Source organism: Chelmon rostratus, chromosome 20, assembly GCF_017976325.1.
Source record: "Chelmon rostratus isolate fCheRos1 chromosome 20, fCheRos1.pri, whole genome shotgun sequence".
NCBI classification, from domain to species: Eukaryota; Metazoa; Chordata; class Actinopteri; order Chaetodontiformes; family Chaetodontidae; genus Chelmon; species Chelmon rostratus.
In genome coordinates, this window is record NC_055677.1 from 22,500,374 (window position 1) to 22,572,462 (window position 72,089).

At 41.4% G+C, this 72,089-nt stretch overlaps 3 protein-coding genes across 3 annotated transcripts; 2 read left to right on the forward strand and 1 right to left on the reverse strand.

Annotated features, from left to right (window-relative positions):
• Positions 1 to 1,491: 1,491 nt before the first annotated feature.
• On the reverse strand, positions 1,492 to 7,017 carry steap2 (STEAP family member 2, metalloreductase). The gene is made up of 5 exons (XM_041961659.1): positions 6,633 to 7,017; positions 5,969 to 6,135; positions 3,322 to 3,849; positions 2,180 to 2,344; positions 1,492 to 1,785 (listed from the first exon to the last, which is right to left on the reverse strand). Exons 1-5 carry the CDS (start codon positions 7,015 to 7,017, stop codon positions 1,492 to 1,494), a joined length of 1,539 nt encoding a protein of 512 aa, XP_041817593.1.
• Positions 7,018 to 11,679: 4,662 nt separating this feature from the next.
• On the forward strand, positions 11,680 to 22,413 carry alg14 (ALG14 UDP-N-acetylglucosaminyltransferase subunit). The gene is made up of 4 exons (XM_041961691.1): positions 11,680 to 11,911; positions 13,446 to 13,597; positions 15,659 to 15,781; positions 20,467 to 22,413. Exons 1-4 carry the CDS (start codon positions 11,767 to 11,769, stop codon positions 20,695 to 20,697), a joined length of 651 nt encoding a protein of 216 aa, XP_041817625.1. The 5' UTR covers positions 11,680 to 11,766; the 3' UTR covers positions 20,698 to 22,413.
• A 1,891-nt stretch (positions 22,414 to 24,304) lies between these two features.
• cnn3a (calponin 3, acidic a) lies at positions 24,305 to 42,073 on the forward strand. Its single transcript, XM_041961344.1, has 7 exons — positions 24,305 to 24,523; positions 35,826 to 35,947; positions 36,053 to 36,119; positions 36,592 to 36,729; positions 36,837 to 36,953; positions 37,316 to 37,462; positions 40,771 to 42,073. The coding sequence occupies exons 1-7, from the start codon at positions 24,467 to 24,469 to the stop codon at positions 41,110 to 41,112; spliced, it is 990 nt and encodes a 329-aa protein (XP_041817278.1). The 5' UTR covers positions 24,305 to 24,466; the 3' UTR covers positions 41,113 to 42,073.
• Positions 42,074 to 72,089: the final 30,016 nt, after the last annotated feature.

Sequence of the window (72,089 nt, forward strand, 5' to 3'; positions counted from 1 at the left end):
TCACAGATAAATGATTTCTTCTATGTTGCTTACCGGTTGCCTATTTGATTTTATTTTGTTGTCAGCTGAAAGCACTGCAGTTCAAGAAAACACAAGCTAATGGACAAAACACAAGCAACTTGAAGACATCTCCATCAATCTGAGGACGCATGCACAGCGTTTAGAAAACACGCTGCGAATACAGAAATGAAACAGAAAACACAACCAAACACAGAAATGTGCTGCGAGTTGCACAGATGACAGCGGAAAAGTGTTTCCAGAGCACATTAAAAAGGGCTGCACACAGCCTGGACACACTTGTTGTTGCCATGGTTTATTATTCATGAAGTCATTGAAGTCATGATGCACACACCCTGCAGGACCTCATAGAGTGAATGTGTGGAATTGTTTTTCATTCATTTTCATGGTTTCTGAGGAGATTTGGTGTTTCTGACAGACTTTAACCTTTACTATCTGCTTCAGCAATGTTGACAGGTGAGCTACAGCCTGCATAATAATCATTTAGGCAATAATAGACCGGAAGTATCTCAAGGTATAGGCGGCACCTTACACATCACACATTTTTAGATGGGAGACAAGATTTTTGTTGTATTTGCGTGTGTTATCTATAAAGTAGTGGCATTTACTTTTGTGTACCAGCAATATTTGCTTATTCCCAGAGGACTTCCTTAAATGAGTCCCATACAGACCTTCTCTCTTCTGACCACACAACACAGGTAACGATAACAAGGTTTTCTCAGGGCCACCATAAAAAACACTATTGAAAAGAAATTTCCATTGCATGAAATTGTCAACCAACAAGCAGAAATACTGTACACAATTTAAGAGGTACTACAGCAATTTACTATGCACTTCCCTGAAGACTCACAGCAGAAGCCTAGATGTCCCGACAAGTCCCTTGTAATACCCCGTACTTCCCATAATGCAGCTCAGTAGTCAGCCCCAAACAAAAACATGGGTCCTACACTTCCCACAATGCAACCCTGTACTGTCTTTTAGCTTGTGCTCCCCTTTTTAAAATACAGGCTTTCTGTTTGAAATCTGTCAGAACACACAAAGTGTTTTCACTGGCCGAGCAGAACTAGCCCACTGAGCAATGACCGTCATGTGTGAAATTGGTGGAGTTCCCCTTTGAAGTAATGAACAATACTCAATGTAATGTCTGTCAGAACACAAGACCAGGAACAAGGTATTGATAAAATATCGACAAAGTTCTTGGCATACTTTCGGCATATCGGCAAGATACTGTCAAGGGACGAATATTCAGTTTTACAGTTTAGATGGGTAAACAAGGGACACAAGTACACAATTTACATATTGGCAAAAACTGTTCAGTCACAAAGTATGAATAATAATATGCCCTTCCAATGAAAATCACATAAATAAGTAGTGTTCAATATTATATAATAATATTGCTTCCATAAAACAGCTAAATATGGCAGTATATGTCAAAATCCCGATAAAGGAGCAGACAGCTCTGTGCTGCAGGGATCACATAATGGTAACTCTCTCAGGTGAAACCTGGACGGCCGAGCCCACCGGCTCCAGGCGCTGGCACCAGTACTGACTGCTGTCGAGGCCCTGGCGAATCTGGTGCAGCTTGCGTGCCACACAGGGGAGCAGCATCAGCACCTTCGCCAGTATAACACACACTGGCAGGGCAAGGGCCACCACGAAGCTGGGCGGCAGGTAGAAACGGTAGGCCTCCTCTTCAAAGGCTCGCTTCCAGCCAAACAGCAGGCCATGGAAGGTAGCGATGAGCAGGGCGATGTAGCCCAGAGTGGACTGGAGCAAAGACAGTAAGACTCATGATGGTACATATAGTAACAACCCCTGTTATCATACAGCAAGGAAAACAAAGGCAGCAAGCCAGTGAGACACACAACTCCATTTACAATGTCACAGTCACACACAACAAACAGGCAGCAGCAGCTGTGACACACAGTTAAAGTACTATAAAAACCCTGAGCTCTCATTCTGACGCATAGATATTATACACATGTTTAGATTCTGTGTAACTTTTCTAGAATATCATTACCTAAAACATCCATAAATCCACACAGAAATAATTGAAAAAAGATGCTCTGTATAACCCCAGAACTTCCCTCAGAGTCATCATGTTTTTACGTAGTATTAAATGAATCCAGTGTTAGAAAACCCCTGGTGTATATATTTGTACCTGTATGAAGCTGAACTCCCGCCAGTTGAGTGTGCTGTTGACAGAGGGGATGGAGGTGATTGCCAGCAGTGACAGGAGCCCGAGGCTCATGATCCCAAAGGAAACGTACATCTCCACCCTCCACACCTCCTCCTCATTCCATGCATTCTCCACATTAGCATGGATCTGCCAACACAGAGGATGCTCATACCTGAATTCATCATAATCATCATCCTTCAGTTTTTATGTTTTATTCATGGTCGGATTAACCTGCAAAAGGGCCAAAGTGTGACTAAGTGTTTAGGCTGTATTTACCCATTGTTACCCTGTGTAATGTGGACAGTGCTTACAGGAAAAATACCTGGCCCAGATTTTGTGTGTGATAATTAAATTAAACACGCTCATTCAGGTATCTGCAACATGTACAGTAAGTGCAAAACAGAAATACTGAGGGTCATAAAACTGAATTTCTATTCCCCCAAGACTACAAACTGGACCCACCTTAAGCCCTTCTGTCATGTCAGTGTGCTGTAGATTATGCTTCAGTCGTGTATATTCCCAAATAGATTTTCAGTTAAATTAGCCAAGCCTGCACAGAAGTTTGCATGGATCCATGTGGACATGACCAGGATTTATGTGCTGATAGCAGATGTGTGAAATATGTCAGACCAAATGCAGTGTGTACAGAGTTGGATTATGTATAAGTAGAGTGTTCTGCTTTGGAGTCTTTCAGGCACTTTAGCATGTAAATGGTAAATGGCTACATTTATTATACGCTTTACAAGGCTGTTGCTGCTCATTCGCCCATTCACTAACTGATGGCAACAAGCCACCACACAGGGTGCCTGACCATCAACCTCACTGTAATGGCAAGATTTCAGGAAGCTGTGTCCAATTAAAGAGGTTTCACGTACTTATGTCTGACATTGGATGCTCCTTCTGCCATTCTTTATGCCAAGCTAGCCTGAATGCTCTGTATTGATATTGATCTTGTAACATTATTAATGTCATCTATCTTAAATGTCACAAATATCACATGATATCACACAAAATGCTGACACATTCCTTTAATGTGGGTGGAAAATGCCGGCTTTGTGTGGGTGAAAGGTCAAATTTATGAGTGTCAGTGTGGAAATACTGTCAGAGCCCTCCATCGCACTGACCTGCTGGTAGGCGGTATTGAGCAGCAGGTACCTCTCAGACCTCCTCATGGGCAGACACAGGCTGTAGAGAACATGGACACCAGCCAGGAAGAAGCTGAGGAGGCCCAGTTGTTTCCGGCTCTGCAGCCAGCCCTCCAGCCAGTGTGGGAAATGCCTGTACTTGGTACCATAGTAGAGCTGGTGGGCGGCTGCTAGCTGGCCTGCCAGGTACACCAGGGCCAAGAGAGTGATGGCAACAGTGGGCAGTGTTCGGTTCACCATCTCTATGGGAATCTTGTAGAAGTCACTCTGCTTGTATTTCACATACGGGTGGATGATATCTCGCACAAAAGAGTAGGCAAAAAAAAAGATGGAGAGGGCCACGGCAGCAAGGACGGGGCCCTTCCAGCCAGGAAATAACTGTATAGGCATGTTTTCAATGTCCCGCGAAGAAGACAGGGTGCCCATATCCACCGGCTGGAAGTTGAGATGGCGGGCTAGTTCCATAATCTGCTGTCTAGCCTCCACTGAGTCACTGCAAATGAACACCTGCACAGAGCCAGGATTACAGAGAGAAGGATTGGTTCGAGGCAGTGGAGACAAACACAAAGGATGGGAGGACATATGATATATAGTATATGACATATTCATCTGTGCCATAGAGCTCCATGTTTGTCCAGAAACTATTAAAAACTACAGTGACCAGTTTTAGGATTTTTTAAATGAAACTACATATTTATGAGGTGTTTTACTTCTTCACAAGGGTGAGGGCTGCAAGTGGACAACAGGGACATGTCTCCTCCAATATTTTGGGAGGACATAATTGTCACTGCCAGTATCTGAGCGAGTGCATTATCTTTGGAGTGTCAGTATGTTGATTTAAAATGAAAACCTGTTAGCTACCTAACATTACCAGCGTTTCCACTGTGGAAAATAACATCAGCTGATGTCATTTAGCCATGTTAGATAGTGTTAACTAGCAAGCTAACCCTGGCTTCGGTCATCTGTAGACTAGCAGTCACTAGCATACATTATTTGGATAGATATATCAAAATGTTTTGATTTTCAGTCTAGAAGCCCCATGAAATGACTCCATTAATGGATTATTTTGTATACAGGAAACACAGCAGCAAGCAAGAGATGCAGAGCAGGCTGAAGAGGAAACAGGCGCATCCTTAGGGTTCCAGCTGAGTTGATAGTTAAGAATTATAGTTTGGGGTTGAGAGCCACAGACAGACTATAATGAAGGCTATGTCTTTTTGTAATGTTATACTGCAGCATTGAAAAAGAGCCACAGACAGTGTAGGCATGTCAGAAAGTACTAAGAAACAGAGTAACATGTTGCTTTTGCCCTTGCACTGGATTGTTCACTGTGAATTAAATTTCCTTTAATAGTCTCTCAGCAGTTACATATGTGCTCTCCCTGCATACTATGTGTCAAAAAGTCATTTTCTTCCAAAATAGTCCATATATTTTATTTCCTAATGGTAATAGTATCACATTTAGATTATAAGGGCATTTTTAAATTTTTCTGAAACTATGTTGCTTATTCAGCCAAAGATGAACTCTTCTCTCTTTTTATGTATAATCAACACACCATCATCTACCATGTTGACACGATTGAAATCACAACCCCGACAAGCCAAGCCTATTTTCCACCCTTTGTCACAGGTTGTCAATGAGCTGTGAGCAGTTAACAATATAAGATCTGACGCCAGTATTTTACACCAAAAAAACGAACAAAAAAAACCCCCACAAAGATTTCATTTCATACTGTGGAAATGTTTTTCTTCTACCTTTCTGACGTTTTAATCATTTCGCCACATCCTAAAATTCATCCCATGATCCTCTGTGGGCTCTAGACTCCAGGGGCTTTGGATTTGGCCTAACATGCTAATGACTTTCCAAATCATTGTGATTTGTTAGGATCTGCGCTGTCTATCTTGTAGTGAGCTCTGAAAAGGACTCAGGCTGTGCATACTGACTTGTTTCAACTTTTATTGAAACACAGTGCTATTGATACTGTGGTAATGACAGCACTGGAGGCCATATGAAAATTCATTCTTTACTTTTGGAATAGAAGTTTGACAAAATAATCTTAACTTCTTTTCCAAGCTTGTTTTGGACCTTCAACTACAAGTTGGGTCGGCTTAGGCATCATCACATGACCGGTGTGTGGAACTTAAGTTGCATGAAAACAGCTGGTTGTATCGGTGTGGAGATGCTAACCCCATCCTTGATCTTTCACTGACTCCTGGTTCCTGACCTTTGGACTCCTTCCGTGGATGCTGATCGGTTTTTGTCTGGTGTTCACAGGCATTTGACGTTGTCTGTGCTCACTCAGTCTCTTATCCAGAGTCCTTGCTGTCTTACAGACAGGGGCTACTGTCTTACCCCATCCCTGCCCCTGAAGGCAGTGGAGATCAGGGAGGAAATTCACATCACAACAGGGAGCATCTTTGAACAGAGACACCCCCCCCCCCCCATATTCAACTAGCTGTTATCATGCTCCTCAAGGCCAATACTTGAGTGACTTGACGATAATTGGGTCATCGTGGTGACACAACAAACAGCCCCATTTTATAGTTGAAGGCTATAAAAAGCCATTGAAATGTACAGAAAAGGCTTTTTGTTGCTTGTTTTTTTCTGAGAATATGCTTCATTGTACCTGTGTGCTGGCGTCTTTGGGGCAGCTCTGCTGCATAGCCCAGGCTGAGATGACATTGAAGCCTTTGACCACAATGGAGTCAGGCAGCAGTGAAGACAGATACTCAGCGTTAGACTCTGGATACTGGTTCACCTTCCTGTTGTTACTCACATCTACTAGAATCTTGCCTGAAGGACAAAAAGACAAACACACATGACTTGAGTAGTCAAAGACTTTAAAATACATATATACTAAACTTGGGATGTTAGCTACAGGCTACAGCAGCACAATAGGCCTCTCTTGGCTATTTGGTGATGACTTTACATCATTGCACATGCATTAGTTGCTTCAGTCACTTTAGTAATAATAATAATAATGTACACTAAAATGTTGGACAAGTTCAGAATTTTTCCACTGACGTCTAATACAACACTCACCACATCCACACACAATCATGGCATTTGAGTGTTGTATTAAGATAGAGGAAGCTTCCGTTAATATAGAGCATCATAGTGTATTAGACTACATTGTTCCTTCTTCTTTTATGATCCTACATGCTTTCCTTCAGTCAGCCGTCATGTTCGTGTTTTGTGCAATATAAAGATCAGCTGGAAGAAATTAAAGAAAGTCCTCCTCCTTTAAATGGCTGTTAGTGTTCTCATTGTGTATATGTGTTGTTATCTACCTTCAAGTAGATGCTTGAGGTCCCACAGGACAGAGTAATGCTCACGGCGGATTGCCAGGAACACAATGCTGGCCTTCCCCACAGCGTCTTCATGGTGTGTCACATCCACCACATGGGGAAATGACTGGGCTGCCAGTTTGGGATGGCGGCTGCCCACCACCACATGGAAGCCACGGCGCAGCAGGCGTATGGTCAGGCATTTGGAGAAGTCACCAGAGCCAAGGATGGCCACTGTGGCCTGGGCAGGCAGACAGGGTGTCCCTGTGTCTCCATTTTTCATGCTGCTCGGCGGGAAACAGGTCTGGGCGTGGTGGAGACGGTGGGAGGAGGAGGCTGTGAGGAACACAGGGCTCCTGCTGCCACCCATCATAGAGATGGAGTCCATCCTTTCTCTCTGTCACTTCTTCTTCTGTGGGTTTTTTCTTAGGATGATTTCAGTGGGCCTCGGAGAGGTAAGAGGAAAGGAAAAGAGGGATAGAATCATGTAAGGCATCCTACACATGATGCAGAAACACACAGGCAGAAAGAGTCTGCATCAGCCTGGGTGATTTTCCTATGATGGGAATTATGAAATCAAACATCATAGCAAACAATAGCATTACACCTGACTGCTTCACATGCTAAGAGTTCATGCCTTTCATTTAAATAAACTTTAAATAAAAAGTTCAGTCCTTGAACCTTGACCTTGGAAAGGGCAGTAATATCACCACAATGTCCACTCAGTAGATGTTCTGAGGTTTCTATATGTATTTTTGAAAGTAAAAATATTGGTACAACCTTCTCCTGAGTCACTGCTCATAAAGGGGTTATGAGTTGTAACTAATGGCTTTATTTATGTTGAATAACTCATTTACTAATGCTTTATAGATCAGTTAAGGACTAAGTGTTCTTGTTGCCTGCTTTGGAAATGTTATTAGTGATAATTTCAGTGTCACTTTTGATTTATCCTCGCAGTTAGTTGGCTAATGTATTTCTAAGTGTGTGCATGTGGAGGTGGTGGAGGGTGGGGGTTATCCTACAACAGCTGTCAATCATCTGCTGCAGCAGCTCGGTAAAAGCCGGTCAGAGGACATCCGTCCACCGGGAGAAGCTGCGTCCTCTCATGACCTTCTGTCTGCAGAGACAGATCCTGTGAAGGACGCGGCCGTGTGTGTCCAGGCAGCCTGTGTGCACCTGTAGCGCTGCAGCACGGCTGCTGATGCTCGTCCATGGAGCCGCACAGCGTCAGATACACAGAAAGCTGATGACAACACGCCTACATTTACCGATTCAGAGGTGAACGAATGACTACACACACGTGGTGAGGGCGATGGTTTATTACTCACCTGTCATCGAGCTTCACCGCGATGATGATGATGTCGGTGCAGAGGTGCAGACCAGCTGTTAGCTGCCCATCTTGCTCCGTGTGCTGCTCAGCCTCCGCTATCTGAACACATGCAACATTCACGGACTGTACGGACGATCGGATATACCAGCTTTCCTCTGTAGTTTTCGCTGAGTCGGTATACTTCGTTTTGCTTTAAATGAACCAACATTATTACAAATGCAAAACAGTAAATAATTATTAATTTAATTATTATTTAAAAGTAAATAATCTAAGAAGCAATAACCCATAATGTGCCCTATAATAAACATAAATAAGTAATATAAAATCCAAATTTAACAGCATTTGCCTAATGAAAGAAAAAAGTACCAAAAAATGGAAATTAGATGATTTAAAAGAAATTGCAAACTGTTAGTGGGTCTGAGTCTGCGACGTGTTGTATAGACAGAGAGGACACACTTCCCGGGAATGTGTGTGAGAAAGTTACTTAACAAGCCACAACAACAACAACAGCAACTGCAGCTGTGGAGAAACAGGACATCCTCAGGGTTTCTCCGAGCATCTCACCGAGGAAAGTCCGAAACAAAGAGAAGGAAATCCTTGAAGTGTAGCAAGTGCAGCAAATACTGGCGATACCCCCAAACAATTAACTACAACATTCCCCTTCTTCGGAAGGCATCTTAGCCTTAACATGAAACATACTCATGTACACCATTTTAAATGAACATACTGACAACACATGAACACTCAGCAACATGGGAAACATGGCAGTGGAAATGCTAACCTACATCGTTAAAAATAAGTCTGTGCTCTGATCCATACATGAGCGCACAAAACACGAGCTTGCGATGTACGGCACACTGTTCATACTACAGCACAACATCATTGCACTGTGACATTTACATAATGTATGTGTACATATGAGTTTTTCTTTAAAAAATTCAATTGATTTTCAATAGCGAAAGTTTGAAGTAGGCTGAACACTCCTCCCAGGAGACCTAAAAAATGTATTTCTATAGACGGTATATAGAAATAGTATAATCACAATCACAGCGTTGTCAAATGTTCAAAATCTTTGTTCTGCATGAAAAAATCAGGAATTATATTTGTTAATCAGCCACACATGCAAGCTATCCCCAAAGGCTCTGACAGCATCACAGGTGTAGAAAACACGTGTGCTGAGTAGTACATCAACACTTAAGCAGTGCGCAATTTGAACAACATTTACACATTTATTTTGGATAAAAACCACAGGGATACTTGCATTAACCATCCCAAACTTTGCTCATGGAAAAGGGAAATAGCAAGAACTGTGACAGCCTCTCCATCATGACCAGATTGGATGAGCCTAGACTTCCAAGCAAAATATATACAGGATACGTGAGCTATGAGGTTAAGCCATATATTCCTCCAGCATGGAGATGCTTCAAGTATCAAAAATAAGGCCACATAGCAGTGATTGGCAAAGACATGCAAAGATACAGTAGAGAAACAAGTGGGATTTAAATTGTCAGTTGTAAAAGCACAAGTCATATGCTTTGCTAATTGCCATGAATCAGTACTCATGAAATCTTATGGACAAGTACTGGAACAGGTTAAGGTGGTTTGATTTCTTGGAGTTCTGTTTGATGAAAAGCTCACCTCGTGCCACTTGATCAAATGAAAAACAAGTGCAAAAAGATCAATAATATACTGCAATGCCAGGGCGAGATTGGGAAGCAAGCAGGACATCTTCATTACATGTTTATTGGGCTCTTATGAGAGCAGTCCTGGATTATGGATTCATAGCCTATATGTCTGCAGCAGGAATCAACCTTAAACAGCTGGATGTTTGCTCGCGTTCTCCAAATTTGTAGTGTAGAATTTAAAACATCACCAGTATGATGAAGTGAAGTGTCTCTATGAATTAGGAGGGTCAATCTTATGTTGGAGTATTAGGTTAATCTGCAAGTACATAGTAGACCACATCATACAAAGGCTATTTTACAGGACTGTTGGGAGCACAATAAGTTCAGGATTTACAGTTTTGGTTGGACAGGGAAAGCAAAGGCACAAAATGTAGGCCTCTGCAACCTAAAATTAGGCCCCACTGTTCCATCATCTGCCATTCCTCCTTGGAGATTCATTAAGCCGTCCACAGACCTAAGTCTGCAGCAAAAATTAAAGAGAAACCTAAACTGATACTTCAGTAGACAATAGTACAAAACTATATTGATCAACAAAAAGACAAGATATTCATATTGCAGATGGTTTGAAAGGACCGGAGACTGGTCATAAAGGTGCTGTATACTTCATGCCTCATACATACAAGTACTGCTAGCAGACATTAAAACTATCATAAAGGACTATATCTGTTTAAAAACTGGCAGGAATATTGGGACAAAATTGATGCAGGAAGGTTTCTTTGGAGAAATCAAAATCATGTAGGTGTTGGTGGAATCCAGAGCAGGAGACCAAAGGAAGAGATGGTCATTACCTGTCTGAGAACAGGAAATACAGGTCTAAATCAAACACTCCATGGAATAGGTCAGCATCCTACTGGACTATGCAAACACTGTAATAAACCGGAAACTATGAAACATGCACTGATAGACTCCATGAAGGAAAATACAGTATTACACTCTGGAATAGGCTAGCAATGAAATTATGGAAAGTACGCAATGTTCTAATTAATTACTTAAGAGCAACGGGAATAATAGACTATGTTTGATTTGTGACAGTCAACAGCTCCACACTCCAAACCAGTAGGTGGCGGTAATGCGCCCAGAAGCTGGTTTGCCAACGGTCATTACGACTCAAGGAAGAAGAGGCAGCAGCCGCAGCAGCAGAAGAAGAAGAGTCGCTGCGGTTCATTAGGCGTCCAACGTGCCCTCGATGACGCCGTCCCCCCCACCGCCATCATGTGTTGTTCCATTTGTGTTAAAAACTAAACTGAACTTGGTGTGATCAACAACGATGGTCACACCAGAGCTGTACATCACCCACAATGCATTATAGTTATGCATTTTCAGTTGTGCATTTGCTGCAAGAACACAGATAAGATAAGGTTAGATGAGATAAGACTTTTTTATCCTATGAGGGGGTAATTCACTTGTTACAGCAGCTGAATAAAAAGGAGAGGTAAAAATAAACCCAGAACAAGTAGAACAAACAGACAACATTTAAAAAAATACTAAGTTAAATCTACAAATGATCAAAAAATAACAAAATCAAAAGTCAACCCCAAACGCCCAGTTTATATGTATGTATATGTGTGTGTGTGTGTGTAGGTCTGTATAGGCTTACACTTGCCTTGTTAACATACGGTTTCTGACATTACATTGAAAATATCATGAAACCGTAATAGTTATTCTAATCCTGATACCAAAATCACCGACGCAGCTAATTACCAGAGCCAACATATTGCAGTTATCCGCAGAAGACGCCTTCGCCTCGTTGAAATGAGTCTGCAGGTAATTGTGGTGCTTTGTAAAACGCAGTGCAGCACTAAGTCTACAACTGGCGGTCGATCCACGACAGTTTGGGCTGACACGTCTTAGGCAACTGGACTTGTTTGATATTCTCGAAGACACACATTTAGAAATACTTGGGCTGAAAGTTTATAGGGGAAGGTGCGCTCCATTTACACCCCCGCTCCTCCCGCGCCCACTTTCCCACTGTGTAGTCTACGCGACGTATGCTGCTACGTCATACCAAGCGCTCCGGTCGAGTGACTGAGGAGAGAACTACTAATGACACGCAGCGGAGGACCCTGAGCCCAGCTATCGAAACCAGCGTATGATTTGGCCCTAGAGAGCTGCCGTAGACGTCATGGCGTTCCTGGTAGCAGCTGTATTGGCTATTTTACTTGTATGTTTGTTATTTATCGCCCGGTTATATGTTGTTGTGAAGACTGGATCCAACTATCAGCCGGGAACCAAACGTTCGGTCACTGTTCTCGTCGTTGCGGGATCAGGTAACGTTAATGACATGACTCGCATGCATGCACCACGGTACCTTCAGGCATTATTACTCTGAAGCACCAGGGCGAACAAGAAGAAGACACTTTCAGTAGTCATTAGTGTTAGCTGACGTCCTTAGCTTCCACGCTAACAACACACATTGTAATTTACGTCCTTCTTGTCAGAACTGCTGTATGTTGTCACGCGCCGGGGTGAGTTCCAACAACACACACACACACACACACACACACACACACACAATGGTTCACTGCCAGGTACAGACAGCTGAGGTTGCAGAGGCGTATAGGTGTGGGGACAGGAACACGTTCAGAAAGTCAAAGTCCAGGTTAGGGAGGGCGGTGGCGGAAGCTGAGTCATTAAACACAACATTTCATCAGTCGTTCAACATTCCCTCGTTCACGTCCCGTCGGCACTTGCTCTCGGTGGAGTCCCCACAGTCATAAGAGTCGTTCCGTTTCTGTTAGAAACTAAAGTGAACCTGGTTCTGGGGGGGCTGAGGGGACGCGTCACCCAGAGCTCCCACCCTAATGCACTGCAGTTAGGCATTTGGTGAAAATAATCTTTTTGTTGTTTAGGAACAATGCTAGCAGAGTGAAATGACGTGATAACAGCTCAAATTCTCTAAATGCCAAGGAAAGGTGCTTCAGTGTTTCCTTTGATATCTCCTTCAGCAGAGGATACACTGGACCATCCTTTCTGAAAGAAAGGCGACAAAAGCTGTCCCACAGGTCCATGTGGCAGCAGCATTTAGAGCAACACACTATTCAGCCATTCAAGAAAACAAACAAACACATTATACATCCACAGGTTGTGTCAATAACATCTTTAAAGCACAGTCCATTCAAGGTGTTTACTGAGTTGTGGTTCTTAAGATAATAAATCATAATCAGATCCCAGTCAGCATATTAACCATAACACAGACTGTTGATCAAGAAAAGCAGATATGAAACATTTTTAGCCAGATGATGTTTGTTATTCAACATGACTGAAACTGAACAGTCTGCAGTCTGTCTCTTTGCTGTCAGTCTACATCACTCTTTCATCAGTTGTTCATTTATAGAATGACTGGTTTTATGGGGTGCTGCAGCCCACTCATGGCCCATTCTTCCCACCTCCATACCTATATTCCTTAAGGAAAGGCGTTTAGGATTTGACATGGTATGTACATTTTTTGACTGTTTGACTGGACCAGCTATGACTGTGATTCTGTCTGGAAGAGGCTTGACAGATCAGAAACTACAAACCTAAAGCCCCCCACTCCACTGACAATTTGCTCCAGGCCAACAAGCTGAACAAGTTTCACTCTCATTTTGAGACAATGGGGCAGTTCTGACACCATCCCCTGTGGCTGTTGCCTGGGTCCAGATCTTTGAATCCTCCCACTCCACCGATTTAAATTGTCTGCTGTAAGCAGAAGGGTCTAGTCTTAATGTTACTGTCTTGAAAGCTCATAGAGCTTTTGCTCATCGTCACTGTCATCATGTGCCTATCATGTGTAATTGAGATTGTGTCTTCTTTGTTTTCCAGGTGGTCACACCTCAGAGATCTTGCGGCTAATGGAGTGCTTGTCTGCAGCCTACACACCTCGACACTATGTCATTGCTGACACTGACAGGATGAGTGAGGAGAAAATCACCACCTTTGAAAGCTCTAAACCACACTCAGACTCTAGGTCACAGGTACATAGCTATCCATAGATGTATGTTTGGGTGTGGATGGTAGGGTTATGTCCCTACCAATGCCAAGACACTGCTGAATTGTCCCTACCAATACATTTAATGTCCAGTTTTTAGAGATCTCAAATCATCTTGTCGTTTAGGGGTAAGACCTATGCAGAGTTTCCAGCTTTGTGTGTTATCTGCAAAAGGTGGGCTATTTTAATTAAAATGAAAGACCAAGATATTAGGGATACCTAACCTGATAATCTGGCAAACTGCTGTACTGCTCATTGTGCCTTCAAATCTGCCAGTAGTAGTAATGTCTGAGCAGTGATGAATACTTTTGCATGTTCAAACACAGAAGAATTAAAAACGGTAATCAGTCAACTGATATTTTATTCAAATTTAAGCATAAGGTGTTTGCTAATTTGTGATCAATGCTTAGACACGTCGTTGCATCTACAACTGTTAAAATATCTTAATTAAAATACCCACCGACATTTGGAATCAGGTCCTTCCTTAAGAAGAACCGATGTGTCAGTTATCATCTTTGACATTAACATTTAGGATTAATATTTATTGAAAGGAGACATATAAGGCTTTTTAAGGACAGGATCAGGAGTCAAGTTGATACTTTTGCATGGAGGTTATGTTTTAAGTTGTGTTTGAATGTTTGTCAGCACAATTATGGAAAAACTACTGGTTCAATTTTCATGAAACTTAAGGAGAGTGTAGCACGGGCCAAGGATGAACCCATTACATTTCAGAGCAGATCCGAATCATGGGGCAGATACATAAATAATTATTTTCTAACATTGTTACATAGGCCCTGGTGGAATAAATGTCTTGCATCTTAAAATCCAGTAGATGGTAGTAAAGTTCAGTAGTGACAAAACATGGTCCATTGTAGAAATATGATGACACCATATCACAATTCACATTCACAGCTGCCAGTGATCTGCTGGGACAGACAACTATTATCACTGACAATAGTCAACTATATTAACCATGAAGTTTGTGCTTGCAGATTTGCTTATCATAGAGGAGTGGACTATTTGACTGGGTGGAGGTCTGTGCTCTCTGAGTGCCCTTATAGTTATTGCATAGATTATGATATTGTGGACAATATATAATTTACCTTATGTACAGGATAAATTAGACACAGCTCAACTTATCTGTTGAACAAGAGGAGTTTTGTTTCAGCAGCCTGACCAGCACAGACACACACACACACAGTGTGACTAACTGACATTCTTATTCTTAAAAAATGGCCAACATGTCTGAGAAAGCTGATGAAATAACCAAATGTGACGAGACTGTCTTTGGTGCTGTGTTAATATTCACCAGCAGGGGGCATGAGTACACTTTCAGCTTCTCTGGTACTTCTTCTTTTGGATTCAGCTTTGTTGTCATTGCATAGACAACAAATGCAACACACCAAACTGATTCCTGCTCTATACCTTTTTCATAATAATAATAATAATACATTTTATTTGTTAAAAGCGCCTTTCAGGAATATCAAACAACAATACAATAAAACACAATAAAATAAAATAAAATAAAGAAGTGATCAGTGAGAAATAAGGGAATATATAGTATGTGCATTTATTTGAATGAAATATTTTACTGCAGGCTAATTTTCTGTTGGTTGCTGGTGATTAGCAGACTATGTGTTGCAGCTCTAAATGTGTTTCATACAAAATTGTGTACTTCTTGTTTGGTATCTGTGTGAACACAAGTTGATAATTTCATCTATATCCATTTCATTGTGCTAGAGGCAGAACTCTCACCAAAAATGTGTGCATGGCTAGATGTAAATGGCAGCATATCTTCAGTATTTTGGGTGGGTAAACTGAACCTCGGTTGTTGTGTGACACTATAGTTAAGTGTAGACTCACTGGAAAAGTACCACTGACCTGTTCATGTGCTGGTGAGCGACTGTGAAATCTGAGATATGAGATTTTGAAGCCAGTTTTATCCAAATGTAAAAAGACTTATGATTAGTAAAGATAATTTGTAATTTGTAATCTAAATTGCAACATCCCTGAGTGCCTCTGATGGATATGTGTACTTGTTCCCCAGTTCACCATCTGTCGGATCCCTCGGAGCCGGGAAGTGCATCAGTCTTGGTGTTCCTCTGTTATCAGCACCGTGAATGCCCTGTGGTACTCTCTCCCTCTGGTGTTCAGACTCAGACCCGACATGGTGAGTGCAGATTGTGTTATTATTTTCTATTTTTGAATCCCCCATTTTTATAGAGGCACGAAACTGCTTAAGTAACCTTTTAAAGACCGATTCACTCTGGAAGAGCACAAACAAATCCAACTCCATCCACTTACAAAGTCTATATTCAGATAACAATCACATATGAACACTGACAAATTCTTCCTCATGAAATGTACAATGTTGACATTTAACTTGGGTTGCATAACAAGATCATGCTCATTGAATTATGCAACATCTTGTCTCATTAAAAGATTGACTTTTAAAAGATTCTCATTCCAAGAACATTTAATTTTGAAGTGGAAAATGTAATTAGTGCTGAATGCTATGTATTATTCTGTTCAAAACAAGTAGACTAACATCCAGTGGGATATAAGCTTATGCTTTTGTGATGTTACGTAAACATCAACTGTAGATAGATAGGATCATGCACCATATGACCGAAAGGTGTATCTATAATATGTGGACATCTTTTCCATGTATTTTAGCTGCTGTCTTTCTACTGTATGGCTTGACGTAACCCCTTTTGTTCTTTTCTGGTTTGTCATGGTGGATAGTGGGAGTGGACAGTGCACTCTTTTCATCACCGTCACTGGTGTCGTGATGTGGAAGTTAACGTTATGACCAGTGTATGCCAAATTCTTTGTTGTTGCCTACAAGAACACAACAAAAGTCTTCATCTCCTTCCACCATCCGAGAAAGCGAACACTCATTGAATTAACTCGATGGACATGTCCCCACAAACAGCTGGGAAAATCTTTGGCTGTATGTGCACACAAATGATTTTACTGCTACTCGTTTGAGGGCCAGTGTAAGGCAGGATTTGCTTCAAAACTGAGGCTTCAAAACTTACAACGTGTAAGTTTAGACATTTTTGTTTTCCTTTACTGTTTGTTTTGCTGGTTAGAAGGCATGTAACCATATCAAAAACTCACAGTATGATAATACCTACATTAAAACGTCCATGATTTGGTATTTTTTGCAATTTCTCTTAAAAAAAGAAAGAAGCAAAAATTACTTGATAAAGAAGCCCTTTATTAATAAATTACTGTGTGCAGCATTTTTTATTCATCTAAAATTTGCTTTTAACTTAAAGTACTCGCTTTCTTTTTCTCATGAAATAAAAGAAAGGTAGCCAGCCATGACGTAAGCATGGGCAAAAAATGACCTTGAATTGTCTTTGGCAATGAATGGTTTAACAGGTACAAGTTCAAAACATAAACGATGCAGCAGTCAGTAGCAGTCCTTTTCTAAAGTGATTAAGAGAGGTGCCAGTTCGTGTACTGGCGGGTTTAACAGTGTGTTTGATGGTCAGTACAGCTGTGGTGAAAAGCATCATAACATGAGCTTGACTATAACATAGTGACAGCTTTGAGCCTTATTTTTATCGGGATATTGTGAGATTTGATATATTGTTACATCCCTGGTTAATTTGTTGAATTTGCAGTTAGCATATTCTGTGGCTAATGTGGCTAGTAGCATCGATTGTAGACCCACACTCTGGAGCAATGTTGGTGTATTTAATTTTGAGAAACAGTTAAGCCTCATTTGAAGCCAGTTAAATTAAACCTGAGTAATAACTAGGATGTAGGAAACTATTTGTGTTGTCCTAGCGTTACCTCCACACTTCATCCTGCAACACAAGCTCAGCTCGTTTTGTTGTTGCAGGAAACTGCCCTCTGCTGCATTGGTCTGTGTGTCTGTTGCTGCCATGTGTAAATGTACATAGTAGACATGCTCCGTGGTACATGGACTTATAGCGTTTCTGATTTATTTTTGTTATACCACGATATAATACTCTCACCATAAAAAGTACTGTGGTATACATTTTAGGTCATATTACCCACCTTTAGTGGATAGTATCTGGTCCTTTTTTTGTTATGCATGAAAGTGATAACAGGTTAGTAGCATTTCGGATGGAGATGAAGATCCTCTTCTGTGTTTAAAATCAAATGCCAGCTGCTTTCCACTGGTGTCAAGGGTGGCCCGGAAGTACTTGTGTGTGTGCGCGCCACAAGTACACCATCAGAACAGGTGTTCAGTACCACAGGCAAAATTGTCAGTCCGTTATGTGTCCAGCTCAAGCCTGAAAAAGTAAATATGCTTGTTATTTTCTGGTGAAAAACTTAGAATAGGCTTAAAGAATATCTGAACATTGTGGTGTGTAGGACACACTTTTATGCCCATTTTCATTGCTGCCATTTTTGTTATTACTGTTGTTAATATTTGATAAGCCTATTGGATACATTTCATAAAATATATACATACAACATTAAAAACATGTTAAAAACAGTAATATAACAGGAGATGGAAAATCACAGTTGAACTGCACTGTAGCCACCTTGTGGCAGCAGTTGGTGGCTCCCTCAAAGTCCTCCAATGTGATTTCTACAACCGTATATCACGGGAATGTTTGGGAGAGGTTTTATGGTATCAAAAATTGGAAACGGGCCAGCCCTAATCAATATAATATATATATAGATGACACAACTGATGAACTATAGTGTCAATGTGTAACACGTCCTCCATTGTGCTTCTCATATCTCTTTCTCAAGACTTGCGCTCTTGAATGTCCCGTGAAGTAGTCAGAAATAGAAGAGTGTGTTGTTGTAATACTCGCTAGTCAGATGCCCATTCAGGTACTGGAGTTTCTTTACCTTTGGTCTCACGGCCATGGTGCACAGGTTCAAGGCTCTGGTTGCAGGTAAACTGTGCCTTTTCTCCTGCTGAGTCAGCCACCATGCTGTCATATTAGATGTGCAGTGTTCATTAAAATTATTGTGTTTTTTGGTGATTTGTTTAAGTGTGGACAAATTCTTGACTGTGTCGTTTGTTGTGTCCATAAGTGGACCTTGAATAAAAAAGTCCTGACTAACCTGTGATAACGATAGATGGGCTTTCCATTCATGAAATGCATTGTGCACAGAGACTGAACTGACTGTGGATGAGGTTCATACTGTATCAGATTATTTGTTTAAATGGGCCCAAGACAAAGACAAATAGTAAGACTGAAACCTTCCACCAGTTGTTGGTTATGATAAAGACAAAAAATGACACATGCATAGGCAAGCGTTTGTGTTGGGCAGCTGTGCAAACAGCAAGACAAACACCTCATAGATAGTCAGAGGTGACACACTGGATCCACTGTGTTGCAACAAGTGACAATATTTATACACACACACACACATAGACTTGTCTGTACCTGTGAGACAGTACAAAGAGCATGGTTCCTTTGTGGAGATGTGTGAACCTTACAGACTGGCCAGGCGGGTGCCGTTCCTGACTGAAGGGTACATGACAGCTCGCTGGGAGTTTGCCAGGTGACACCTGAATAACTCTGAGACCATGAGAAACAAAATCCTCTGGTGTGTAGATCAAACTGTTTGGCATCCTCATTAATACTGTCCCTATAATAAAACGTTATGGTCGCAGCATCATGCTGTGGGGATGGGGACTGGGTGACTAGTCAGGATCGAGAAAAAGATGGATGCAGAAAAATACAGAGCAGTCCCGAGTGCTAAGGTTCTCAGGCTGGGGTGTTGGGATCTGGTAGGAGCTGGTCTGGTTATTAGCAGATATTATGGACAGTTATTTATACCAATAACTGTATTGACATCAATAAAATAACGGGGCACCAGCCTGAGATCTGGGACCAATAACCAAACCATGGATACAGTCTCACAAAGGGGGCTGTTCACTTAAAATGCTGATGTTTATAATACCGTTTAACATTTATCAGGTGGCCAGTGAAGGCTTGAATCTGACCACTGACAAGCAGCAGTTACCACAAGACATATTATAGACAACTGCATAATAGTGTCTTTTTAATTTCAGCAGTACTGATCAACAAGCAAGCAACTACACCAACAAGCAACCTTGATGCTCACATCTGATGCCATGACATTTTGTTTTGCGTGTTTGTAATGTGACTGTTCTAGGTCTAGGTTTTTTAACTGTATGCATGATGGAACTGCTCTGCTTTAGTGAATACAGAGTGCAGGGCAGTTATATGTAGTTTCCAGAGCGCTGACGAGAGGATATTACAGTGCTGCTGTGTCTGTACTGTGGAGCTGTTTGATGACTTCTCCAGACTCCAGAGCAGCGCTGTCTGGTTTCCTGGAAACTCAAACCCCCACAGCCTCCCTCAGCCCTGAGGCAACTTTTTCGTCCCGGTCTGCTCCCCCCCTTTCATGGAGTCTCACTGAGCTGCCTTCACTGTTGCCACTGAGTCACACACATACTGTCAGTTTCTGCTGTCTTTGCCCTTTTGATCTTCAGACTGTGTGTTTACCACATGCATTCAGAATGTTGAGGGACAGTTCTGCTCCGTTATGTTTGGCTTGACACACACCCCATGACTCTCCAAATCCCAAGATCTCAACAATAAACACGCAGAGAATCATTTCCTTTATTATCCTCTAGCTCTAGCCTTTTTGACTAAAATGAATTAATATCTACATGTAACATGTAACCATGTTTATCTGGATGAAAAACAAATGCATGGCACCCTGGATTGTTCCTTTAGCCGGTTTCTGTCATGTGACATGAGACTTCTGTCACAGATGTCCTGAACAGTATGTGTAGAGTATGTGTCACTTCCTTGAAATGCGCTCACACCTCTCTCTCTCTCTCTCTCTCTCTCTCGGTGTGTGTGTGTTTTGTTGCAGGTGCTGTGCAACGGTCCGGGGACCTGCGTCCCCCTGTGTGTGGCAGGACTCCTGCTTGGAATTCTTGGAATGAAGAAAGTCCTTATCGTTTATGTTGAGAGTATTTGCCGGGTGCAGACGTTGTCACTCACAGGGAAGATCCTGTACCCAATATCAGACTACTTCTTTGTGCAGTGGTCCTCTCTGAGGGACAAATACCCCAAATCCATTTTCCTTGGAAGAATAGTGTGAAAACATCTGTTACACACAGGTACAAAGTATACACAAATGTAGGATGAAACATGTTGTAATACTCTTGAATAAACGCACAATTCAAACAACAAACAGAGCAACATACAACACCAGGGTATACTTGGTGTTACTGTATATAGAAAACATTGGTGTTAAAAGGGAAGAAAATATTTTAGTCTCACGCTGCACTGACAGGTGTCTTTATGCTCCTGGTTGAAGAATTGACATGAAAATGAACTTTGAAGTATACTGCTGGAACAGTGATGTCAGTCTTTGTGTCCAGCTATGGTCCACAAGAAGCTTCTCGGCAGCTACTCTGGACGTTCTTGTTCCCAGAAGATTAATTCTGGAGTTTTCACTTTAGTACCGGAAACAAGACAAATTTTCCACTTCGACACTAGAAATCTCAAAATCTATTGGGATCATTGCTATGACATGATCCTAAATGCTCCCAAGAGGAGAAAGCCATGTATGTATTAAGCACTGGATACTGTATACAAAATGGCACATGATTTATTTCAATGTAAGTTGGTCACCAGGTACAAACATTGTTTTACAAGTCGAATTTTTCTGCCTACAGATCATATACATTAATGTCTCTTTCTGGCTGGTTTGTCCACAATGGATGCATTCAGGAACAGTATTGAGTGTTGGCCACACTCAGAGCTTAACACACACACACACACACACACACACACAGTCCCTGTAGTTAAGCATGCAAAATGAATGAAAATAAAGTTGAAGCATAGCGGATGCACTATTTTAATCAATACATCTTTCTATGCAGACCATGTAATGTCCTGTTTCACTTGTGTTGTGTGCACGTAAATGCAACGTTTATTTTTTTCCATTTGAAGATACAGTCACATTTACACCATGTCTGCACAAGAGGACATACTGTTAGCACATGAGCAGAGCAGCAGCTTCAGTGCTCAGTCTACATAGGCTGCGTTCAGGCACTGTATTGAGGTTTGGTCACCCATGTAGGTATTGGCAGCAGTCAGATTCCAACACACAATGACTGCAGTTGCATGCATAAAATGTGTAAAATAAAATACATGTAAATGTAAAAATATGTTTTAGGTTTTTTACACATGTAGCACGAGTGACTGACTGAAGTAGAAGCGTACATATCTGGTCTGTCAGTCGTGTGTGACATGGATGACAGTTTGTAGTCTAGTTGTGTAATATTGTACTGAACGTGGCAATGAAATACAATGTAACTACAGCTTCTCAATTTCCAAACAAGGTGCATCAGGGTTCATAGTTGAACTGAACCAGGAAATCCATTGGAGCCGACTGGACATCACCCATAAGAGAAAATATTGACTTGAATATGTCTGTTTTGGCCTAGTGGTATGGTTATTCAGAGAATGTAATGTGACTGCCCCCTGTGTGTAACTGTGTGCTGCTAAATCAAGTGACCTACACACAGCACTGCATCCTGTATAGACACTGTGTGGACTGAAGCTGCTGTTGCTAGCGTGCATCTTTCATTAAGCAGGCTGCGTATATTGTGAAACAGCCTAAATTGATTAGATTTACTGATATCAGATATTACAACTAGTGTTAGGTAAATGAAAAGTACAACAGCTACAGTCAGACGTCAGTCAGGCAGAGATCAGAGTTTAAACCAGGACTGAAGAGGTCAGAAGATGTTTTCGTAAAATTTAGCTAGAGAAGTTTTTGGGACATTCAGCATTTTTAATGGTAAATAAACCCACATGATGGCACTGAATAGTGTGTGCATGTATGATGTGTCCTATGGCAGCATGTACACACAGAACAACAGGGTGCCATGGGTGGAGCCTTGGGGAGCACCTCAGGTCAGATGGGTGACGGAAGAGGAGGCATCACTGACCACTACTGCAAAATTCTGTTTGATAAATTGGATTAAAACCAGTTTAGAGCTGTATCCGTGATGTCACTTTTCAAGGTGATCAATAGAATAGAATGATCAACTGTCAACAAATTTAAACATTAATTGACAAATTTAGTTTGGGCCCAGATTAACCAAGGAATGCAATGAATAACTAGGGGGTGGTGGCATTGTCACTGGTCTGTTTTTCTTTCTTTGTGCTGTGTTTCCTGTTCCTGGATAGAGCACTAGGCAGGAAGAGCTCTGAGATTATTAGTTGAACTAAACCAAAGAGGAGGGGGTAGGAGAGGTAGCAAAAGTTTCTGATTCAGCCTGACATTTGGGATGATTTATAGATAGACTAGATCTCTGAGTATCTGTGGAGAAGAAACACAGCTGTCACACTGGGCCGCACACAGAAACTGATCCTCTGCCAGTACAGAATGACTACAGTGGACTGGATTTTGACTCTGGTAAAGTTACTGACCGAGTGAACAGTGGGAGAGTGATGCGTCTGTGACCCGTGAAACAACTCCTAGGCAGAGCAAGACAGTGTCATACAACATAGCTATGAAGCATATGTACAGTACACATATGTAAGAGAGCCTCTTTAGAGACTCCATTACTACTCGTATTAATAATGGGAGAAATAATGGATAACCTTACCTGTATAAATGTGTTTGTTACAGTGAGTGCGTTCCAAAAGGGGATACATTGGGCAGCTTGCACTGAATGGCATATTAGTTTCTTGATTACAAAATGACAAAATGTTAATGTGAACATTGGTTCCGAAAGAATTCTTTAGAAGTGTTCAGTGGGTACCAGTGTTTAAATTAAGTGATGTTCAAGCTTAGTGATGCCACACAGTAAACAGAAAGTATCCATCTAATCTCAACTTTGCCATTTGAACGACAGAGTTCACAGTTTCACTGGAGTGATAGAATGCTGGAGTGATGTGTTTCAGAACCTAGTGTCTACTTGACTGTAAGAGGAACCAAGTTTAAAAATGATTAAATACGTGATCAATGGGCAAGGGCCTCACCGTGGTCATACAATGCAAATTTAAATGTATTATTAGAACTGTAGAATTTTAAATCTTACTGGCTTGAATTGCTTAAGAGACTGTCTATAGTCTTTCCCACTCTGCAGAGGTGAGTGGAAGGCTGAGTTCTGAGTTTTGAGTCATGCTGAAATTGTACTGAACAATTTATATTGACCTAAGGAGAACATCTGTCTGCAGATACAACAGAATTATGTTCTGTCTCAGAATTATAGTCAAAATCTTCTATTGGAAACTTCAAGAAAATGATTTCACTTGAGCAAAGTGTACAAAAAAATGTATTTCCCTCTAAAAATGAATCATATTATTCATCTTCTCCTCATTTCTAATGGCATAGCACTGAACTTAATGAGCAATGGAAGCAGTTACTAAAGTCAGCAGAGTCAACAGAGTCTGCAGGTCAGCACAGATACATTCATGCAGTCACTTCATGGAAGCTCATTCTGCAATTTCCCAGCTTGGGATAAATAAAGTATATCTATTTATCTATCTATCTATTCATGTTGTCATGAATCAGTGTGTGCAAACTGTTACTGCAGACATTTGCATTAGTATTCACTAGTAACTGCAGTATGACAAATACTGTTAGAGGGCCAAGAGAGGGAGTATCGTACGGCTGCTCTGATTGGCTGTTGAGGCTACATCAACCATTTGACGACATGTTTTTTGCAGTCTGAGCCTGTCCTGCAGATGGTGGAGTGAGTCTCTGGTACTCTCTGGCGGAATACTTTCCTCCTCGTCTGGCTGTTTCAGGGGCCGAAGCGACCGCTGCTTGGAAGGACTCTGCACCGCTTTCTCCGCTCCACCGTCGCTCACAACAGTCTTTTGGGTTTACGTGCAAAAACGAGAAAATGGCACATTTTAATAAGGGGCCAGCCTACGGATTGTCTGCTGAAGTGAGGAGCAAAGTAAGTTTTCCAGTCCTGTCTGTACCTTTGTGTCTCAGAGGGAAACATCTGTCAGAGGGTTAGTAAACCTAACAAAGGCTGAGCTAACAGCGCTGTGTCCGTCAGGCTCTGGGAGCCCCTGGCCAAACCTTCCTACATTTACCAACTTCTGCAGCTTCTTTTCATTTCGCTCTGCTAAAAGATTCCTTAAACTTTCAACTTTAACTTCATCAACAGAAGAAGAGGAAAGGGACGTGAGCCAGGTTAGCAGACGGGATTTGAGCGGAGGATTGAGGTCTACCTGGGGGATTGGGTTCAGTCTGCAACAAATTAAAGTCCAGCTCCTACATTGAGACGGGGGTTGTCCAAACCCCCCGTGCGACTGCCAGCTAGTCAGCCGTGTGTAACGGGAATAGCCAGTAGACAGCAGGCCGTTAGGTTTGCCTCGATGATGGGAAACTAACTTTCCTTCCGCTCCTCTTTGTTTACCGAGTGGATCACAGGAGCGCTGTTGCAGCGTAGCCATGCGTAAAAAGTGTTGAAGGAGCTGATTGTGATGATGTGCTGCTCGGTACCGTTTGCCCTGTAGAGAATGTCTGAACATCCAGATCGTGCAGGGAGGAGCCGGGCCCCAGCCGCGGCTGTGTGGTGGCCCCCGGCCTGCGGATATCTGTTGATTCACTCACTCTGTTCTCTGTTTTCATGCGTTCTGCTGTTTTATAATCACGTTGCCACGTAGCAGTGGCGAGATTACAGACGCTCTCTATCATTAAAAGAGCAATCAAAGCAAGTGATGCAAGTGGAGGCCGCACTGCAAAATATGAAATAAATATGAAGAAACACAAATGAATGGTGTCTGTCACAGTTGTTATAGATAACTGCTGACTGTTGGGCTTGTAGGAAATGTCTGAAGGATAGCTCACCATCAGGTGCTCAACCTTCCCATCCTCTGCTCAGTGTGCACTGACATGCTGCATGTTCCTCACATACATCACATATAGATACAGCTCTGGCTAGGGAAGCTTATTTAACAAGAATGACTTTTTTTGCTGTCATTTGTGTTGTTTTTAAATGTTTTTCCATCACCACTGATTTCACCATAGTGTGAAATTTGGTCACAAGTAACAGCACATGTGTACTTTCACTGCAAAAGAGAAGTGAAGTAGCTGCAGATTGATTTGAAAAGTCAGTACTTCCTAACCAGGTTACAAATATGTGTAACCTTGACAACAATGAAGGAATTAAGTGATGTACACTGTGCTGGTTTCAAGTCTCTGCAAGTGGATATTTAAAAGGAACTCACCACCAAATCATTTCCTTTTGTTGGCATATGCTGTTGATACAGGTGATTTTTCCTGCAACACACATGTGTATAAAACTGCTGCTTCTGCTCAAAACTAGCTTGTATGTGTCTATGTTTCAGTCTAAAAGTTTGAGCTCTGTTTCCTACTGTACGTTGACACAGAGCTGGGCTGTGCGTGATATTTGCTCAGTGGCTGCACGGGGTATTGTGACTCCCGTGTTCATCAGGCGGCGCTCACTGGCCCAAAAAGCGTTTTTCTCATAGACAATCACTGGAGAAGGAGCAGCCACAAACCCCCTGAGATGACTTTTGTTGTTATCATACGTTAGGCCTGATAACATTTGGAAAGTCTTTGAGAGTAAATTGATTAAATTATTGTATTCCATTCCTGTGTGTGGAGGGCTAACAGTCAGCTGCTGGGCAGCAGAAGTCATGCTCTCAAGTGGCTCAACTGAAGGGGTCGAGCACGCTCAGCATGCTCTACGATCCCAAAAACTAGGAGGTGGCCCACAGAGGCTTTTTTTCCTTTGCTGCGTTTTACATTTGCTGGGAATGAGGGTTCTTCCAGAACTTGAGTCAAAGCCAAATCTACAGAAACACACTGCTATGGCCCTTGCATTCATGACAAGCATGTCAGTATAGTTATCTGCATATATTCTTCCAGCTAATTGAAGGCTTCAGCTGCTGTTCACCTGCTTACCTCTGCCCTTAAAGCTGCATCAGGCTGTATTGTATTGTATTGTATCAAAATTCCTATGGCATTGTAGCCAGAACCACAAATACAGACTGGAACAGAAATAGAAGACTTGTACTAAGTGATACAGAAGAATTGCCTGTTTGTGGTTATCCCATTTAAACTTTTAAAGTGTGTGTAAAGTCACTGTGGAAAATATTTTCCTCACAGGAAGTGACTCATCTGAACTTTCAGGAGTTGAACTGGCATTTTGAGAAATTAACTCTTTGGTCTCTGAACACAGATTAGATAATGGTACCAAAGTCATCTTTGTCCCAGAGTAGAAAGATACTGTGTTCTCTGTGGTAATCAAAGTTGGTACCATTGAAGTGCTTAGATTTTTTACAACCATATCTCCTCCTCTTGAAATTTCTTTCAAACTTTATACTCTTAGTGTTCCTCATTACTGCTATTTTTCCCCTAATGGTGCTGTTCTAATTTGTCTGATAATCAATGAACAAAAACATTCAGCAAGCAGCTCCTCCTTTTTGGTCACTGCTGACTATCACATCCACACGTTAAAATAAGCAATGTCAGCAGCCGCAGGTCACATCATCTTTCACTAATTCATGCTAACTCAATGAGTAACATGGCGACAGGCCAAAATGAGAGCCGTCTGTTGTCGGTTTGTGATCATTTGTGTGGTTAGAAGCTCCACACAGTAACGTGACTGTACATTTAGAGTGAACATTTAGAGTCTTTCTGTACTACAACTCTAACACAGTGTTTTCTGTGTAGAAAAAACATCAGCTGCATCATCATCATCACTCTCAGGAGTCACATTCTCCCGCTGAAACTTTTAGATAGATAGATAGATACTTTATTCATCTCCGAGGATTCATATCAGATCAATGATTTAATCATATAAACTCAAATAGTTTGGAATCAGAACTTTCAGTGTTTGGATCAGGTAGCTCAAACAGTGAAAAATAAGGTGTATCAGATTTAGTCGCTACACGTGTTATTAGATACGTTTAATCAAGATGCAAAGATTTTGCTGCTGTGTCATATATTTTTACTATGGACACTCACTTTCCAGTGTATTAGATACACCTGGCAGTCTATGCAATAAATCCTACCTTGATGAAGATTCAGATGTTCAGTTATTGGTGAAGCTGTTTTAGAGAGGTGAAATTGAGTGGTCAGAATAGTAGAAACACCTATCAGTACAATGTAATGCAGCTCAACAGCAGGGGCTATAAGAAAGACATCCCTACTATACACCACAGCAGTAAAAGATGAGTATAGCTGTTCATTTTTGATTTTGGTTCGTATACTTAGTACTGTCAGCTCAGCAAGGCTTTTTCTGGCCTTTTTGCCACAGTGCAGCTGAAGAGAGGCCGGTCGCTGCAGTGAGGACACAGCTTTTGTACATGGGCCATGTGCTCTGTCAGGTGAGCACCCCAGCTTAGCAAGACTGTCAGAGAGGCACAGGAAAGAGGATGGCCTCAGCCTCATTTTGTGATTTGGAAATGTCAGCAGGAGCACGCATGTAGAGTGTTGAGTGTTTAGAAAACATTGGAAATGAAGCTGTTTCGTTTCATACAAACTTTTGAAACAAACAATCTTTTTATCCATTCATATAAAGTGTCACAGTTATCTTAGAGCTGGGAACATTTACCCGACAGAAGTCTGAATCTTGAGGTTCAGATTCCCCTTATCTGTTTGGAGAAACTGTTTTCTAAATCTTTCTGGAAAGTGTAATGACTGAGTTTTCTTCCACGACTGCAGTCCCATAGTTCACTGCAGTGAAACCTCCTCTGTCACTCAGTACACATAAACAAAAGGGGGAGGACAGGCAGGGGCCCATCTGGGTTCCATTGCATAAAGTGTGATCAGTCGTGCATGCTCTTCTCCAAGCTGCATACATCACATTCCTGAAATTCTTCAGTGTAAACTTCTTGATCAGGACCCCATCCATCAGCCAACTATTTCTTTTTCACACTGCTTAGTTGGCATCACAGTGTTTTTAGCCTGGGTAGTGGACATTAGTTCCAGGTCTAAGTAAGTTGTCTTTCTCTATTATATGTTTTGAGGACATAAAACATGTTAAATGGAGAATAGATCTGTACAAATTACAGACATTGAGGATTAAAGAGTAATTTAGTGGAACAAATAGTTTTTTAAATATTAAATGCTTTAAAGCATCTAATTAATAGATACTGTTTTGCACTCAGAAAAAGATAACGGCTGAGAATAATGAACATGCAGTATTTGTCAACCTGTAATGTTATTGATACGGTAAGGAGCACTTTCATTCCAAGTTAAAAAAAACCCTTAGTGGTGGATTGGTGGCCTTGATTGGCGTCTGGCTGTCATATTAAGCAAATAGATCGTGTTTGTGTGTGTCAAAGTGGAAGTGTTGTGACTGATGGGAGGAAAACAACAGACCTGCTGACAGATGAGTCGTGTAACCTACCTTATTGTCATTTCTCATCACATTTGCGACTCATCGTACTTAAGAAGAGTTGTCATTTATATCAAAGTGGAGCGGTTCCCAGAAAAGGCTGAAAATCAAATTGCATCATTTTGAAATTGTTGTGACACAATGACTGAACGGACTGTAGGAGCAGGAGCTGTACGGGAGCAAGCTTTTAAGAACCGAGCTTGACCACAATTAAAGAGCAATCCAACAAGTGTTGCCTCACTGCCCTCTGGCTCACAGTTTCATGCACAGCCAGCATCACTAATGGTCAGTGATGACATCTCTGAATTACTGCAGCAAGGTGAGAAGTTCAAGCACGTGAAGACAGAGGAGAATCATGGGAAAAAAACACATTTTCAGGTGCTGTTAAATTATGCCATTAAGAACATAAACAAGTCACACTTATGCAAATAAACATAAAAAATATCCTGTCCTCATGAATAAAATTAAGAGTAGTTGAGGAACTTGTTAGATCATTTATTATGAGACTGGGTTCAAATCTAAAGCTCCTTTTACAGAAGCTGTTGGACCCACCTTTGTGTGTGGCTGTTCAGAACAGCCAGAAACACTTCTGATTTCAAAAACTACTTCTGTTCTGTTTCAGTGTAATCTGACCGTTGTTGTAGTGTTGTTGTTGTTTCTACATCTGATATTTGTCACTAGGTGTTTAGATTTGTCCTCCCACCTATGGAAAGTTAAGTCTTAATAGCAAAGCAGTGGCAGTGATCAGTATTGTCCTGAGTGCTGCCCTCATTCTGCACTGTCAATGAGATGCTTCCAATTTAGACTTGCAGGAAAGACTGTGTTCCTGAAGCTATTGTTCAGCTTCAGAAGGATAACACATGTTTAGCAAGCTAGACTGCATGTTTCATTGCGACGGTCTTCGTGAGATAGTTTAGTTGATCTTATCACAGCAATCTGTCCTGCTTTCTTTGTACTCTCAATATGATGAATCGTGCAAATGGGGACACACTGTCAGTCTCTCCTCAAAGGCATTCATTGTGTCATGCACACACAAAGTGAGGGAAGCTGTGTGGGGAATAAAAACAGTGCTTGAGAGAGAAGGTGAAACTGTCTTACATGGCCAGTCTCTACGTGAAGTATTGATGGGGATTCCACCTCTTTTTACAGAGATTAGTCATTTGGCTCAGCTTTTGGCTCCTAAATGGCTCTTAATTTAGTACCAGCAACTTACAATTCTGCCAATTTCAGCTTTGTTTTGATGTATGATTGGTACTGTATGTGCGCACATAAGTCACTTCAACTATTCCGTGTAATTATAGTTAACCTTATCATTTCAAGAATAGTGTAATTTGACATTATGTTTGGTATAAACACCTTAGCACTTCCATACAGTATTTCCATTGCAGAATTGTCTGACGTTGATTACTCACCATAATGGTCTCCATGAAGCCCACTAAACCACGATGAGATCGATGATGGGAGTAGAGGCGCACTATTTGGCATGTGTATAAAAGTGCCAGATCTGACTACACATCATGTGCCGACTAGCATGTTTAAAACTGTCTGAGTCAGGGAGGACTCAAGCAGATGCAGCTGTGCAGAATAGGGTTGGGCAGTAAAACGGTATCCAGGGGTATTTGAAAACATATGCACAATGTGCCCATATACATAATGAGCTCCTTAATAGCATTTTTCTAGTGCCTGTGTGGTTGAAGATGCTATGAAAGTGATGACAGAACCTTTTGTAAACAATGTAATCTGTCAAAAAATAACTTGTCAAAAAAGACAACTATTTAGAAGCGACCATAATTGCGCGTCACATGACAGCTTCTCCTCAGAAAGGAGAATTAGAAAAAACAGATTAGAAGCAAGTCAGTCCCAAAAAATGCAACTGCTGCAGTTTGCCAGAACAGCAGGAAAAATTGTCAGTCCGTTACGTGTCCTGCTCAAACCTGAAAGTAAATATGCTTGTTATTTTCTGGTAAAAAACTTTAATTGGCTTAAAGAATAGCCGAACATTGCCGTGTTTAGGACACACTTCTTCTGCCCATTTTCATTACTGCCATTTTTGTTATTACTGCTGTTAACATTTGATAAGCCTACTTTATGCAGTAGGCTGTGCTTTTAATTGAATTTGTTTGTACTGGATTGTAGCCAAAGACAGTTCATTCGTTAATTTCATTCGTTCATTATGATTCATTGAGAGATGAATTGATAAAGAAAAAGATGATTAGTTGCAGCCCTATATCTATTCCCCTTCACTCCTGAAAATTGTCCTCTGTGTTGATGACATGGCTCATCTCAGCATAGTATGTTTCTGAAACTCAGAGTGGTTATATATTAATGAACAGCAGCCTCTCTGTTTGCTCAGCCTTGGCTCAGTACTCAGCCGTTTATATGCTTTGACAAATGGCAATCAGCTTAATGCTGATTAACCACTGTGTGCTTTAACCTCAGTCACCCTGATTGGACCATGTGGAACTGAATTCTTGAAGAAAACCATTTCAGACTACATAACCTCTGATTGTGCATTCTTGTGAGTGTGTTGGACAGAAGCACTGGCTTTGCTGAGCCTATTTTCCAAATGTGTGCAGTTTTGTGCTCTCATCAGGAAATGCTTTTTGGTACAGAGATGAAAAGGGGATGGACCTTCCAGATTTTTCCATCAGAAGCTCCGTTTAATGGTTCCATCAAGATAGTAAGATCCCCTTTTCCGATGCCTGAATTTTTTTATGAGAATAGTGGGCGGTGTCCTTCAAAAAACTCTGGTGGGAGGATGGATAACCATCTAATCATTCATTGGCTTTTCAATGGGGTTCCTCTGCCTTGTCAAACTCCACAGATACAATACAATATATGACATGGCTTTCAGCCCTGATATTAAGATGAACAAACACTGAACTCTAACCTTAACAAACACTGAACTCTAATCGTAACACAATAGTGGTTCAACCTAAAGCTGCATTTCTTGTTGTAAACACAGTAGTGGTACTGGGCTGGTCGTTTTGATTGGAAGCAATCGGTCAGTGAATCATATACATATATGTACCCTTGTTTTTCGCGGGGGTTACGTTCCAAAAAGAACCCGTGATAGGCAAAATCCGTGTAGTAGAAACCTTTTTTTTTTTTTTTACAATTATTATACAATTAAATACTCTATTATACATTGAAAAGAAAGAACAAACCATTTTACAGGCTCAAGCATTTGTTTCACAAATAAAAGTACTTTAGAAACGTTTTTTTCAACAAGTAACTTCTGTACTGTACTGTCAAATAATAATTTTAATCATCAATGTGAACAGAAGGCTTCAAATTGCGGAGATTAGCACCGCCCACCGCGACCCGAGTAATTTGATTAAACGGGAGAAAATTAAAAATGATTATGAAAAAAATACAAAGTACAGTCGGGCAAATAGTGACTCAGGTGTATTTCGCTGCTCTTCAGACTGAGCCGCTGCATCCTGACTCTGCTCTGCAGTGTTTTCTTCTTTTGAAGCCCGCGGTGCAGGTGTGTTTGTTCGGGAGAAGAACATAGTGATAGGCAAAACTCGAAATTGCAAGAGAATTTGCACGTACGTAATGTAAATTTGGCAAGCTGACTTTTTAGCCGCAGAACACAATGCACGAAGCAAATCCGTGAAGTAGCGAAACCGTGAAAAGTAAACCGCGTTATAGCGAGGGATCACTGTATGTATATATATAGATAGATATAGATATTATATATATATTTTTTTGTTGGTCAGACAAAACAGGACATTTGGAGAGGTCAACTGAAAAGAAAAATATATTTGGTTTTCCTGTGGTTTCTCCCCTCTTGTGAAAGTCTTCCTGCGTAAAACATCTGGGAATAATTTTACCAATGAGGTATAAAACTATGCAACTATGATGGGCAAGTACTCAGCCCAATTGGGGTGTCTATGAACATATGTAGTACTGTATATAGAGCTGTATATAGAATACGTTTGGTGTGTTTGACACTTGATCAAATTGAAGATGCAGTACTAAATGCTTTCACTTTGGGCATCTGATACCATGGGATGATACTCCTTTTTTACAAATTTCACACATCAAATCATTAATCAGTTTTTAAAAAACCAAACCAGTAGATTACTTGATAAAAAACAGTAGTTTCTGGTGTATTTATAACAATTTAACAAATATAGTTGTTTGTATACTTGTCTCCTCAAGAGCCCCAAGAGCCTGTCACATCTGCCAACCATAGGAAACAAATGTTAGAAATATGCCTAGAATTCTTTGCGAGAGCGTGTTCCTAAAACATGTTGATTTTAGTGACCCTATAACCTTTTCCCACTGTTAAAGTTTGCCAAGCTGTATATCAAATGTCTGTTAACTACCCAGGACAATGTAAATCTTCCATTGTGGACGTGGCTGCTAGGAATTGTAGTCAGAAGGTCATTGTTGCCTGAACCCACTGGTGTATAGCAGAGGTGATGGACTTGTTAAGGAGTCTTCTTGGGCTTGGTTGGCCTAGGGGTCTCCTGAAGCAGTGGACAGGAGGCCAGAAAGGTTGCAGCTTTGGTGGTAACCAAAGCAAAAACCCAGATGTGGGAGCAGCTTCCATTGGCTTTGTAGAAGGACTTCTTGTTGGCTTCAAGGAAAACCTCAATGAAAACCGTTAGATGAAGGTAAACCAGGGCTTGGCTTTGGCTGAGTTCTGTAGGGGAGCAAAACAGCTGACCCTAACTGGGGATATTGTTTAGCGGTGGAAAGAGGAACTCCTGTTTTGTGGACTTTGAGAAGGCTCATGACTGTGTCCCCCAGGGAGTCCTGTTGGGGGTACTGCAGAAATTAAGGGTACCATGGCCATTGGTATGAGCCAACCAGCCTATATAATTAAAATGAGAACTATGTCTGTAATCCTGGCACAAAGTTTTGACATGTTTCCAGTGGGTGTTGGCCTCCACCAGGGTTGGGATTGGGCCCCCCAGAATCGCATCTCTGCTCTTTGCAGATGATGGGACTTTTTTGACTTCAACAGACCATGACCTTCAGCACGCACTGGGGTGGTTTGTAGCGGAGTGTGAAGCCCTTGGTCCCCTTGCTTTTGATTTACCATTCAATCTATGATCCAGCTCTCGCCTATGTTTGTGTGCTTTGGATAGTGAGTAAAGAAAATTGTAGAAAATTGAAAATCCAGATTGTGGATACAAGCAGCCAAATGTGTGTGGCTGGGCTTACCCTAAGAGATGTGTGAGGATCTCAGACATTTTAAGGGAGTAGATCCACTGCTCCTTTGTGTTGAAAGGAACCAGTTGAGGTGATCTGGGCATCTGATTAGAATGCACCCTGGGCACCCCTTTTTGGAGGTTTTCTGTGTATGCTGGCAGGAGACCCAGAAATCCCTGGGAGAATTATACTGCATATCTTGTCTTGCCTGAAAATACCTCAGAATCCTCCAGGAGGAACTGGAAATGTTGCAATGTTGCTGGGGAGAGGGACATCTGAGCTATTGGCTGCTGCCACCGTGGCACATCCCAGTTAAGTCAAAGAAAATGGATGGGTGGTTCCGAACAGTGTTCTTTCCTTTCATCAGACTATGTCCCAGTCCTTTTTCTTAAAGTGGCTACACTCAATACAGTGTAAATAAAAATGCGTCAAATAATGATGTGTAACAATTGTCCTGCATTTGGGTCCAGCCTCTTGCTTCTCTGCACCCACATACATACCTGTGAATGTTCTATGACACAGTAGGAAACAGCAGACACAGAGACTACCTGGTGAACATTTTGCATCTAGCAGCTAAAGATGCAGATATATCCATTGTGAGTTAATACAGAGCAAAAACAGTGCTAAATGAGAGTGTATATTGGACTTTAATTCATCAGGTGGACACAAACACCACTCCAAATGAATGGTAATGTTGCTCCATAACTGCTGGATGTGTAAATAAGCAACTGTTTGCTAACAAGGTCACAACACAAACTTAGATTGTGATGATGATGATGTTGTGTTCACAGCTTGTTTCTGCTGCCCCCTAGTGTTGGTAAAAAAAGCTAAAACGAAAGGCAGAACTCTAAGGACAGCAGCAGGCTATGGCAGAGCTTTCAATTAATAACTAATTGCAAAACAAATAATGTCACCCCAGATACCGAACCTAACCGACCTTATGAGCCAAATAACTTTAATTGCTTGGTTGATACTAAAGCAGACCCACGTCCTTGTTTTGTTCTAGTTTATTAGTTTTTAGTTATTTTTAGTCAGGGAACATGAGGTAAAAAAAGCAACCTTCAGTTGCTTTGACATCTGTTATTATGAAGATGGTTAAACACCTTGTATATAACCATCTTCCAACTGTTGTTGTAGAACCTAGTCAGTTCACAAATAGAGCTAACTGGTCTGTTAGCAGTTTAATGCAGTTTAATTGTGCTGCACTCTTTTGCACATTTTTCAACACCCAAAGGCCCCTAACACATATCCAAGTCTTTTGATTGTCGATTATATTTCAGCTTGTAATACTATTCTTCCATGCAGGGTGTAGGACAACTTCTTTCATATGGGAGCTGAACAGTCCCTGTGTCACTGGGCCTCTTTGTCATAGAGTATGCAGGGGGTCAAACTTAACAACAAAGTCTCTAAATCCCTAACCATTAGCACTGGGGCTCCACAGCAGTGTGCACTGTCCCACTCCTGTACTCCTCGAACACAAATAATTGTATTCACACTCAAATTCTGTTAGGATGCAGAGTATGAAATATATCACTTAACTTGTGTCACATGCGAAAGATTTCTGGGGGTTGAAGAACTCAAAATTCACATACCTCTCGTTATCAGGTAGAGCTGCAGTGCAGCTTAAACGTAGTAGTTCTCACTCAAATTTATAGATTTTCTTCCAAAATGACTGAATGATACAAACTTAACATGTTGTTTTATCTTTCAGATTGCTCAGAAATATGACCCACAAAAGGAGGAGGAGCTCCGGTTCTGGATTGAGGAGGTAACAGGGATGCCTATTGGAGAGAACTTCCAGCAAGGCTTGAAGGATGGAGTCATTCTCTGCGAGTAAGTTCTCTCTTCTGTGTTTGTGTGTGTGTGTGTACTTTATTCTCCATAGTTATTAGATCACATTATGTTTTGATACATGTTATGTTTTCTTTGCACTCTTAGACTGATTAATAAGCTGCAACCTGGTTCAGTAAAGAAAATCAACCTTTCACAACTGAACTGGCACAAGGTAAGACCTGCTCTGAGTTGGAAACAGTGCAGGGCTTTCATATTTTCTGCTGATAACAAAAAGTCATTTTAACCTGGAGTTTGGGACGTAACACATAAATGCAAGTCTGTAACAGTTAAACTCTTGTCAGACGAGTTCACACAATGCTGACTAATCCCATCACTGCCAGATATAGATCTCTGCATTTCGCAGCTTTTCAATTGGGCGTCTGTGGTGACATTCCTGAGCTGGCACACCAGTAGTGCTGCTTTTTAAATCGACCAGCAAGGACTTTTTTCACATAGCTGAAAGGAGTAGACGTCATAAGCACATCAACAGTGTTTGTGTAATTACTCTCACTGCCAAAAGGGCTACAGCTCCTTCAAGACAGCTCACAGGCTCTGAGGAAAAGTGGACTCATTCAGGAAGCTGGTTTTGTTGGAGTCCCTGTCCCAGCACCCATCACTCCTTCCTTTTCTGTTGCTCTCTGCAGCTGGAAAACCTTGGGAATTTCATCAAAGCTATCCTGGCCTATGGCTTAAAGCCCAATGACATCTTTGAGGCCAATGACCTGTTTGAAAATGGGAACATGACTCAAGTACAGACCACACTGCTTGCACTGGCCAGCATGGTGAGTGAACACACAGCACAGAGGGTTATTGTCAACTGAGGAACACATTTTCTGTTGTTATAGGAAGCAAATCAGATGTCCTTTCACCAGCATATCCTCTCCATTAGGCAAAGACCAAAGGTATGGACACAAAGATCGATATTGGGGTGAAATATGCAGACAAACAAGCTCGACATTTTGATGATGAGAAGATCAAGGCTGGTCAGTGTGTCATTGGACTGCAGGTAACTATGATTGGTGATAAAGTGGTTCTGAGGGCCAGCACATGAACTGATGTCTTTAGGCTGATGTTTGTTTGTAGTTTTACATATACAGTAAGCGCTTCAGTGCTGGAGGAATATAGAGATTCTGCATTTTTCCTACAGAGTTTTATTTCTCCTGCAGTGAAGCAATCATGACATGCTGAAACTAGAAGATACATTGCTGCACTTGAATAAAGAAACAGTTCCTTCAAAATTGATACACTGAAAGCGATGCAGGTTTCAATACCTTCATTTGAAATGTTCACTTTGGGTTTATTTTAAACAGGTCACACTGATATGTGACTGGATTTGGTGAGATCCTATTGCTGACTTTTTGTCCACAGATGGGGACAAACAAGTGTGCGAGTCAGGCTGGAATGACTGCTTACGGAACCAGAAGACATCTGTATGATCCAAAGACTCAGACTGACAAGCCCTACGACCAGACCACCATCAGCCTGCAGATGGGAACCAACAAAGGAGCCAGCCAGGTTAAAACACACTCCTCTTTGAATGCTGCTCTTATTGGATCTTTTTATTTTTGAATTCCACACCAAAACCAGCAATTCTATATGTAACATGACTAACAAATATATATATCCAAAGTGGGGGCACTGCTTAGTGGGTTACTGAAATGGTAAAACCATGTACTTTATTCTGGAAATGGCACTGCAGTATTTAGACAGGGTCATTTTATCCAAGGCCAGGTTTTGAGATCTCTGTCTCAGAGATTTCTGCAGCACTGAAAAAATATGTGCAGGGACTCATCAGCCTCATCTACTCTGGATAATCCACAGAACATGCTGACAGTTTTTAAGGGACTGTTTCCTCAGCAGAAAGTAGTTCCAGTGAAAATTGTTAGTACCCGGATATTGAGGCTGACATTTGCCCTGTGTCGGTGGAGCTGTGTTGTTTCAGACCACTGTGACATGAAATATGATCCAGAAAGCCCAGCTGGAATAATGGATCCATGAATACGAAGGCTAATCAGACCCCATACGTGTGTGTGATAGGCCGCTGCAGCGACTTGCTGTGCACATAACATTTGTAGTCAGGTTCTCAGGTGAGTACCGGGAGATGATGTTTGGCACTCACCCCAAACAAAGTGTTGTCTTCATAAACGCAGTCGTCCTCACTGTCCACCTTGATGTCTTCCTCACCGTCCTCTGCTGCATGGTAGTTGTTGAAGATGCACCCTCCAGTGTCTGGTTGAGCCTCAGATTAGTAGTCTTTATCCAGAGGTCGACAGCTGACGTCTCTGCGTTCATCTTTGACAGGTGAATGTGCATCAGGGCTAGTATGTGAGCGCTGTACTGTTTTAAATGTTGGGATGTGAGACTCTCCTCTCACATGCTGCCTTGCTGAAAGGCTGTGGAAGAGACAGTTTAACCACCTTGTTGATGTTGGATTAACAATGTGGATTGCTTGTATTTACTGTTTGGACCAAGTCATACACAGAGGACACTGCCAAGTGTTTTCCTGCTTGCTGTAAATGCATCTACTCTGTCACAGTGGAGTTTCTCAAGTTGCAAGGTGTTTTTTGTGATGTCCTCTGATCCGTCAACAGCAGCCCCCAATATTCTGGGAACTACAGCTTTGCTTTAAACACCCCACTGATATGAATAATATGCACCTCTGACATTCGCTTCAGTATCTTCAGTGTGCGTGCCTCGACTTATGAAATGAAGGGAAAAACATTACACGTAGATTTCGGTTGTTCTTCATTCAACTTGTTGTGGGTGACAGGATTTTTCATTTAGACTAGCTTGTTTGTTAACAATAGCTTGTGCTACATTTGTATGCTCCTTACTCTTTTTGTATTTATCAAATAACGGAGGATTGAAATACTTCAAGCTTTTATAAAACACACCGGTTATGTCAGCTAGAATGACATATCTGTCTTTCATCATCAGCTTCATCAGCCATGGCACATGTTGAAACCACTTTTCAGATAAACGTCTTTTCTTCTCCTCGGGTTCAGTTTGATGTTTTTTTGTAGGTGGCTGAATGTGAAAGTATTAATTAGTATTAATGTCTCTTATTTTTGGGACATCATACAAAGCAGGTTACTTCATTGGGATAAATGTGTTGACAAGAAACACGTGTAGACGATAAATGTTTATCCGTTGCCGTTGCTGCCTTCTTCTTCTTCTGTTGAGATAAAGGGTGGTTGGCATCCATAAGTATGGCATTACTGCCATCTACTGGAATGTAACAGCTTCATAGTGCAAACTATTTACAGCGTCCACCCAGAGTGATCCCATTCATGCAGCCTGTCCCCTCACAGAGCTCAGGGAGGACAGAAACCTCCTGTGAAGCAGAAAGGCAAAAGCTCGCTTGATCTTGATTTTCAGTATGAATACAGACCGTGAAAGCGGGGCCTCATGATCCTTCTGACTTTTTGGGTTTTAAGCAGGAGGTGTCAGAAAAGTGACCACAGGGATAACTGGCTTGTGGCAGCCAAGCGTTCATATCATTGTGAAGCAGAATTCACCAAGCGTTGGATTGTTCACCCACTCACAACTCACTCACTTGTGCTAAATCACAACAAAAGCTGTCTCATGACGTACAGAAAACGATGGGTGATATGACAAAGAAAGCATGACATACAAGGTAAAAGATATACCACTTAGAGTATAACACTGTTTGCTAGTTTCACTTATTGTGTTATTATTTGCAGTCTATACAGCATGTAAATTGCTACCCTTTTAAGCTTAATTGTAAATACTTTATGGCTTTTAAATTTTGTCACTTTATATTTACATTTGAGCCATTTGCCTGTTAATGATCTGTTCATATGATCCTTAATCGCAAAGCTCTTTGTAAAGTTTCATAGTGAGCCCAGCAATCAGTAAATCAAATGCTCTGACAAAAAAAGAAAAACATCACGTGTGAGCTGACAGACTGGTTCAGCAGCTAACCCAGTAGCACAAACCAAACACCTAAAGCAGGCCTGGCAGCGACTGTAGCTGATCCACAAGAATCTGACTGACTGAACATTTGAGACAGCTGTTTTGCTTGTGTTTATAAGACATTGCCATTTAACAGAGTTATTAATTTAAGGATTTGTTAAAAGAGCTGGTGTTTAATCACCACTCCTCTGCTCAATGCTCTCTAGGACTCGTCCTCCAGCAGTTGTCAGGCAGTGTGCCTTCATGTGTTTTGGGGGAGTGACTTTGGAGGGAGGCGTAAAGGGAGGAGATGGGATTTTTCATTTGTATACATTCAAAATCCAATTTATTCTTCATTGTTTGCAACTCCAGATTTAATCATGATGATTGAGCTATCACTGTAATGATTGGTTACAGTTGTATGTCATAAATTAATGGTATGGGCACTATAAGTAGGCAAAGCTGTGCACAATGGTGGCACATAATAACAGCTGTTCTGATGCTGTTGGAAACCTCGCTGCTGAAACACAATTAGTTAAATCCCACTGTTTCTTCTGTGCTGCTCTTCTCATTGACCGAGTGGTGATGTCAATGTGAACAGATGATTTAGGGTGTTTCTACATCCATTTTGTGGGAGCGGAAATTAAGCTTATGGATGTGCACTGTGTTATGCAATGAGTAGTTTATAAAACAAAATCATAAATCTGCTGAAAAGAGTATGAAAAATTATTTTTAATCACTAACCTTGATTGGTGTGAATGATGGATAAGGCATTATTGATGGATCATTAACATCCCAATTGGGAACCTTCTTAAATGCATTCATGTACATAAATTTGTCAAATCAGAACTGAGATTTCAATTAAGATGGGAATGTGTCTTTATCATGTTGTAAAATTTCTGCTGCAGGCGGGCATGTCAGCACCTGGTACCCGCAGGGACATCTTTGACCAGAAGGTGGCACTGCAGCCGCTTGACAACTCCACCATCTCCCTCCAGATGGGCACCAACAAAGTGGCATCTCAGAGGGGTATGAGCGTGTACGGTCTGGGCCGACAGGTCTATGACCCCAAATACTGTGCCCCCCCAACAGAGCCAGTCATCCACACTAACGGCAGCCAGGGTACCGGCACCAACGGCTCAGAGATCAGCGACAGTGACTATCAGGCTGAGTTCCAGGAGGACGAGTACCATGGAGGTTACCATGACGACTACAGTTCCCATTACAATGATCAGGGCATTGACTATTAATGGAGACCTTCATCTCCAGAGCAGTATTAACAAGTGTATTTTATCAACTAGACAAGAGAGCAAATCTTTGCTGTCCTCACTAGTCTTTTTCTTCTCTCAAAGCATAAAATGAAATGTTGCCCTGAATGCTTTCCTTCTTCACCTAGACTCTTTGATCTGAGCAGCAAAGGTTGCAAGAAGTTGTAGTAGCACAGAATAATGAGATACAGTGATGAAAATATTTTTTAAGCTTAAGAGCATTCCTTTTAATACCCACTTTTTAAAACATGCCTTAATGATGGAACACTAAAGTAGCGATAACTTTGTGGATCAGTGGTGTAGCTTCAGGTGAAACTGCTACAGTCCAATGTTTGTATTCCTGGACTGAAGCTGTTCTCATGATCCATGTGAAAAGAATTCCCTTATATATGCTCTCACACAATAGGCAGATTTATGGTCTTCCCTCTGTGGTCTGTTTGTTTTCATACACCCAGCCACAGATTGTGACGCAAACATCCCTTAAAGGTTTTGTACTACATTTGATCACTACTTTTTCCCCTTATAAGCATGATGGCTATTCATATAGTACAGATGGTCAAACCCAAGCAAACTCTATTTCAAAGCTAGGCTTCCTTGTTCCGTCACATTACATATATTTTCATATTGTTTGTCTTTTATTCCCAAACTGTATTTATTGCAATGACTCTCATTATAAAACAGTCCACTGTTATGCATAGGGTCCGTAAAGAATATGGTATGTTATAAATAAAGCCTCAAATTCTTCAATTCTGGAAGCCTGTCTGCACGCTACTGTTCCAAACATATCACATGTCCAGTCACAAGAATGTCCTACGTTCATCGCTACAGTCACAGTTGCTACAACTTGTTAACATAAAAGAGCATCCAAAGTCATTTCATGCTACGTTTTATAGAGTGGAAAGATTAAAGCTGGTGATTAATTTCTAATAACCAGCAGAAACACAGAGACTGATGAGAAACCGGCAAGAGCACTCTGAACAAAGTGGATTATACGTATCATGTATTGGCTCACTCAAGTTTATTTTGTTTTATCATGAGAAAGGCTTTAAGAATGTGTCTGGTGTTCTGTAATTTTCATTTTGTCAACAAATAACAAACCAATAATGAAAGGATCCAACCATAGCCTGTGGAAAACATGGATGTAGTCTCACTGGCATGAACGGAGAAAGAGAGCAGGTCGGAGGATGTGATGACCACACACTGCGTCAGTCTCTGACCTCTCAGCCACATGACTAGATTTGCACTCACTGCTTGTTGTTTTTCACAAACAGTGAGTACAGATCTAGTCATGTGGCTGTAGAGACGAAAACTGCTTGTACCAGACTGTAAACATGTGTGTTTCTGCTGTAAAGCTAGGCTTTTCAATATGGGCATCTATGGGGAGTGACTCGCTTTTGGAACCAGCCTCAAGTGGCCCTTCGAGTAGCTGCAGTTTTTGGCACTTCCATGCTGTCTTCATTTCTCAGCCACTGAGGTCGCACCTAGGATCCGACTAACATGCGTTGCCTGTTCATCCAAAGACTAATAAGTCTTATTCTACTAATTTAATTAATCCCAAAGGCAAACTGCAATGAAAAAGAAGCTAACTGACATATAACACAAAAAGCAAATGAGGTAAGTAATGAGGAGAATACATTAAAATCTGTTAAAAAAAATTAAGAACTAAAAGTAAAATCATAATCTCTATTATAAGTATGTATTAATTTGAATGTGCATGGCCCATTGGTCCACTATACATAAGTAGAGAAGTCAAGTAGATATTGCTGTACCTTAAGGATTGTCCCTATTAGTATATAAATATAAATTAACTTTACACCAAATATATTTTGTCACAGGTAGAGGTCTGTTCTCCTACTACATTTATATAAATTATGATGATTCTGCTGTGTTTTTTGGCACTTAGCTCGTTCCACATTTTTCAATGATAAACCTTCATCAAACTCAATTAGGACATTCACGCTATCATTCAGATTTTTGATAGCTTTGATACTTTCTGAAATATTCAGTGTTTTCCAGGAAATTTTCCTCATGAAAAATAATCAACAGAATGTTCAAATGTACATGTTTTCACAGTTTTCCATGCATTTTAACAGTTATCTAGTCATTCATACTTTCAGCTAGAAACAAACTTTCTTATTCTGTATCTCTCATTTTTGGTATTACTCAACTTTATAATCCCATTAAACCTTTTCAAAACATTCAGTCAGTCAGAAGACCTTTCAAACCCAATCATCTTCAACCACTTTCCATTCATTCATATATTAGCATCAAATTTCCATTCAAACTTAAAAACATTCATGACACTTGAGACTTTCTCAGATTAATTAACTGGTTTCCCATTCATACCAATAGGCCCATATTCACTTTTCCAACTCTTAGTCCTCAGTCCTTTCTCAGCTGACCAGAAGACTGATTTACAGTCTGAGGAGGACAGCTGGAGCTCCCATGCTAACGAAGTCCAGACTTTCCAGTCTGAGAGTGTTTCCAAAGACCACTCTGCTCTTATACTTTTAGGGTCTTGAGTCTCACTGAAAACCAAGACAAACCTACCAAAAACACAAAAATCTGAGGATGAGTTCAAACAGGATGGGTAACATGAGAGAAGCTGTTATGTGTGCACTGATTAGAGATTTTTCACGAGGAAGAAAAATGACCAGCTGTCTCTTTTTGCAGTGGTTGAACACCATCAGAATAAATCTCCACATTCAAACATATATGTCACCAATTTTGGTGAGAAACCAGTGTTACCAGCTGTGCCATTGACAGGTTGGTGCTGTAGCCGTCCACAGGACCAATAAAAATGATGCTGTGCACCATATATCTAAACTATTGGGTATAAAATCTTTCTGACATGTTTCTGGCCCCTGGCAGCATGCGTTGAGCAGGAGGATACCACCACCAGGGGTTCCTGCTTGCAACAAGTCAGGCCTGCAACACTGGTTGTGTTTTTATGCCTTCCCTTGAAGGACCCTCTGGTTGCTGTGGTTACCATGTTTTTTGGACTGTCTCTTGCGTTTTCACCCTGGATTCCGCAGTCCTGCACAAAGCAGCGATTATTCCTGAGCACCAGACGGATTGGGGTGGGGGTGTGTGAATGAATGCCATTACATTCTCATGAAGCCCATTGGCTGCTCGCTCTTTGTCTTCCACTTTCTGAAATCACTGGGTGCCTGACTGAAGCCATAGAACAGACACAAGCTTTTTTGATCCACTCTTCACAAAAGAAGGTGACTAAATTGAACCAGAGAGAGTGCCACTGCTCACTATACCATCACTTAAAAAAACCTGTTAATGGCTCTTCAAACAGTCATTATTTCATTTGACAGTAAACATGACTAACAGCATGGAAACTATACAAACTATTGAAAGCACTGAAAAAACTCTAAAGATAATTGTTTATGTTTGAAGCCTAAAGAGACAAAGCTTCTTTGGTGTCTTCTGATACATCTTTGAACTATGAATTTATAACACAAAGCTTTAGTAAGTGTAGTGTTGAGAGATGTGGGCATTAGACAGGGTTTAATGAAAGATGGTATCAGGTTACATTATGGGAAATGTAGGAACCAGTATTTTTGGAGCTGGACCCATTCTCTGAACTGAAACTCAGGATATGTGGCCAGCACAGATGAGCAGTCTGTTTGAATCTGTCTCTCTTATTTTGACCTAACAGTCTGTAGCGAGTGACACATCCTCCATGCTTATGTCATTTTTAGTCTATGCAGCTGAAGGCTATGGTATTGGTAGCTGGTTGCTGGTCAACATAACATTTTTCGCTATGATCAAAGTACTACGCTTATTTGACAGTCAGCTTACAACAACGAACATGCATGTTGACATTTTCATGGCCATTTTTCCTTTGCTGTTTTTCATGGATGTAATTCAATGGCTTGCTGCAGCTGAAGGATGATGTGATGTCCATCCTTAATCATGTTTATTAATGTAGTGTAGCTTCTTAAATACCTTCTGATTAAGACCATTAATGTCTCTCTTATGCCTGTGTCCAACACAAGAAAGATCTCTTCGCACTGTATCGACATCAGAAAACAAGAGTTACTTTAACCTGGCATGAACAGCGCTCACGACTCTGACTGACTCCGGGCAAAGAGACACTGGAAAGATCATTGCTAGCCTGTGTAGACACTACATGTCATCTGTGAAAGGTGCTTCACTGTTGCACTGCACAGCTATACAACATTAGAATCAATGTGGGAAACCCTATGTGCTTGTTTTGAAAATAAATTTGCATTCACAGTTGAATAATATACATGAATAATATACAGTGAGCCCCCTTTCTGTAAATTTGGGTTGCTGATGTAGGAATTAGATAAATTGGATCACCACACAATGATGACTGCTGTAAAAGTTTTACTGTATTGTGTTGCTGTAAATCAAACTTCGATGTATTTTGAGGGTTTTCAACATGTTAGCAATTCTAAAGAGTTTTTCCATTGCAAGCTACCATTGTGACAACACTGAGATACATTAATTGCATCTTGGAAAAGCCTGGACTGAAACCTGACCTGAGTGTCTACTTGGCGATTCCACTGGATTTTTCCCAGTGGAAAGTCAGAATGTCTGTCTTTCTGACATGTCTGGAATGCAGCGTGTGTCGGAATGATCTTTTGTTCACTCTTTTCAGTCTCTGCACCATGATGAACAGCTTCCTTTAGTTTAATGTAAAGGCATGCACTTTACAGTTACTATCTCAGTGACTCTTAAAGCGTGTGAACAGCTCGTGTCTGCTGTGAGGTTTGTTTTGCCTAGTTGTTGGACGTCATTCTTCATCCAGTGAGTTATTGTCTATTTCCAAAAATCCTGTTGAGAGGGTCAAATAGCTGCTTTTCAAAGGTTCTGAGGGAAGACTTCAAACATAAGATTCAGTGACATAAAATCATTTAACAGCAGCTCAGATATCAGTGATTTGCAGTTTGTCATAAACACATGCCAAAATAGTTACTGTTTCCTCAGACACTTTTCTCAGCCCATAAAATCTGATCTAAATATCTTGTTTACAGTCAGTGTAGGCCTCATCAGGGCCTCGTCCTCTGAACACCACAAGATGGCGACTGTAACACACAATCTGCACGAAGGACAATGTTCCTCTGGATTTCTATGTGTGTGTATATTAGCAGTCATCCTAAGATATATTTGATCACTAAAGTTCATGCGTGTGAGTGTGGAAAGAATGGAAGTTCATGCTCCGGGCAAAATGAGTGTGCTGTATATATTTTCTTGACAATTCACCAATTAGATTTTACAATTTCTGTGTAACCCTGAACTTTGTGTTGACAAATGTAAACTTTTGTGGCTCAGGGGGAGAGTGGCCGTCCACGATTCAGAAGGTCAATCCCAGGTCCCTGCAGTCTGTATGTCAAAGTGTCCTTTGGCAAGATGAACCCCAAAATGTTCCCCATGCTGCGCCTTTGGTTTGTGAGCAAAAATAAGATAAGATGACAGATAAAATAGAACTTTATTGATTCTACATCGGGTAAATGAAGATGTCACAGTGAACAGTAACAGCAAGAAAGAGATAGAAAAAGAACAAAATAAACAATAAAAAGCTATACAAAATAAAACTCAACTATATATATATATGCACATTATATAACAAAAGACTATTAAAATAATATTGCTTTGAATATTTGAATTGCACATGATATGGATAATAAAATACATTATTTTGTCCTATTGCACAAAAGAAAATACATAACAGCAGGAAAAAGAAAAAAATAAGCACAGTAAAAAAGTAATATTGCACAAGATATTTGCACAGATGTAATTGATATTAGCAAATGTCATAACAAATAATGCAGTAATACAAACAGGTTGTCCACTGCTGTAGTCTAAGGCACCTTCCTGTGGAAGTATGTCATCATCTCCTTCGTCTTGCTGGCATTTATGTGCCAGTGGTTCAGTTCACACCATTTGACAAAGTTGGTGATGGCTACTCCAGCTCCTTCAGCAGTGATGAATGGATTGTGCCAAAAGCACTACAGAAGTCAAAAGACATGACCCCCACAGTGCTCCCAGTGTTCTCAAGGTGTGAGAAAGTTCTGTGCAGCCGATAGACGACTGCGTCTTCCACACTGGTAACTGGTCGATATGCGACCTGTAGGAGGTCCAGCTTGCTTCTCACCAGGTGATGGAGGTGGTTCAATACGATCCTCTCCATGGTCTTCATCAGATGAAAAGTAAAGGCTACTGGCCTGAAGTGGTTGGCTTCTCTGGGGTCCACAGTCTTTGGGTCTGAAACCACAGAGGTTGGAGATGTGGGGGAGAACGGGGGGATGGTGATTCAGTGAATTTGTCCATTCCCGGTCTCCAGGTTCAGGGCCTCTCCCACTGTAGCTGCTGTGGCCTGAGATGGTTTTCAGGCCTTTCAAAGTTTCAAGTTGAGACAACACAAGCGCACAAGAGGCAAAGGTTTATGATCTTCTTTTTGGCAGGACAAACATGGACTATCGTACAATGTTTAATAGACTGTGATTAACCTGCTGGACAGATAATGGTAACAGGTACAAGGTAATGAAAAATACGCAGCTAAATGAATGTTAAGGCAAAACAGAAGTTTTACTGCCTCTTGTGTTGGTGAGCTGTGATGTGAAGTTTCTCATGGAACTGTTGACTGAGTAAGGATGGAATGTCTGAATTTTCCACAGTTCACAGAAATCCACCGACATGAATACAATTTGCTGCAGTAAATTTCAGTGATTTCTACAGCAGCTCTCTGGTTCTTTGACGACTACTTGACCACTTGGTGTAGAGGCCAGCTCTTTGTGCAGCTATAGCCGCGGTAATTTATTGTTATTATTGTATTGTCACATCGGAGTAGGCGGGTCACGTGGTGGTGGTACGTCAGCATCAGAGGTGGTAAAGTCAGCTGTTCACCTGATATTGGGGTTTTTGAACTGAGAGGGGGTGAACAGGAAGTGCTACTTTTTGCTGACCGCTTGATTTTGTCATTGATGGAATCCCTGCCTTTCTGATGTAAGTGCTGTTTTAATCACCAATAAATGCATGAAGCAGTATACTTTTGGAGCATGTTATTTTTTTGACACAAACTTCAGCCAGCGCATCAGGCCATGTATGTTTTTTCCCTAATTCAGCCTCTCGGCGGCTATGTAGATCAGGATAGTTGCCTACACATGGTATTGACCAGTCCGTACTTGTGATGAGTGTCATGATCTTACATAAGTGGATCAAACCATTGAGGTAACAGCATGTTGGGCTTGATAAGGGGAAAAGATGAGCAGGAAAACCTTAAACCTAACCACAACATGATTTTTGCTGACTGTATATTTTTAGACTTTATTACTTAGATGGACTAGAAGGATCTACATTGCATTTACACAACATACAAGTTTTACAAAATCCAATTTAATTGTCACCGTGACAGATCACCACAAGTTGAGAAAATGCTTTTCTCCATGTTAGATGTAAATATAGGATTATTAGGAACAATTCCTAAAACAAGGAGGAAGGAGTACTTAAAAAATACAAGTCTTTTAGTGAATGTTCAGCAAGCACACCAGTAATGAGTTCCAACAGAAGAGCAGAGTTCAATGGTGCAAAGTCCAAGTAGTTCCAGATCTGAGTCCCAGGAAGAGCAAACAGACAAAGTCCAAACAAGGTCCACAGGTGGGGGTTGGGGTGATCCACTGAAGGTACTGACAGACTGGGTCCAGATGAGGGTTGGCAGGGAGTGGCAGGATTTCAACATGAGGCAGGGCACAGACAAGAGCAAGTGACTAGAATCGCATGGGGACAAAACACAGGGACAGCTCAGGTAACTGAGCACAAAACAATACAGGTCAGACTGAAAGACTAGGAACATGAAGAGGTCTTTGTCGTTACCTCACTGGTAGGCAGACAATTCAACAAATATTGGCTGACTTTCTGGAGTTTATACACCATGCCATGTGGTCTTCAGTGTATGATTGGGCCCACCTATGCTCAGTCAGAGAGGCGGCTGGTCCAACCTGTCAGCTCCGCCCCAGAGTGATGTCACTCAAGTAGACAGACAGGGGAGAGACAGACAAGAGACAAGAGGAGGAAAAACACAGGAGCACAAAGGGGGGGGGGGGGGGGGGGGGGGGGGGGGGGGCAGGAGATCTCCACATAACCACCATCCTTATGGGACATTCTATTAATATCTTCCATAAAAAAACATGTTACCTTCCTTTAGGACAATACTAAAGCACCTCGAATCTCAGCCTATCACGGTCAGCCATGCTGATTGAATTTCAGATTTTCAGTTCCACTCAGCTTTTCTTTGTCCAAAGTAAGATTTTCTGTCTCCACAACTGGCACAAAAGTGAGCAGAAAACCTAAGTGCAAGGTCCAGTACATCTTTTAAAGAAGCTGCAGTTAGGTACATATTAACTAACTGGCGGTGAAGTCCATACATGGAAAACTTGAACATTTAGAACTTGACTAAACACTTCCGTCCACCTCTCTCTATGTAAAACTATACAGCCCCACACATGTTGTTAGAAATCTGAACAGGGCACACAATGGGCAGCAGGATGATGACAGAGAAAGGAAGAACATTAGCTAATCATAGCTGTGATGTTATATAAAGGTGTATTTTGTATCTTGTAGACAATGAAAGTAATACTGTTACGGGACAGCACAGCTTCTTATGAATGAAGGTATGTAATTAGTATATGCAGAGTGAAGTAAGACTATCTCATGTTAGAGAGGTGAAAGACACAGTGAGTGCTGAGTTTGTAATCATACTGACCTCCTGTGGATTTTCTACAGAATTACTATTTGACTTGAACATGACAAAGTGAAAGATGTCTTCTCTGATCTTTGATCAGATCTCTGGATAAAAAGCCAGTCCAATATCATCATTGTAGCACACTAGAGACACAGTCTCCTGAACTCTGGGACCATGTTCACATGTGTCTCGTGTATGACATTTTAAATTGCTTGGCTCCTTCTCCAACACATTATGTATTATATATATATATATATATATATATATATATATATATATATATATATAACTTTCACAAAAAGCAACAAGAAGAAAAACCCATCAGTGATAATGACAGGCTTCCTACTTGGCAGTGCACTCATAAACACGTGCGCTGAGAAATAATTTCATGAATGAACATCACCATCTAGGTTTAAAATATAAGTAATATTCTATCCATAAAAATAATCCAAACACATAAAGAGAGCGAAAATATTAGCATTAATCTGCTTTCTGAAGATTCAAAATCCAAAGAAACACAAAGACGTTACAGTTTTTATAATTAGTGTTTTATGTATTTTGTTTTTCAAAACTGTTCATCCAGTTCTCATTACATGCAGCTCAGCCCTGCAGTTCATCTCAAATCTTACTTGTACTAATATAAGCAAAACACTTCCAACACATCTCAGAAACAACCTTTGTGCCATAATGCTAAGTTACACAATGACATATAACCAAGAACAATTCCAATATATTCAATATACAATATTGTCTTTGAATTTTATTTATTTATTTAGTCTAAACTAAGATTCCTTTACAATAAAATACAATCACTTCTTTATTGCTTGGATTGTGCCTCCTTACTGTCACAGAGATTAATCAGAAAGAGTAATTCCAAGTGCACAAAATGAAATTAAAGTAATTCCACCAATGCAATGCAGAACTGAACATATTCACTGTAAATATTCACTGTACATGTATAGGATAGCTACAGATCACACACACACAAACACACATATATATATATATTCCTCTGTGGGGTTGAGGAAAGGAGTAGGTGGAAGAAGAAGTGACATCATCCTGGGATCTGTTGTAAACCACTTTGTGACTAGAAGAAACGCCAAAACATTCTGGATTCTTCCATGATCACGCCCTTTCTTCACCTGAGGTCATCAAGGACAGTGAATTACAGCACACTCCACATGACTTCTGCTGTGCTGACTGTGTGGACACTTTTTGAAAAATTGAACCTAGTTGTAAAAAAAATATGTGATGTTGAATCATTGGTTACAGCTGAACCATACATACAGTAGCTGACCAGTCGCAGTGACAAGAGATCAGATTTCATTGAGAAAGGGTTATGGGATAAGGGCTCTCTTCAGTTTATTTCAAAGTTTTCTAAAGATGGATTGTTTCAAGGTTTTCTCTCTCTCTCTGTCTCTGTGTGTGCATGCCTGTTCAGGGTGAAATGCATAGCAAATACCACGCAGGCTGCAGTCTTTAAAGAACAGAACACTGGACTGAATTTTAAAGAAAGGCTAGACTAAAGCAGAAATGCTACGAGTCACCTCTGACATATTTCTGTTTCCTCAAGTAAACATCATGCTTTGAAAAATGCGAAATGTTTCCCTTTTTTCTGTCACTGAAACCAAAGATTCATTGGCTTTCCGTGAGATCAGCACTCCTCATCCACATCCTGTCTGGATACTGTTTGTGTCCTCTCAGGCCCTTTTCCCGGCCTCACTGTTTGCATTATGAACACAACTCATGGACATCGTCCTCTAAACATGACAGATGAATTTCTGACTTGATTTACAAATACTTAAATAAGTAATACAAAGAGAATAAGAGCAACAGAACTGCACAATGATGGTGATGAGAATAAAAATGAGAGTTGTCAAAACAAACCATACACTATTTTTGTCTTAATGTGGGTAATGTTGAACAATGTCATGATGGTACAAACTGGGCAGTATGAGAGGTAGAGCCTGTTTCTTTGGCTTGTTTGGATGCAGCGTGACCATCTTCCCCTACTCAGTACCTTTAATCAGTATGACATGGCAGGGGTATTAGAATACTTTAAGTAATTCAGTGTTTATACTTCTAGATTACTTTTAAGAAATATTATATTACAAGTGACTGTTTGTTTGTTTTCCAATTAAAACATACAATTACTTTATATTGTTGATCCATAAAAATGATGCAAATGAGAGAAAAACAAATTTGGGGTTGACTGTGGGTACATGCAGTATGGGTCTAAACGTTCACAGTTGTATGTTATAGCAAATACCTTTAAAAATAATGAGTAAACCCAAAGAGGCTGTATAAAGGGTTAAGTGATCATTCTCTGGAGGACGTTTTACAAAATCAAACATAAAATATGACAATGTTGTGGGTTTAACTGCTGAAAATGAGCTCTAACATCAAGTACAATGTTAAATAGAATAGAATAGAATCAGCACTCAGAAAGGGACCATTCTGCATAACGAGTACTTTCACTTTTAATATTCGTAATAATTTATGCTGGTAATTGTGGTTAACGCTGGTGAAATAGTGGCACTTTGCTTAGGTTCAGGCAACAAAGCCACTTGGTTAGCTTACTGAGTTATATACAAATGATTCTCTCCACATAAATATTTTTCAGTGCATACAAACATTTTTGTTGGATATTAATCGAAATCAAATTCACATAGGAAAGTTAAGGTTCACAAATATATTTCTGATGCACACAATTATTTCTTGTCATACACAAAACACAACATTGTGAAAACACCTGTGAAATGTTATTCCCTGTTGTATAATACTGATGCACCCAGCATCCAGCAGCAGCACAAAAGTCTTGCACTTTCTACTATTTGAACAGGTCAGGAGACCACCTGTAATCCCTGGGATGCATCTCATAAGCCCAAATGTGGCATTTACTGTGTAGTATATCTAAGAAATTACCTCTACCTGCAGGCCAGCCTCAACATGCAGACTGGTAGATGCTCTGTGGTAGCTCTCCTGTCCAGCATCATTAAACATGTTTGAGTCATGAGTGTTTGCAGGTTTAGTTTTCTTTTTTTAGGTATAGGCTTCTATGTGTGACAGCGCAGCCAAGGGGGGAGAGAGTGGATGACATCTTGTCTGTGCTGGAATCAAACCCTGGCCCTACCAGGTGAGCTGCTTTCATTAATATTGAAACTGATCTGATGCCGGACAGTCGAATGAAAAAGAAAAATAATCAAACATTTCTATTATAGATAAACTACACCAGACCACAGCAACAGACCATAGCATAAAACAAGGAACTCTACATAATCTGAGATTTTTATGTCGTAAATCATTTTCCCTTTAAACTTCCCCGTGTCTCATGTCTTGTTTTTCGGCAGGTTGAAATATGTATCTGAGTCAGTTTTGGAGTTGTATAACATTTCTCTTTGACTTTTGATTGAGATATCTTAGGTTTTCCCCTGCCTCCAGTCTTTGTACTAAAACAGACTATGGCAGTTTTCACTGCCAAAAAGATGAATTTTGTGTTTTTACTCTCTGAAAGAAGAGATAAGTCCTACAGAACTGAATGCAGTCTGAGAATCGCATATACTGTATACAATCTAAATGGATGCACTGCCTGTCCTAAACCATCCTCCCGCCGCTGACATCACACTCTGCATTCATTCATATGACCATGAAAGGAGGTGGCAGCTCAGTGATGGAGGAAGGAGGAGCTTTCCCACACTGAGGGGCACATTGCACAGCCTGGATCAGAGGCTTCAAACACTCTAACTCATGCTGTTGACTCAGCACACTGCAAAGTCCTGCAATTCACAAAGCCATAACACACGGACCAGGCCCGTAACTGCTGGATGCACTCACAGTATTTATGGGGGCCATGCAGTGGATCATGACCAATATCAGAGTCACAATAACAGAATAACAATATAAACACTGTCAAAATGAAATTATGTTCCCAGACCACCCTTTTGCTTTCAGTCATTCTTTCTTTTCATGCCCCACACTCTAAGCCTTCTGGGAAGCCTGACCTAAATACTGATTAAAGCAGCTTTCCTGGTCCCCAGTTCTCCTGTCAGCTACTGCCAGCTGGGTGATCAAGGTTAGTTTTTTTTTTTGTTGTTGTTGCTTGGTGACAGTCACCATGTTTCTAAAGAATGCAGCAGTGTTATCAGCAGGCTGCCAACAGTGAATGTCGAGCTGCTTCATGTTGCCCTCCACCTGATGAAAACAGTATCTGTTCTGGAACTGCAGAGGCAGTGGGACAGTCACAGAGCTACACATGCAGGATTTACCATATTAAAACATTTATGTCATATAAACCAAATGTCAAATCAACTGTGAATATGGTGATTATGTAGTGACCATTCTCAGAAACAAGACTATGCCTATTTCCAAAACTGTCTACTATTCACCTGTGGTGTGCTATTTTGGTGTATGGCATGTAAGTGACAATTTTCATACTCCACTAAACAGGCGATTTCACTGCTAATTTCTCGCTCCTTGATCCTCATTACATTCTCTAAAGATTAATAATAGAAGAATATGGGGATCTGTCATGTTTCAATTAAACTGATTTCATCCGCAACCTGTTTAGCTATGTTGTAAATCTCACTAACAGCAGCCTCCTAGCATGTGTGGAACATATTTGATCATATAGACGACAGCACTCTGTTATATATCAAACTTCACATGTGGCCACGTTACAGAACTGTGTCTGATATATACACCAAACACATCTCACTCACCCCTCGTCACTTGTTCAGGGTGTTTGCGTCAGTGTGACTATGATGGCAAAAGCAGCAGATCCAGCTGTTTCATCAGAAACAGATGTCGCTTCACATGATGCTTCAGAGCACAGGACATCTCACATATTTCCTCGTTTATTCTCTCCATGCATGGGTTCCTTTTCCCTCCTTCTCTCCATGCATCTGCGGTGGGAGGGACTAAGACGCAAGGAAAAGATGCAAGTGAGGGAAACGTCGATGCAATTTAAGAAAATTGAGATATACCCATTGTGGTCATCCGTCAAAGGTTCTTTGGACATTAAGCATGGGCTATTTATATTTGAGCTGATGGAGTAGACTTTTAGGCTTTGTGTTCCTGGCTGAGAACTTGGCAGTATTTGCCAACCTCAGGAAAAACTTCTTCAGGAAAGGCTTCTATGGATTCATCCAGCAACTCTGATGCTGGTCTTACCGTGGAGCCTGCTAGGATTCAGCAAGCTAGCTCCCAGTTGGTTGCTCAGGACTGGGTTGGTGAGCCTGCAGCCTTCTTGTTCTGAGCCAGCCTCCTGGACTGCTGACAGACAACCAGATCCTCTCTGGCCTTCTGCCACCTCTCGCTCTTGAGTTGGCTAGCCACTGGGATGCTAGCCTCCTGCCAGCTCTCAACTCTTGTCCCTTTTCCTTGTTTCTGTCTTGTCTGGGACTTGGAGCTGTTAACTTCATAGCAGTCCCATAGAACATCCACTCTGTGGGCTCTTTCAAGTTTCTCTTTGATAGAAGGAAAAAGTCTTAGAAGGTTTTAGCTACACCTAGTTTCAGTGTGTTGATGAGTGCTGATCCATCTAGTGTTTGGACCTCACTGTCTACATTAACTACGCTGTGGCCTCAACCACACTGATGCCAAATACATTAATGTCACAGATCCTCTTGCTGGCAAACCAAGCCCTGTCCAACCTGATGTGAAATCTGATTTACGATCTTCATGATTGATTTGGAATATGCTTTTTATACTAGATGGCATTCCTGACACAACCTTCCCCATTTATCCAAGATGGGACCATCAATTAGGATTACACTGCCTCCAGTGGCTGGAGAGTAATCCATAGCTCAGTGTCTTGGCAAGGACACACACATCTGTCAGACCGGCAGACACCCCACTCCTTCTCATGAGCCACGATCATCCCCTTGCAATATTACATAAAATGCACAGACATGAAATGGGACATTGTTGTTCTGCCTTTAACTGGTTCAAGTTGGTACCTTGTACCAGTTTTGTACAGCCTGTGGCTCTTTAGTGTTGCTGTTGTTCAGTAACCCTTTTCCACTGCATGAACTCAGCAGAACATTATGTAACATGTATCCACTGTAGCAAGGTCTACTTTAGTTTCTGCTGGTCTCTAATATGACACATAATGCAAGTTTAAGGTACCCTCAGGGTTTGCTGCAGACCTGTCAACCCTGCCGTTTCTTCTCAGATTTCTCGGAAAATTTCTCAGATATCTTTTTTAAACTTTAATTTTAGACTTTTTAAAGTATAAAGTTTGCTGTTATGTTGACGGGAAGCATAAAAGCAGCTGGCAGTATGTAGAACATCAGCTGTAATCTAGTGTTGAGACGTTGTTCAAATGGCACCCACCAATAAAACAAGAATAACAAGAACAAGGAGATGATGAAGAAGAAAAAGAAAAAGAAGAAGAGAGATGAACATGAGAAGGATAGAGTAGTAGTACCAAAAGTTTGTGCAAGTATCTCACCAAATGGAAGGAGGGTTACCTGTAGTTATGAAGAGCAAAGTCAAAGCCCTGCTTTTTGTAGAATATGCCACATGGCCTTTTGTGTATCACATGGAGTGAAAAGCCACAAATCTGGCATGCATTAGCAATCCCAAGAGCAAAGAGGCATGTTCACCAATGACTGTGTGAACATCTCCTACCAACTGTCTCATTTGCTAGTAGCCTCTGTTAAACTCACAACTGAAGCACAATGTGTCAGTGATGTGTGTATGTGCTGAATTTATGTAAACGTTTGTGTTTACAATATATAATTTAGGGATGTTCACAGTATTTCACTTTCAGCTAGGTATTTGATTCTGACCACCTAACTGTAGTCACTTAATGTAGGAACTAGTTCATTCAATCCTTGTTGCTCTGATGCTATAAAGCAAGTGGTTGCCTAGTGGTGAGTTTAGGATTCACTGTGTTTAGCCTTGTCAAAAATGCTAAGTGGACAGTGATAATGTAATGGATAAAAATATGCTGATCTGTGCTTGATTTATCATGATTGCTCATCAGTCTCTGATCGCTCCTCAGTATTTCACTAGTAATGCCTTGGGTGTCCAGAGGGGGGAGCACAGGGCAAATTTCCTCATTCAACACGTTGTGAGTGACAGTGAATACCATGTTTGTGTCTCTCTCACCCTCTTCCCCTTTTTCAAGGTAATTACTAAACTGCACCATTATAGGTTGCACTACCTTGTACCTTGTTTATTACTTCAGGTCAGTAATGCTGTCGAGTATTCTTAATTGAATTTATGTCGACAGCATAGCTTGATAGCTGCTGCAGACCTCGTGCACACAGCTAGTGGAGCTAGACTTTTGCCTTGTATCTGAAGCATGACATTCATATCGGTATGGTGACCGTGAAGCTCATTTCTATATGGTGACTGTTCACCTTTTATGAAGGTGTTTACTGTTATATTCTGTTGTATTGCAGATGAAACAGCATCATACTGCAGTATAAATTCTTCTGTGATAAATGCAAGGTTAAAATAGTTGTAATTCATGAGTTAAAACATAGAGTAATTCATTGGATTGTGAAAAAGTTAGAAATATAAATAGATTAAAAGTGCTAAAAAGAGACTGTGTTCATAAGCGGTTGCATTTTTTATCGTTACTGTTTCATAGCTGAAATTGTATTTCATTGCATTTAATACATTCAACACATTGTGAGTGAAAACAAACAATGTGTCTGTGCCTCTCTCACCCTCTTCCCCTTTTTCAAGGGTACAGCAGTAAGGGTGGATGGCTCAGGATTGGGCACCAGAAAATGTACTTTATGGTCAAATCCCAATGTTGACAGCTATGGGTTGCTGGCATTGCTTTCACCATGAGTTTTACCATACAGAGACAATTCTGAGAGAACAGAAAAACTATCTCAACATAGGAGCTGAGACTGAGACTGGACTTTTTCTTTCTTTAATTTAATCTTTCCTCTCCCTTTTTTTAATCTCCCTTCGTATACACTCCCATAGGCTTTTGCTTTCTCTCCCAGTCATCTGCTCCATAGACAACCTGTTCAGAACGCACACACACACTCATGCTAACACCAACACCAAACCAACACAACTGCGGAAATAATTCTAATGATGCTAATGTTCTTAATGTTGCTAATGTTCTTTCCAAAACACCACAGACCTATTCAAATGACCCCTGTACAACCTAGATAAGGTCTGGACTCGGTTCTGGCCCGCAGCTCTCAACTTCGATTGTCTCGAAACTCAGTTAGTAATCAGACATCTGGAACAACAGACCCAGCTATGACAACTATGCCAGATTACAGGAAATGCAGTGTAGAGCTCCTTAAAGGAAGGGGGTGGGGTGCTGTGATAGTATCCTGCTTGCATGTTGATGAGATTGTTTGCAAATGTTGAAGAAAGTTCCTAGCTAGGGGCAACCAGTGGTATTATGGCCAGACACATGTTTGGATAGCTGGATGAAATGTGTTCACAGGCAGGTACTTAAAACATAAAAGCAAATATATCACTGAAGCTCACACTAGATTTTTTAGACCATTTAATTCTACAATAAAGTTGATGTCAATATTTTGGTCACCTCAGACATGTATGTGTGCTAGTACAGGAACAAATTCTCTGCTCTCAGGATGCAGAGCAGACATCCACCGATACTACTTTCTCTCGCTATGCTGGCATGAAATGCTCAATATAACCACTATTTTCTTAACAAAATTGTTTCAATTTGGAACCAGAGTGAAGTTTTCTTCATCAGAGGATTCTTCTGTAGTGGGTAATTCACGATTCTGTTCTGTCAGTTGATAGTTGGTCCAATGATTGTTCATGTTTGTGACTAAGAGGGAACCACTGTGGCTGAATGCTGAAACCAGTGCAGAGTGACTATAGTTGTATAGTTCCAAGAAAACTCTGTTGAAATTAATGGCAAAACTCCCAATGTCTCTGTTGAAGCACAAAGTCAATACAGTCAAATTTAATAACAATCAATAGCAAGATTCACTTTTTCCAGTGTGTGTGGTCTTTTTTTTTTAAGTTAAATGATTACTTAAATCAGTCAGCCTTTTCATATGCACTGCAGTCACCTGGTTATTGTATACATCCATGTACATGCAGCACATCAGTAAACTGGTTTCTCCCAATCCCCTGGAATTTTTCAGCTTTATTGTTTATTAGTGATACAAGATGTTCCTTCTTTTCTTTTTGTTGTGGTTCGAGCATTTGGATTGACAGGGCAGTGAGAGGAAAGTATGTAGTGATAGGTCCACTTATTAGCCTTTTCTGAGCTTTCAATCCATCATCATCCACTGACGGCGACAGATGTGACTGATGACTGTGAGTTGGACTGTTTAGTAAACTTTTTTTTTTCCAGAAATCTTCTTTCTGTTATGGCTCAGATCTTCCTGTTCAGGTTCTAATAGATTCAGGAGCAGATGACAACTTCATAGATGTCGCTTATGTCCAAGCGAATAATTTAACCCTGACTCCCTTAGCCTCCCCTAAGAAGGTCCTGGCTGTGGATGGCAGACTTTTGGACACTGTCACCCACAGAACAACCCCACTTAAGCTTACTATCTCCAGCAATCACCACGAACATTTAGAGTTCTTTGTTATCACCTCGCCGCTCACCCCAGTAATTTTAGGCATCCCCTGGTTAAAGTTACACAACCCACACATAGACTGGTCCACGGCCACCATCCGAAGCTGGAGCACGCAATGCCACGCCCACTGCCTTCGCTCCGCAGTCTCCGCTAGGACCCCTTGTTCTACCCCCATATCTGAGAAAACTGACTTAAGTGGTGTTCCCAGTGTTTACCATGACCTCAAAGACGTTTTTAGCAAAGACTCTGCTTGCTCCCTTCCTCCACACAGACCCTATGACTGTGGCATAGACTTGCTTCCTGGTGCTCCTCTTCCCACGAGGAGGCTTTATAATTTAACCAAACCTGAAAGAGACTCTATGGAAAAGTACATAAACGACTCCCTGGCCGCGGGTCTAATTAGACCCTCCTCCAGCCCTTTAGGCGCAGGGTTCTTTTTTGTAGAGAAGAAAGACAAGACCCTGCGCCCTTGCATAGACTATACGGGTTTAAATGACATTACTGTAAGAAATAAGTATCCATTGCCATTGATAGACTCTGCTTTTAGCCCCCTCCACGAAGCAACAGTGTTCACCAAGCTCGACCTGCGCAACGCCTACCATCTAGTCCGGATACGGGAGGGGGATGAATGGAAAACGGCGTTCAACACTCACCTGGGCCACTTTGAGTACTTGGTGATGCCATTCGGCTTGACTAACGCCCCCGCGGTGTTTCAGAGTCTGGTAAACGATGTTCTGAGGGACTTGTTGAATACCAACGTGTTTGTGTATTTAGACGATATACTTATTTTTTCTCGTTCACTAGCAGAGCACACTAACCATGTGAGAGAGGTGCTAAAAAGGCTGTTGGAAAACAAGCTATTTGTAAAGGCAGAGAAATGTGAGTTTCACGCTAGTACTGTAAGTTTTCTGGGTTTTGTGGTGGAGAAGGGGCACCTCAGGGCCGACCCCTCCAAGGTTGAGGCGGTCAAGGGGTGGCCTGTTCCCACTAACCGTAAACAGCTACAGCGTTTCCTGGGTTTCTCCAATTTTTACAGGCGGTTCATACGCGACTATAGTCGCATAGCGGTTCCCCTCACTACACTCACCTCAAGCAAGCTCCCCTTCACATGGTCACCCGAGGCACAAAATGCTTTCGATCGTCTAAAAAACATGTTTACTAATGCCCCTGTACTCACCCATCCAGATCCCGAGCAGCAGTTCGTGGTGGAGGTGGACGCGTCAGATTCAGGAGTCGGAGCCGTACTCTCCCAGCGCCTCCCTGCGGACCAAAAGTTGCATCCCTGCGCCTTTTTCTCGCGTCGTCTCTCTCCAGCGGAACGGAACTACGATGTGGGAAACCAGGAACTGCTGGCGGTGGTTCTGGCCTTACAAGAGTGGTGGCACTGGCTGGAGGGGGCAGCTCACCCATTCATTGTTTGGACGGACCACAAGAACTTGTCATACCTCCGCTCCGCTAACTCCCGGCAGGCTCGCTGGGCTCTATTCCTGGGGCGATTCAATTTCACTCTAACTTACCGCCCGGGATCCCGTAACATAAAGCCTGACGCCCTCTCTCGTCAGTTCGCCCCGGAGGAGGGCGAGGATAATGCGGAGACGATCCTTCCCCCCGTGTGTGTGGTAGGAGCGGTCCGGTGGCAAGTGGAGCAGGAAGTCACCGACGCACTGAAGGACCACCCGGCGCCGGACGGATGTCCCCCCGGACGGCTGTTCGTCCCGCTTCCTGTCCGAACCTCGGTTCTCCTCTGGGGGCACACCTCCCGGATAGCCTGCCACCCAGGGGCGCATAGGACATTAGCACTCATCCAGCAGCGCTTCTGGTGGCCGTCCATGGCGGCGGACATTCGAGCCTTCGTCGCCTCCTGCTCGGTCTGTGCAAGAAACAAACCATCACACCAGGCCCCCGCGGGTCTCCTGCACCCCTTACCAATACCTCCACGTCCCTGGTCCCACATAGCCATAGATTTTGTTACGGGCCTACCACCATCGGAGGGTAACGACACCATTCTCACCATAGTTGACCGGTTCTCCAAGGCGGCCCATTTTATTCCCCTCTCTAAACTCCCCACCGCACTGGAAACTGCAAACCTGCTAGTAAGTCACGTCTTCAGACTCCATGGGATCCCCTCGGACATCGTATCAGACAGGGGCCCACAATTCACTTCACAGGTTTGGAAGGCTTTCTGCCGAGCTCTGGGGGCTACAGCCAGCCTTACCTCCGGCTATCACCCTCAGTCCAACGGCCAGACTGAGCGGGCAAACCAAGACCTGGAGAGCTCGCTGCGCTGCGTCGCCTCTCGCCTCCCCGCCTCATGGTCCACACACCTTCCCTGGGTAGAGTACGCACATAACACCTTGATCAGCTCCGCCACCGGTATGTCCCCATTTATGATTACCACAGGCTACCAACCCCCTCTATTCCCCAGTCAAGAGTCAGATGCGACGGTTCCCTCCGTCCAAGCGCAGCTCCGCAGAATCCGGCGGGTGTGGCGGGAGGCGCGAGCGGCGTTAGGCAGGACGGCAGAACGGAACAAACGCCTGGCAGACCGACGACGCACCCCCGCTCCAGACTATCGGGTGGGCCAGGAGGTCTGGCTCTCCTCACGGGATCTTCCCCTCCAAGTCGACTCACGAAAAATGGCCCCCCGTTACATCGGCCCTTACCCCATAGAAAAAATCATCAATCCCAGTGCAGTCTCCGGCTCCGGCTCCCCGCCGCTCTTAAGATTCACCCCGTGTTTCATGTCTCACTACTCAAGCCGGTCACCCACAGCCCTCTCCAGCCGCCCGCACCACCGCCACCGCCTCCCCACATCATCGATGGTCACCCGGCTTACACAGTGGATCGGGTTCTGGATGTCCGCAGGCGAGGCCGAGGGTTCCAATACCTCGTTGACTGGGAGGGATACGGCCCGGAAGAGCGCTCCTGGATCTCGCGTTCCCTCATACTGGACTCCGATCTGCTGCGGGATTTTTACGCACGAAACCCAGGGAAACCAGGTAGAACGCCAGGTGGCGTTCGTTAGGGGGGGGTACTGTTATGGCCTGATTTTCCTGTGCTCATGTCTGGTGCCTATCTCTCACTCTCTCTCTCTCCACCTGTCACAGGCAGAGCACAAAGAGGCGGGGCGATCACCTCGGCAGGCTTCCCCAAACGCACCTGGTTGAATTACTCCAATCAGCCTGACTACTTAAGGCACCTCCTGACACACTCCTGTGCCGGATGATACTCAAGTTACCCCACGCGTGTTCGCTGTCGGCTCGATCTCCCGCCTCTAGTGTCTCTTGTATATCTAGTTTATCACAGATATCCCGCCTCTAGTGTCTCTTGTATATCTAGCTTATCACAGATATTGTTCTTGTGAGCATTCGTTATACGCCAGCGTGTGATATTCCTTGGTGAGCTAATCCTCTCGTTTTTCCCTGGTTATCAGGCGATTTGTGTTACGTTGTTACTTTTTCCGTTGTGGCTTAACCATTACTTAGTTTATTCTAAGCTGCAGTGTTTTTTCCCGCAAGGTGGTTTTCAGTTTTTTTTCCCTGTGTTAAATAAATTACCATCTCCGAACTTCTGCTGTTGGGTCCGGACTCTCCTTTACGCAGCCCTTAACACTTTCTTTCCATTTGAGTAATTAGATTACAATTGCTATTGTTACTTTTAGTAACTGACAAGTATAACAGTTAATTGAAATCCAGGCCTTCATCATGTTAGAACACTATTACAGTTTTTATGCAGCAATAGCATACCAAAGCAAACAGACTGTACTTCATGCTGCTATACTGTGTAATAAATGACCTTTAAACTATAGTCAGATTCAATGCAACTGCTAAAACATATTTATGTAAAAGTAAACTCAGTGACTTTCAGTATACAACTATTTTCTGACATGTAATCTGGAATCTATAACATCATCTATAATTTTGTCCTTTTGCCACAACATTGTCATAACCCATAATGACTGTAACTGTAAAGAAAAAGGTAGAATCTCTCGTGTGATATTTGAAACTTGGTGAATCAGTCATTTTTATAATTTGCCATTAAATTACATAAAAATAAATCAAATTCTCTGTGCTAAAGTTCAACAGCATCCATACACCATTTAGCTCTTTCTTGAATAATGTGAATAAAGCATCTTTCTGGATAGAAATGGAAGTTCAAAATCTATAGAGACTCATGGTTTGGGGATTTATGCCATTTACCGAAGATTTTTTTATAGGTAATTAAATGTTTTTGAGAAGGTGAAATTCATTATTGTGATGACATTTAGTTGAATGTGTTGTTCATGTTATGGAAATGTTTAAAAAGTCCTGAGTCTGATTGCTATAGTGACTTTTTCAGAGAAGTGACACAGGCTTTAGTTAAGCTTGCAAAATTGCCATCACACTGAAAGAGTAAAGTGAATGTCTGAAAGGGACTTTTCAGTAAGAACAGCAATGTGAGTGACAAAACTGTTACTAAGAGAGATCAGGAGGAGAATCAGTTAGTCATGGTCATAACACATTCATGCAACTCTCTTCTTTTGACTGCTGTATATCTGGAACCAGCTGTTACAGAAATAGAGTGCAGTGTTTTCAGTGTTTCAGAGGGTCTCTACGTCCTCACAGGGAGCAATGAATCAGTGAACTCTCAGCTGGACTGAGATTTCTGCAGTCCTCTGCAGTCCTGGAGGGGCTAGAAATAACAAACACATACCTTTATTTAAACTTGAACAGCATTTTTGTTATCCCAGATGATTATGCTGAGACAGACAAATAGTGGACGTTCTCATTTTGAATGATGGATTCACTCTAACACATGGAATGATTAAAGAGTGGTACGTTGTAGCTTTGAACACAACATTTTTTTTTGTTTTTCTGCCTCATTTTGTTTTGATTTGCACAAGAGAGAATTATATTTTCACTGAGTAAGCAAACTGCCTGGTCTGATTAACCTGTCCAGGTAGTGTGGCTGAGCTGGGACATGGCTGGCTAATAAGAGTATAACAGTATGCAAAACATGCAGTAGGACACGTTTCTTTTCATCTGGGTGATGCAAATATGCATGTTCAGTGTTTTTCCATTCACATGGTGAAAACAGTGTAGCCTTTCAAACATGGCGTCACATTGGCCAGCTTTAAATCAGTTTAGCCAAGACAAAAGAATGAATTATCTGTAAAAAGCCACATCTAAAAACAGAGCCAGTTTCACTTGATAGCCAGCACTGTAAATACACTGGTACAGTTCTGAACTCCCAGGACAGGTTCTCTGAAAATACAGAGTATATTCAAGAGGTGCTCACAGTAACTTCAATCTCAGTGTTAGTCAGTGGACTTTAAAGCTAGTACAAAACTATTGTTGAGAGTGTTTTAACTATTAACCTTCCTGCCTGGTACACTCAGCAAAACTGTACATCTAAGAATGAACTTTCTAGGATTGTACCAATGACGAAAAAAGCAAACCCCAAAAGCACCTAACTCAACCTTTTACAGAAAGGACAAGGAAGAACGCACAGATAGCTGACATCCTGTCTTCAGCCAGTTTGATCCTTTGAGCTATGGGAGGCGCTATAGAATTGCCCTGGCTACTAGGGAAGTCCTTCATCCCATGCACCATCAATATTCTTGACTCTTCAAAGTGACTGATGAGATTTAAACCACATACACTGACAGTCAATTTAATTTAATTAATTAAATTTAATTGATCTTTGACCAGGTTAAATGACTGGATCTAATTTAATTTAATGTGACCTTGTATCTTGTATTTGCATAGTGAAGACTATCATTTGTACTGACACAAAGACACCATCTTCAAACCTTATCAATACTACCACACAACCTGTTTTAGCTAAATATAAAATCTGACCTTGAAATGGTGTTATGGGATTATAACTGGATTACTCAACTGCAGCTGTCTCCACCAATTGCTTCTCGTACTACAATGGTATCTTACAGTTCAGCTGTGTGGCAGAAGGTCTTTTTGAATAACAGTAAAAAGAGTGAATCAACAATGGAATAACAAAAATAGTAGTTTAATATTCCATTACACTTTGAGCACATGAAATCACAGATACTGACACTAAAAAAAGTCTGTTTCCCGTTTTACAGTAGAATTAACAGGAAGTCAGAAAGCCTACAGTCTGCTACTGCACGTCATTGTTTGGACATGTAAAGGAACCACAAGATGCCTGAAACAGACTCTATGCCAGTGTTGCTTACATGAAACATTTCCCATCTGGAGCTCCAGTGTGTAGCTGGAAAGAAGCTTACAAAATGTACTTAGAAGTGGTGAATAAAGAGGAGGTTTAAGTAAAGGGTCAGGTTTATTTGTACAGCTGATATACACATGTCTCTGTGGATTTTATCAGCCCATTGGCAGCAGATCTTGATCCAGTCTGAACTCTGAAGAGGACAAGAAAAAATGGAGGAAGCTGTAGGAAAGCCATACAGATGACGAGCCGCTGCAATCAGAAAATGTAGTTATCTGACAGACTAATAAGTGTGAAAAGCTGCCCTCTCAGTGTAATCTATAAACCAAGCTGGGATTTATTACAAATCAGCAGCCGGTTATTTTTGGATGTTTTTATTCTGTTTTCTGCACCACTGCCAGTGAGCCCTCTGTTACGTGTCAGTGTCCACACACTAACCATTTTCTTAGTCACATCCTCTGTGTTATGAGTTCACTGTGGGGCTAAGCAGAAGTAGTTTCACAGCACCTCACGATGTTCCCAACATGAACGTTCAGTAAAGATAACACATTCAACGCGCCACTAGAGCAAATATGTCACACCCACTGTATAGGTGCTATCTCTGTCTGTATCTTTGCCACGTATCTGTATAGTCAGCTAGCCTCGATGTGTCTGCAGTTACTTCCAGACTTTGATTTGTGCATTGATATGACCTTGTGCAGTATGGGGGCAGACAAATCTAAGATCAGAGTCTGGCAAGTGACTTTTCTGTTCACATGCGCTTACTTTTGACCTACACTCAAAGAAGCTGCGAGTCATTTAACCTGGTCAAAGATCAAATATGATATCCTCCCTATAAACTAGAATAAAAGTTTAGAGTTAGCGCTCATTGCTTTTTCTATTTGTGAGCCTTGAAATATTTACAATTTTTAACAGACTGGGGAGGACAGACAATAATTTCAGTGATAATAGGTGACTCATGTTCTGTGGGCTCCAGCCAGTTCCCATCAGTATGTTGTGCATGTTTTGGTAGATATGAGAGACACTGCTAATGGGATACTCCCCAGTCTGATGACTGTGCTGGCCTCAAATGAGAAGGCGTTCTATGCATTACGCAAATGTAATGTTTCTTTAGGCCCCATGACCAGCGAAGGTCCAAAACACACATACAAAAATATTTGATTATTATATATTCATTTAATAGACATTTATCAACAGCCCTCATTTCCTAACGTGTTTGGTATTGCTGTGAATTCTTTGTTCCTGAATCATGTTGTGTGTAGGGCCCCCAGATCAATAAGTCTGAGAAAGCAAGTAGATAACACAATGTTCTGTCTACTATCTCCTCAGAAAACACGTCGGTTTGGGTTAAAATAACTTATTTGTAAAGGTTTGGGGACCTTTGTTGTCATGGATACAATAATAGCTACTCTGTTGAGTCTTGTGTTTGACGTTTTGTTGACCCATCCATCCACTCCAACGTCCCCCCTCTGCAGATTTTGTGGCTCAACATCCCTCTGCTTCCTCCTTCTCTCTGGCCACTGGAGGGCTTAGCCACTTGAACGTGGTCTTATTTGTTGTTTTTTTGAGATATGCTGAAACACCTGATATGATGTTTTTTCCTGGTTCCAGCTGGAAGAAGGTCTAGAAACAGTGATGGATGATTGTGACACACAGTTTGGGTCATAATTTTACTGTTCACTTTTGTTTTCTCTTGAACTTTTTCTGTGTTTCAGCGTGCATTTGGGTTGTAATATCTGTGTGCACTCAATTGGGTTACAATGTTATTTGTAGTGTACCAGTGAAGTACATATCAATACATACATGTAGGTACAAGGTCATGTTAGTTATGAAGTTAGTGAATGAGAGTGTAACTGTATACTGTAACTGTATAGGAACTTAAAAATACTGTATTTTTCAACTGATGGGTGCCTCTTATTATGGGTACAGTAAGACCTATGACCAACAGTCAGGCATTTCAGAGGAACTTAAAGAGAAAGTATTTTTAGCCACCAGGTATCTTTGACCATCATTGAGAGCTGCACACAGGTCAATGAATGAGTGTCCACCATCAAAGTTAACTTGTGAAGTGTGTGAAACTCTTGTTAAGGGATGGACATGTTTTGTATTGCTCTGACCTGTGGTGCTGACATTTAGTCTGCTAAGTTTTGGAGACAAGTTGAAATAGCTTGAAGTTCATTTGAAAGAGAAGAGATCTGAGCTGAGTTTGAAAGTAGTGACTAATAGCTTGGTCTACCATATTTTAATTTTATTCGTGAAAAAGCTGTTGCTCTACCTTACTTAGGATCTATTCCCCAGCATTAAACATGTTTTTTTTGTGTCTGCTTCATTATTGACTTCACCCCAATATTTCATTTTATTCAATTATTTTAAATCATCAGTCAGGTAATATAATTAATACTGTCAAATTGTTGTTTGTCAGCTGTATGCAGTGTTATTGACTTTGACTCTTGCTAGCATAATGCTAGCTTTCTGGCTCATGGCTGAGCAAAAATATTCTGTGTGCTGAGTGGATGAGAAATATCTAGCACTGCCAGCACGTATCTAGTTTGTCCTATTTAATGGACAGGTGAACAGTTTTTACATTGCGTAAGAACCTTATGGAATGTAATGATTGTTCAAGGTATTAGTCAAACCCTCAGGTGTCACCAGGGAAAGTGATTTATGGCTTGTAAAAAGTTCAGATTTTGATTGCGAAACGAAAACAAATATAAATTAATGGTCTTATTTCTTTTCTTTGGCAAGTGGCCATTGTCCTGATTATGGACCATTAAGTGACCTGATTAAATGCCACCTGTTTATAGATATCCACTGAGGTGTCCATAATCAGGAATTAATGAACTCTGGACAGTTCTGGCCTCCCGTCATCCTTTCATTTCTGGTACTGGACACCTCGTTGGGCTTTATCTCTTGCATATAGGCTACAGGCCAGAAGCATGTTAATTGCAATGTATGTTACCTTGAATTTAGTCATTTATGAACTATGTAATTTGCTTATCCTCATTTTGTTATTATCATCATTATCTGTACACCTCTAGTGTAAATTGCCTATGTTATCAAATAAATCACAGCAGATTTAATGAAATTTAACTAATAATCTCATCTTCCACAAAATTTTGTTTGAGCAGCTGGCTTTGTTCCTCAGTAATGATCATACTGTAAGCCATAATATTAGGCACAAACAGGTCCATTGTAGTTTATAATTCTTAGAGTTTAAATTCCCAGATTGTTGCCACCTTATTCCTCAACTTCACATCTTGTTCCTTTGTACCTACAAATATGTATCAGTATGCACTGTACTGGCACACTGTTATTACAAGTAATTATAGTGTAAATTGGCAAAAATTATGCAGTATATTGCAGGCTGTAATCTAAAGTACTACTGTTTTCTCTCCCAAATAAGTTTGTCTAACCTGTTGGTTTTTCCATCTTATCTGATATCACTGCTTGTGTTTCTTGACCCATCAGACTCCTGATGTCACTGTTTTCCCAATTCTCAAGTATTAATTTGGTAAGAACAACATTGAAAAGATGGACAGAACTATGAAAATAAGACCTACGCTGTAATAAGATGAATTTACCCATAAACATGTTTGAACACTGTAGCTGTTGAGCATGTTTGCACAAACTCCTTTTAACTACAGGGTCTAGTGATGCCAACGTTCTGCACGTCATGCTAGAGAACAAACCTATCTCTCTATCTGAACCCATTCCTGCTTCCATGGAAATAAGGCGCAGAGGGTCGTGTTCCAACAGGTGAATAGCCCACATCTGCTCTTGCAACAACCTGCATATCAAACAACCCCTCCCAACATTCCTGGGCAAGCTGAGACGTCATGCACCAACACAGTGTATGACGGTGGAAATTCACTGGTTCAGTTTGGTGCTATGGCTTTGTGGTGTTGACCAGCAGAATAAACGCTGTGCCAGCATTTGACCGTAGCACAGATCATATTGTGTATAAATAGCAGGCACCCTGTTGAAACAACACCTGCAGTAATTTGTTACTGGCATTTCATGAGTAAAACTGCTGGCTGGTTACCTGGATTCCCAGGTATGTTTTCAGTACAGAGTGTTATTACAGGAAGGGCTGTCTGGCTGAAACTGATTCCTTTTTACGAGGTTAATGCCACTATACTTACTGCTAGTGCTAGTGTACAGAGCACGTACCAGCACTGGTAATGTATAGTGGAAATAGAAATAGTACCAGCAGTGGCTGTTCAGTGTTGAAAGAGGAAATGATGCAAAACCTAACAGGAAAGGGACGTTTGACTAATACAATAACAACCTGAACTTGACTTCTTTACTGCTGTTTTGGTGACTATTGATAACAGACACATAGACACCCATACTTGATGTGGAAAGGAGTAAAAGCTAGTAAATCCCTTTCATTCATGGCTATTCATATGTGTTTACTGAAAGAAAAAAAAACATGAGCATGAACATTCACCGTTGATCTCGGAAACAGTGGTTTGGCTAAAAAAAAAGGTAGGAAACAGGAGACAAACCATCCATTCTGATGTCACACCAGAGCATTACATTGCTTGTCATTTTAGGTTTTTGAACAAACAACCTGCTGCTGTTTTTGAACTGCTTTAAATTTGTTGAGGTTAGGTGATGTGGTTAAATTGACTAATTGATAGCAACTGATGTAAACGACATATCAGTATTACTGAATGTGTGGCCTCAGGTTCTGGTCTGCAGAGAGGGTCACTTTCTTCCTGGCTGTGTTTACATGCAAGGGTGGAGGCTGAAATTGCAGAGAGGAAGCCTGACCTGTAAACACAACAGAAAGCCCAGCCAGCCCAACATCACAGTGACTTGAAGAAACCCTTGTTCTGACACTGTGCTAAATGAAATCCCTGGTTGTATCTGTCTTACTGTGATGCTCTACAGAGTCGCTTTGCAAAGAGTTCAAAAGAGATATGTACTTTTATAAACTCAGTAATATACTTTCTAGGCAGTTTTTGACACAGAGGTGAAAATTCTGTCATTACTGAGGTTGTTGTGAATGATGATATTAGCCTGGACTGCACTAAAATTAGGTGTTTCTAATGTTGTCCACTCCGTTCACATGCAGGGGTATATGCATGTGTAAGAATATTCAGGCAAATAACCAGATGGTGATGTGACATGTTTTTCTTTTTTTAAGCCTGGGAAAATCAAAATCAGTTAAGGACAACATAATGTCCAAAACTACTGAAGGAGCTGACACAGTTCCCAGAGCATGGACAGAAAATGCCATTAAAATGTCATGCAAATTATGTGTAGCAGGCTGGAAACAGAACCTAATTAACTCAAACTGGATACATTCACTCCAGTGTGGGAGATGTACATGAGGCATCCCACACAGTTTATCTGGTTGGTGACCCCTCCGCCCTTAAACTTCAGCCAGTGGCTGCTCTTCATTTAGTCATTATCTCTATGCAGGGAATCTAACACATCAGCACTTCCAGCTTCACAGGAACAAGGCTGGATTTTATGCTGGATTAGCATTGCTGTCTGTAGCCATTCCCTGTGGGTTAGAGGCTCTGGAGTCCTGCTCACTGTAGCACCACCAGACCTCTGCATGTTGTGTGGAAGTTAATGCATGATGATAGTGCCACATAGATGTTTTATTAGTCAGAGCTCTGCAAACCTGTTAAGTTCCAGTCTTTGTAACTGCACCACAAGATATACGGTGACCTTGTTTGAATTATTTACTATGAATTTCCTAAACTAAAAACACATGAAGAAATAACATTCTTACACATTGTTTCAGACTGCTGGCTTTCACCTGTAGCTGCCAACTGGTGGCCTGTGAGCGTCCACCAACGCTTTCCATCCAGCCCTCAGAATATAAAGGAGTTAAGAAAATGCATGCACAAACATTATTCGCCCATGGAAGAGGTCAAGTCCATTCTGAGAGTGATCGTTCATTAGATTGTCAATCTAATCAACGAGGCAAAAAGTTCATAATTCAAAATTCACCTGTTCTGCAGAATCAGATTATTCTCCAACTGCAACCTCTCTGCTCCATGGACTCACCATGGAGCTGCTTTTAACTTGCAATTTCTGAGGCCGGTGACTCGGATGAACTTATCCTCAGAAGCAGAGGTGACTCTTGGTCTTCCTTTCCTGGGTCGGTCCTCATGTGTGCCAGTTTGTTGTAGCACTTGATGGTTTTTGCGACTCCACTTGGGGACACATTTAAAGTTTTTGCAATTTTCCGGACTGACTGACCTTCATTTCTTAAAGTAATGATGGCCACTCTTTAGTTAGCTGATTGGTTCTTGCCATAATATGAATTTTAACTGTTGTCCAAAAGGGCTGTCGGCTGTGTATTAACCTGACTTCTGCACAACACAACTGATGGTCCCAACCCCATTGATAAAGCAAGAAATTCCACTAAGTAACCCTGATAAGGCACAGCTGTGAAGTGAAAACCATTTCAGGTGACTACATCTTGAAGCTCATGGAGAGAATGCCAAGAGTGTGGAACGCAGTATTCAGAGCAAAGGGTGGCTATTTTG

Bases quoted from the DNA above. Each gene is read 5' to 3' on its own strand.
- alg14 (XM_041961691.1), top strand. From the start codon at position 11,767: ATGGCGTTCCTGGTAGCAGCTGTATTGGCTATTTTACTTGTATGTTTG. The intron at 13,598-15,658 runs GTACATAGCTAT...CTTGTTCCCCAG, and splicing joins ACTCAGACTCTAGGTCACAG to TTCACCATCTGTCGGATCCC. The intron at 15,782-20,466 runs GTGAGTGCAGAT...GTTTTGTTGCAG, and splicing joins TCAGACTCAGACCCGACATG to GTGCTGTGCAACGGTCCGGG.
- steap2 (XM_041961659.1), bottom strand. From the start codon at position 7,017: ATGGACTCCATCTCTATGATGGGTGGCAGCAGGAGCCCTGTGTTCCTC. The intron at 2,345-3,321 runs GTCAGTGCGATG...CTGTGTTGGCAG, and splicing joins TCAATACCGCCTACCAGCAG to ATCCATGCTAATGTGGAGAA. The intron at 1,786-2,179 runs GTACAAATATAT...TCTTTGCTCCAG, and splicing joins GGGAGTTCAGCTTCATACAG to TCCACTCTGGGCTACATCGC.
- cnn3a (XM_041961344.1), top strand. From the start codon at position 24,467: ATGGCACATTTTAATAAGGGGCCAGCCTACGGATTGTCTGCTGAAGTG. The intron at 24,524-35,825 runs GTAAGTTTTCCA...TTTATCTTTCAG, and splicing joins CTGCTGAAGTGAGGAGCAAA to ATTGCTCAGAAATATGACCC. The intron at 36,954-37,315 runs GTAACTATGATT...TTTTGTCCACAG, and splicing joins AGTGTGTCATTGGACTGCAG to ATGGGGACAAACAAGTGTGC.